Source organism: Hydra vulgaris, chromosome 11 (genome assembly GCF_038396675.1).
Source record: "Hydra vulgaris chromosome 11, alternate assembly HydraT2T_AEP".
Lineage (NCBI taxonomy): Eukaryota > Metazoa > Cnidaria > Hydrozoa > Anthoathecata > Hydridae > Hydra > Hydra vulgaris.
The window spans coordinates 6,170,038-6,242,126 of record NC_088930.1 but is presented as its reverse complement, the minus strand read 5'-3'; the positions used below and the strand labels follow the sequence as shown (position 1 = coordinate 6,242,126).

General features: G+C 28.9%; 4 protein-coding genes and 1 long non-coding RNA gene across 7 annotated transcripts; 1 reads left to right on the top strand and 4 right to left on the bottom strand.

Annotated features, from left to right (window-relative positions):
• Window positions 1-12,451: 12,451 nt before the first annotated feature.
• On the bottom strand, window positions 12,452-13,249 carry LOC100204377 (pulmonary surfactant-associated protein D-like). The gene is given in 2 exon segments (NM_001280876.1): window positions 12,452-12,915; window positions 13,180-13,249. Coding segments are annotated over 2 exon segments (534 nt in total).
• An 11,370-nt stretch (window positions 13,250-24,619) lies between these two features.
• LOC136087367 (uncharacterized) lies at window positions 24,620-26,709 on the top strand. Its single transcript, XR_010641751.1, has 3 exons — window positions 24,620-24,784; window positions 24,929-25,140; window positions 25,241-26,709. It is a non-coding gene; the product is annotated as an uncharacterized LOC136087367 (long non-coding RNA).
• Window positions 26,710-43,129: 16,420 nt separating this feature from the next.
• On the bottom strand, window positions 43,130-48,880 carry LOC136087366 (uncharacterized). Of its 3 annotated transcripts, none has more exons than XM_065809913.1 (7): window positions 48,621-48,880; window positions 47,398-47,613; window positions 46,261-47,289; window positions 45,505-45,844; window positions 45,161-45,388; window positions 44,886-45,024; window positions 43,130-44,104 (listed from the first exon to the last, which is right to left on the bottom strand). In XM_065809913.1, the coding sequence occupies exons 1-7, from the start codon at window positions 48,772-48,774 to the stop codon at window positions 43,844-43,846; spliced, it is 2,367 nt and encodes a 788-aa protein (XP_065665985.1). In that variant the 5' UTR covers window positions 48,775-48,880; the 3' UTR covers window positions 43,130-43,843. The 3 variants fall into 3 exon arrangements, 2 of the variants coding, with proteins under 2 accessions (XP_065665985.1, XP_065665986.1); XM_065809914.1 differs by having other exon boundaries at window positions 48,791-48,880; XR_010641750.1 differs by having other exon boundaries at window positions 44,017-44,104; window positions 44,672-45,024.
• A 2,250-nt stretch (window positions 48,881-51,130) lies between these two features.
• Window positions 51,131-51,888, bottom strand: nb001 (nematocyte-specific minicollagen nb001). Its single transcript, NM_001280883.1, is given in 2 exon segments — window positions 51,131-51,594; window positions 51,819-51,888. Coding segments are annotated over 2 exon segments (534 nt in total).
• Window positions 51,889-63,983: 12,095 nt separating this feature from the next.
• Window positions 63,984-65,577, bottom strand: LOC136086805 (zinc finger MYM-type protein 1-like). The gene is made up of 2 exons (XM_065809295.1): window positions 65,421-65,577; window positions 63,984-65,302 (listed from the first exon to the last, which is right to left on the bottom strand). The coding sequence occupies exons 1-2, from the start codon at window positions 65,575-65,577 to the stop codon at window positions 63,984-63,986; spliced, it is 1,476 nt and encodes a 491-aa protein (XP_065665367.1).
• Between the last annotated feature and the right edge of the window lie 6,512 nt (window positions 65,578-72,089).

The following is a 72,089-nucleotide window of genomic DNA, read 5'->3' as shown; positions in this document are numbered from 1 at the left end:
TAAACAATAATTAAGTAAAATGTGCTAAATTTGAAATGTTATAACATTTAATTTAAAAATTATCAATTTAAAATTTTTTTTTGCAGGTAACAAATAAAAAAAAGTAATATCAAATTAAAACTGATGAAATTATGAAACAAGATAAGTGTTACCACAAATACTAATTATAGTAGCAGGAACTTGAGCCGCTCTGACATCGTGAAAGCTTGCATCTTTTTCTCTTTTCTACAAATACTATCACAATCGCTGCTCAAAGGAGCTATCATTGTTAGTTCAATTAACCAAAACTTATTCACGCTTGGCACGTCATTTATTAAAGTCTTTTACTGTATACAATATTTTCCTTGATGGCCAAAAAAATTTTATTAATCTAGTTTTTTCCTCCGCACTTCAATGCTTTGGACCTCTCCATTTTCATGTTTACCTGACTCATACAATCTTTAAATTTTTAAGTCTTTGGTCAATCATTTCCTCGCTAGTTTACTTTATTATTATAAATCTATTTATTTATATTATTTTGTTTTCTAGTAATTCCTAACTTAACAGTGGTTGCTTGCAGCCTTGTTGGGAGTCAATTTAATTGAAAAAAAAAAAAATATATACCAAAAAATATTTTTAACTTAACAAAAGTAGACTTTATTTTTCATACTTTTATTTTACATTACTTTTTTATTTTTATACATGTTTGTTATCCTTGTTACCCCTAGAAATAATGATGTTTTAGACAACCACCAATATTACTCATACCTAATGCCGGCACTGAGTAGAGCCATATATTCAGTCATTTGTAACATACTAGAGCCATATATTCACACATTCGCAATATACTAGAGACGTATATTCAGTCTTTTGCAAATTTTGAAATGGATTGTTTTATCTATTTAATTATGCAGAAAAAATTTATCCTGCAGCAAGTAGATAATAAAGGCTGTGTTGCTAAGCTACAATTATTTAAGTACTGATAAAGTAAATAATAAAGTACAAGTTTTTATTTTTTTTTGTTTAAGTTCGAAAATAAAAACCTATACAGTTGTACAGCCTGTACTTTGTTTTAAAAAGCAGCACACTGCTTGAAAAATTAGCACAGTACTTGAAAAAGTAGCACACTGCTTCCTGTTTGTTAAACAAGTTAAATAAAACAGTTTTTAATTTTTTTTTTAGTGCAATAATGTTGTTTTTGAATGTTCAGATTAATTTAAATTGATTATAAAGAAATCATTTCGTGAACTACAAAATAAGTGAAGTATATAACGTATTTACGAAAACCATAATATACATGTATGCTTTAGAAAAATATAAAAATTAAGAAAATATCAATTTGTTGTTAGTTAAAAAAAGTTTCAAGTACAATATTAATGTAAAGAGTAACATTCAAATAATATATGTATCATATGTTTAAGTTTATATTAAATAAAGATGCTTTGCAAAAAAATGCAATGATTGAAGGCTGAGAACAAATAAAATTCCAAAATTTGCGCCGCTCCTTCTCCAAACGCGAGAGTAACAAATTGAGAAAATATTATTTTTACTGTTCTAAACTAAATTAGTACTCATCGAAAAATTTCATACAATAATTATTTAGCGTTCAAAAATTATGACATTTAAAATTTGAAACCCCTCATTTTTAGGTTTTTTTTTAATATTTTGTGGTCGTAATTTTTAAATGCTAAGTGATAATTGTTTGAAATTTAAAATATGTTAATGAATATTTTTTTAGTGAGAAGTAGTAAAAAAAAATATTTTTACTACGCTCTCACGTTTATAGCAGGAGTGTCGCAAAGTTTGGGATTTTTGTTTCCAGGCTCTAATCATTACAATTTTGATGTAAAGATGCAACGCATCTTTATTTAATATAAGCATAAACATTTTAATGTTTGGAGCTTACTCTATGTTTAGAAGTTAGCTATCAAAAAAATCTGGGTCTGCTCTTGAATGGAATAAAATAAATTTGGTTTTATCTACAGAAATAGTATTTTTTTTACTTTTTAGCTTTACCTAACTGTTTATTTGCTGTTTCAAACAGTGTTTTAATATTTCTGTGGGAGCAAAAAAGATTGGAGTTATCTACAAAAAGAATAAAATTTAGTAAGTCTGTTGCTAAATTTAAATCATTCATTTGCACTTGGAACAAAAACGGCCCTAAAATCGTGCCCTGGGCGAACCCACAAGTTACTGCGGGAATGTTTATTTTTTTACTCATACAATATAAATTGCTTTCTATTGGTCATGTAACTTTTCTATTGGTCATATAACTTTTAAGCCAAAGTAATTTATTATTCTTTACTTTGAAGTATTCAAGCTTTTGATTGGTCAATGAAAACTCCTAATGGAAAGTAGGTAGCCCTTAATGCGCTTGATATTTGATTGACTATTTCAACCACTGCATGTTCGGTATTTTCTTTTTTTTTTTTGAAACCAAACCGTTTTGAATAAATTATATTGTTTTCTGATGAATGATTAAAGACAATGTTATGCATTATTCTTTCAAGCAATTTATATTCAACTGATATCTGAGCTTTCTCTGGTCTTTTAAAAACCGGCGTGATTCATGTAATTTTTAGTTTTTTGTAGACAATACCTATTTTAAAACAAAGATCAAAGATTTGAAATAAAGGCGGATTGATTACTGATTATAAAACATAACGTTAATTTTATCAAATCCAGTTTAATATTTGTGTCATATGCAAATAGCTTAAGGTGGTACATACGTAAATTTTGATTTTTCTTTGACATCGCTGATATTGAAAAAATAATAAAATGTAGACAAAACAGCATCCTAATTAGTTTAACGTGGCATTAGAAAATGCAAATAATTATCTAGTTTCTTAGCAACGACCTTACCAACCAGAATGGTCCTTAATTCTTGCTGATGGAAAACCAATGTCAGGAAAAAATAGTCATGCTGATCAAGTTGTAAACACACTTAAGAACTATTACAGCTGTGTCAGTATTACAGCTGTGTCATTAGAACTTTTTAATTTTCTAGTTTAAACTAGTTTTTACTTTTTTAATGAGTTTGTTTCAGTTTCGCTTTTTTTTAACTTTGATCCAAAGTAGTTTTTAACATGTTTTGTCAAATTTATTGAAATTTTCAGGAGTCATTCTTTACATAGAAGTCTATGTTATGAGCTAAAAAAAAGAGAGAAAACTTTTTTTTTTCCTTTTCAATTTATGCATTTCATTTACTAAAATTATTTTATTTAACCAAATCTTACTTTTGATTTATTAATTATTTAGTCAGAACATGCATTGCACCATTCTTGATTAGTTTGCAAAGTTTTATATAAGCATCTTTTTTCAATCAAAAAACAACTTGGAACAATTACCCTAATTATTTTTTAGATTACATATATCTGAACAAGTTATTTAACAAAAAAAAAACTTGTGAAGGAATGGTATCCGCATTCCTGTGCAGAAACCAAAGTTGTTTATGTACATAGTATATTAATAAAAAATTAAGTGTTATTTTCAAAATCTAAGACAAGCAAAAGCTACGAATGGATACCATAATTTTTATGTTATCACATTTAGAATAACATTAACTCAGGCTGTAATGTTTCTCCTCACAATGTGACAACTACATTGCTTCCTAAAACTTCTCAATTCTAGAGCAACAATGATTTGCTCTGGCAAAGAGTTCCAGTGTTTGACTATACGATTTGTAAAGAAATTTCGCCTTTGTTCGCAATGCTTTACCAGTTGACACCTTATTCGCATTGCATGACAATGAGTACTACCAGCAGGTCCATCTCAAAGAAAGGAGGAAAGAGACCTTAGTGGGTGATGCCAGTAATAAGATCAATCTGACGTATTATTTTAAAATGTTGTATCATATTACTTCTGATTTTTCTCTCAGTCAGGATGGTAAGACCTAGTGCTTTGAGTTTATCTTTGCATCATAGTTTTGATAACATAAAATTATTTTTAAAGTTATTCGTAGAATGTTTTCTAAAATCTGTATGTCTCTTGCTTGATATGGTGACCATGATTGAATTAAAATTATAAAACTTAATGCGCTAAAACTTCAAGTATTTGATTGAATTTCTCTACTTCTACTTCTAGCAGAATCTACTTGCGTCTTAACTTTAAGGTTCAATATGAGTAAAAGCTAATGTTACTTGTGTGCAATTGCCATCATAAATATAGTATTTGCGATTCAATTTAGTTAATCACTTACCAATATGCATGACCTTACATTTTGTTATATTAAATTTTATTGGCCAAGTTTCTTGACCATTCGACAGCTTTGTGAAAAATCAGCTTGTATCTGATGGTGAGCTGATTACCCCAATAATTTTGCTATCATCAGCATATAAATTTATATTGTGCGTCAAATTATCTGGCAGATCATTGATATACAACGCAAAAAGTAGGGAACCGAGAACTGATCCCTGCCCAGGAAAAAAAGTTTTATAGAATTTCTATAAACTTTTGGAACATATGGTCTATAGAAATTTTATAGAATTCTATAGAATTTCTATAGAAAGTCTATAGAATGTCTATTAATTTCTATAGAAATTGCTATAAAACTTTTTTTTCTAGAAAATAAAAAGTAGAAAAAAAAGTTCTATTGGAATTTCTATAGAAATTAACACAGATTCTATAGAAATTCTATATAATTCTATAAAATTTCTATAGACCATATGTTCCAAAAGTTTATAGAAATTCTATAAAACTTTTTTTCCTGGGTGAGAGGCCTCTGGAACAAAAGTTCTATAGAATTTCCATAAACTTTTTAAACATATGGCATATAGAAATTCTATAGAATTTGTTAAAATTTCTATAGAACTTTTTATGTTAATTTCTATAAAAACTCCTATAGAACTTTTTTTCTATAGAAAAATTTTTTTTGGAGTAATTTCTATAGAAATTAATAGACATTCTATAGAAATTCTACAGAATTTCTATAGGTCTAATGTAAAAAAAAATTATAGAAATTCTATAGAACTATTTTTCCTGGCCCAGGAAAAAAAGCTCTATAGAATTTCTATAAACTTTTGAAACATTTTCTGATCTGATGTATTTGTTCCTAATTTGACCCGTTGTTACCTTTTATTTACCCATACTTTAATCCATACGGCAACCTGACCGCAAAAACCATGTGCATAGAGTTTATGTAGTATTCTTCTGCGAGGCACTGTATCAAAGGGTTTTTCAAAGTCGGTAAAAATAATGTTAACAGGATATCCTTAGTGTAAAGCCTTTGTGATGATGTCAAGTGTTTCTGACAAGTTAGCCGCGCATGATTTTTTAAATACAAATTTATGTTGTGTAATGCAAAGTGATGCATGATAACCTCCCGGATAATTGCTTCCATTACTTTTTCAGGAACTGGTGTTAATGAGCCTGAACTGCAGTTTAAAACCAAAAGTCTAGAGCCTTTTTTAAAAATTGGCTTAACATTTGCTTTTTCATTTTCAAATGATTATTCCATCAGTATTTTTCAAAGCTTTTAAAGAGTCTTTTGTTCTTCTTTTTTTTCGTGCATAGAAATGGAGTATTTTTGGAATCAGTTTTAGTTTTTGAACAATGGTCTCTTCATATTCCAAGACTGCTTTCTTTATAACTTTTTTTACTGATATTCTAGTTGCTTTACGCTCTAATTTTAATTTCGCGTAAACAAATCGCCCAGCAAATTTATATTTAGCCCTAAGGTCTTGTTTTAGTCGATTAGGAGCTTTTACATTAGTTATCATCCAAAGTTCACAATCCAAAATTAGAGTCAGTTGTTGGTATATATTGAGCACACGCTAAGTTATATTCTCGAATAAAAATTTTGTAGCAATAATTTGCTGATAAGCCAGTCAATAAGTTACTCTAGTTTAGGGATTCAAAATATTTTGAACTTTTCTCAAAATCCACTCTTACCCAAACAAGTAGTCAATTAGGTTGACCAAACAAGTAGTCGAGAGGTTAACCTGCGTAAAAACACGGTCTGACTCATCTGTAATAAGAAGGTCAAAGGTGTTTTTTTTTCCTCAAGAGAATTTCAAAACGTTGGAAAGATAATAAGTTGCATGAGATGATTTTTTTGTCTTAAGTCAGTTAAAGAATACGGACGTATCTGGACGCTTATCACCTATATATGTCTCTACGATGTTTGCAATTGTTGCAAATTCCTCTACCAATATCCACATTAACATATCAAATGTGACTATAATTAAAATCAAAAACTACGACCTAAACCCGATAAAGTTTGCTTTGCAATTGTTATCGATTTACATAATGAAGCATCAACATCTAAGCTGATTAAGGAAGCCAAGTGTATTTAATTCGTCGTTCTTTTTTTTTCTCTCAATATAGTTTATTGAAGTTTGCTTGTTATGACTTTCTACGATCTCCTTTTGCGTATACATTCTTTTAGGCTAGTAATGTGGGATGACGCGCCTTTGATAGTACGCTTGCCCTGTCAGACGAATCTTTCAAAGTTACATGAATTATGCTTGGTTTACAGCTACCACTATTGTTTACTGAATTAACATTTTTAGGACGGAAACAATTTACCTTGACAATGATGTCTTTATTTATTCCAACAGCGTTAAAAAATTCAACTTCTGCGTTTTTATTTTCTGCGTTATCTTGGCCCTCTTGAATATCAACACCAAACACTATAACATTCGCTTCACCAATTGAAGCTCTTTTTGCTCAGCAGCCGTTTTATTTAATAAAATATTTCTTTGGTGTTTGTTATTAGTTGATTTTTTGTTGAATGGAGGCGCAAAACTAACTTTCTTACCTGATAATGATGTTGCTACTGTTTTATCACATTTAGATTGAAGTTCACTAATCAATTTAGCTTGCCGGTTGACTTCTGCTTTTAATATATAGTCAAACTTTTCTAATTTTGTATTCCCAGGACCAAAACCAACAAAATTATACTCATCAGATAATGCCAATGCTGATTGCATTATCTGATGATATCTTCAATACTTATGATGAGAGGAGGGCTACCACCATGAAAGCCAGTGAATTTCCTTCCGATCGTGAACTTTTATAACTTTTGAATTAATACTAAATTTTATTACACAGAGACTAAAAGGTTTCAGTATGTGTTTTTTCCGCATTTTGAAGCATAATTATTTTTTTGAATATTTTTATTGTTTTTATTTGTTTTTTAATTATATTTTTGTCATTATATATCTAAAAGGCATTATTAAGAACAAATATTTTATGAAATGATTTTTTCAGGTAAGTACCACCTTAGTTCGATGTTTGCATATGACGCAAACTTCTTCCCCTAAAATAATGATATCAATCACTTTAGAATAAATGAATTTACGTGTGTTTGTGCGTGTGTGTGTTTTAGGGTATATCAAACTGATTATTTTATCATTACTACATATAACTTTTTTATAAAGTATTGTACTGCTTTTGTTATTAGTTTTTCATTGACTGTGGTGTTTACTTGAAATTAACGCTTGAACTATATGTAAATAATCCATGAAATGTAAAATCTATTTTAGAATAAATTGTTTTTTTTTTCAGTTTACAATGTCAGTCGTGATATATTAAAGAAAACCACTAAAAATTTTTTACAAATATAAATATATAAAAAACGTGCTATCAATATAAACTAGGTTTCCGAAAGAATATCAAAAATCATCGGAACCTTAAAAAATAAATACACATATTTAAATAAAATATATCAGTGCGGATACAGGTAGGGGGATATGCACCCCCCCCCCCCACCCTCCACCAGAATTTAAGTTCTAAAATAATTTATTTTCGACCTTTTTTTTTTTTTTAGAAGGCGCAAATGTAATACAAAATACAAAAATGTTTCAACATACCCCCCCCCCCCCTCATTTAAACCCTCCACTACCACCACAAATTCCTGGATCCGTAACTGAAATATATACATCTTTTTAAAATTAAAAGGTACAAATCACCATGTAAAATACAAGTTATAAAAAAAAGTAAGAATATATTTATATGTAAATCTCCTACATAAGGGGTCGTCCATAAAGTACATACGCTCATAGGGGGGAGGGGGAGGTCTTCAAAAAGCGTACGAAAGCGTATGGGAGGGGGGGGGGGTTATTTGTAATTTACAATATTTTTCTACAAAAATTAAAATCTGTCGATAAATTTAAATTTAGTTTTAGGTGTTAAAGTTAAAAATTTTGCTACATATTTCCCTCACGTTTGGGCAGGGAAGGGGGGAGGCAAACGCTTTAGGGCTTTTTGTTCCCAGGCCTCCGCCATCCAAATTTTTTGCAAGGCTACCTCATTTGGCATATTATCAAACTTAAGTTTGCACGATGTGTGAAAGTGTTCTATCTGGAACATCAAAAAATCGTGAGGGGGCCCATGCACACATGCCACCCCTTATATACTGGCCCTGAATAAGACCTGTGGGCCGTGGTTGATGGGACGGAGTCACCCCCAAAAAAAACGTGTCAATGGCGTCTCAAAATCTTCCAAAATTGACCGCTAGGTTTTGCTAAAATAAAAAGCTTCTTAAATTAGCAAAAGGGCACAAAATTTGCTGTTGCCCCCTCCCACTGGGTTTTACCCTTTGTTTTCAATATTACTGATCTCACGTAAGACCCATTTTTTACTTACTAAAGAGGGGTGCCTGAAAAAAAGTCCACCTTAAGTATAGTTTATTTACATTTGATTCGTTATTAAAACAAAAAAATGGTTAACTTGGATGTTACCGGGAATGGAACCTGGATCTCCGACGACTTATTACGCCGCATTATCATCTTGCCCAAATACACACTTTCATATTATGTATTTTAAATATATTTAAATTATTATTTGCATATATACTTAATGAAGTTTTTAAAATGCGCAAACAAAGAGCTTTGGGGTCGTATATAGTATCTAAGGGACCCTCCATTTTTTTTTTAAATAAACTTTTTTATTGAGAAAATAAAAATAAAGGAGGGATGGGGGGGGGGGATATGTAAGGGGGGGGGGTATTTGAGAAACGTACGTAATTTTAATGGGGGGGGGGGGTGGTGACATAAAATTACGCATGGCAACAGGGGGAGGGGGGGTCAAATTTCAAATTTTTTGGCGTACGCACTTTATGGACGACCCCTAAGTAAAAAAATAAACTAGTATAAAGATGTGGTTATATTGTAAACAATATAACTACATAAATTTAGAAAAATATAATAATTTTTTTCTAAAGTTATGTAGTTATATTATTATTAACAATAGAAGTCTAAAGTAAAACTAAAGTAAGAAATCAAGATTTGATTTTGTGTATTTGGGTTCAATACAGTTTTAAATGTTTGATTGTTGTTTTGAATAATTATTTGTCTTAAATGGTATGTTCACATATTTACTTTTCCATTTAGAAAAGTATTTCCTTTATTATTTATTTTTAGTCGGTAAGCTGAAACACTTTATATAATGATGGCATTAGGCACTTTCTCAATAGTATAGAATCAAATTATTTTGTAAAATTATGTGTCTACTTCTAAGGCTAATTTTTAAACATGTTTTTTTAAAAAGCTTTCTTTAAAAAAGCAAACTGTAATGCTTTTTCCGTTGAACAAAAATTTCATCTGCAAATATACCTAAACGCCAAACAATGAAGATCATAATGATTTTAGTAGATGGCAACAGATATGACAACAGTATTCCATACTAGGAGAGATTTGAGATTTATAGAGATTAAGAGTAGAATAGAAATAATATAGAAAATATAGAAATATATAGAAAATGACGTGCACGATGGAGAGATGCAACTTAAGTAGACGCATATTTTGAAATGGATTTTATATATGGTTTTCAAAAAAGATAGGAAGTAAGAGTTAACCCTAGACGATAAATGTTAGATGACTCATCGAGTACATTACCGTGTATAAATATAGGAAGATCTAGATTGTTGCGATAACGATTAGCTGAAAAAATTGAGTTTTATCTGATTTAAAGTTCACCAGCCAGATCTCCTACAGCCTCATGTTGCAACAGAAGTGAAAATTCAAGTTCAAATGTCCCCTCCAAGCGATCAGAAAGTGTTGGCTTCTTATCAAGACAAAGTTATTAGATTCAAGATAAGAAATTAAATGTTTGTTAATTAAACACTCAAAAATCCTGCTTATGTAAGAAGACTAATGGGACGGTAGTTAAACAAGTCAGATTGCTCTCCAGAATTTTTGAAAATAGGAATACCAGATGCCGCTTTCCAGCAGGTTGAAAAACAAGACTCTGAGAAGCACTTGTTAAATAGTTTTGAAAGTATAGATGACAACTCTGGAGAAGACTTCTGCAAGACTATAACAGGTATGTTGTCCAGACCACAAGCTGTAGAGAAGTCCAAGCAGGAAATCACTTTAGATACAGAAACCTGTTTGTGGGCTATATCAGGTAGAACGCCATCACAAAGATAATCATGGAAAAAGTCCCAGTCAACTTTAAGGTAGTTGTAAGAGGTACGATAATAAAGGGATTATGATGATAAAGAAGAACGAGTTTTAAAGAGATCAAATCGTGATGAGAAGCACATAAAGGTGAATGCGGAGAATCTGAGCACTGACTAGAGAAGACAAATGATTCGAATTGTCTGGAAAGCGAGTCAGAAAGTTGACTGTTTGTGTTAGAGATTGAGAAAGACAAAAGTTGTGGGCTTTAACGACTGGAGAGTCACTAGCACTAGAGCCAAGCCATTCTGTGTGATGAGCATCAAAGTCACCAATAACAACGATATTGGCTGAAGAATAAAAAGAAAGAGCTTATCAATTTGATCAAAAATAACATCAAAAAGAGTCCAATCTTCAGATGAAGGAGCGGTATAGAACAAAGAGGAAGGCAATACAATGAAGTGGTGCTAAACGAAAGCTCATAAAAGATAAGTCTGTGGAATCAAACCTAGTTTCTCGATAAAAGGGCTGGGCATCTACATTCTTACGAATGTAGATGCCCATCTCAGACATTTGGCTATTGGAGCCTTTACAAATTAAAGAAAAATAGCCATCAACACTAAGATCACAAGATAAGACAGCCGAACTCAAATTATTCTCACAAAGAGCAATTAGGTCTGGTAAACTTTGCAAGAGATGAGACTCAAGATAAGAAAAGTTACTTCGAAGGCCACGAGTACTAGTAAATAATAGATTTAGAGAACTTGGTGATGACGAGGTAACAATTTCAACTTGTATTCCTTATAAAATAAACTTCTTGGGGCTTTTCTAGTACCTCAAAAAGTATTGGCCCATGTAAATTTTGCCGAAATACCCCAAAAGCCTTTTTTTCAATAAACACCCTATATATCATGAGAAGCACCAATTTTTGAAAAAAAACTGAACGGAAATAGTATATTAAATGTGACTGGAATCCTAATATTATTATTTTCTTCATGCAGCTTACTATTTTCTTTGTAAAGCAAAATGGAAGCGATGTTATAAAAGTTTCTTTTTTATTCAAAAAGCACCTGAATCCCAATATCTCTTGTGCGCATGCACGAATTCTTACAACACTACAGTGAATAATGAAATGGTCAAATACAAAGGTTTTATATAATTTTCGGAACTTCTGATAAAAGGCCCTAAAAAAAATAAACACAATTCGTCATCTTACCCCTGCTGCCTACTAGTTCGAGTGTCCCCTTTAAACTTTTTGCTATATTTTATAATTATACTTTTTTTTCAAGATTTAATGACTGTTGAGATAAAATTTTGCACAAAAAAGTTTTTTAAACAATTATCTGACACAAATATGAAATTATATTTATGAAAAGAATTAGTTGTTACAAAAAATTATACAATATTTGCGACTAGTAATTATTTTATGTCTATATATTCATATATATATATATATATATATATATATATATATATATATATATATATATATATATATATATATATATATATATATATATATAAATTATGTTAGTGTATTCTACAAACAGAGTGCTCAATGTTCTAAAAGAACAGAGCAATAATAAATTAAATAGAATTTATATATATATGTATATATATACATATATATATATATATATATATATATATATATACATATATAAATTACTGATTAACGAGTTTATGTTAATCAGTAAATATTTTGTACAAATTAATATTTAAATATAGTATTTTTAGCAATGTATTGCACTTTGTATAGCGGACGTATTGCCATTTATTATAGGTTCTGCATAACTAAACTTTCATTAGACATTAAAAAATAATTGTTTTTTTGTTACTAAAATATAAAAATTTATTTAATTATTTGCCTGATATTTATAAGTATATAGTTAATGAAAATAATAGAGTTCATATTACGAATAATTCATAAAAAGAAGAAAAAGGCATAAACTGAAGTAATTATAATCGAACGGTCTGAAAATCAAAACAAATATTTTTTTGCTTATTTAAGAAATATTGTTCCAAAAGAAACTAAATTTTTACAAATTCTTCATATACAATGCAAAAGATGTGTCAGAGAGTTCATTTCACATGAAAAACTTGTGTTTCCTGGCACCATTGCTAACATTTGTCTAATGCTTTTTCTGTGGGCAACATGGTGGTGGGCAAGATGGAACACACTGGGTAATGCAGATAGCTGGGCATGGTGGTGGTGGTGGTGGTGGTGGGGGTGGTGGTGGAGCTGGTGGTCCATTAGGTCCTGGTGGTCCATTTGGTCCTTGTGGTCCTGGTGGTCCGGGTGGTCCACGGTTTCCGGGTGGTCCGTTTGGTCCTGGTCCTCCTGGTGGTCCGGGTGGTCCAGCTGGAGCTCCTGGTGGTCCTGGTGGTCCTGGAAGTCCTGGTGGTCCTGGTGGCCCTGGTGGTCCTGGTGGTCCGTTTGGTCCAGATGGTCCTGGGGCACCTAATGGTCCTGGGGCTCCTGGTGGACCAGGTGGTGGTGGTGGTTGAGCTGGTTGAGCGTAGCAACACATTGGAATACATGCAGGTGCGCAGAAAGCTGGACAACTTCCTCCACAAGCGTTTGGAGATCGTTTATCTAAAATTATTATTTTTATATAAACCCTATATAAAGTTCTATAGCTACTAACAAGAATTGCATATATTCTTAATTGAAATAGTTAATAATTTAAACTTATCGAAAAAATTATTTAGCTTATACTATAGTTAATAAAAATTATAACTTATTATACTGTTCAAATCAAAACATCAAACCAAAATCAAAACTTACGTAAAAGTTTTTTTTAAAAATGTATTTTGAAAATAAATTAAACTAAAAATTAAAATTGTACGACACACATACCCAGTTGTCTGGGGATTCCTGCCAAGCATGCCCCAAAAAAGGCAAAAAGAAGAACTAGCTTCGAATCCATTTCGAGCAAAGATACACTGAAACAAAATATAAACCAATATTAATAGTATTAATAAAAGTAAACCAAGATTAAAAAATAAACTTTTTTAAAATTGATTGATTTTTTAAAAATAGCTAAACATGAATTAACTACAGAATAAACCTAGTTAGACATCACATAACAAAATAAAAAACGTTTAAAAACCTAATTTATTTTATAAAAGTTAAAAAAGTATAAAAAAGATTTTTCTTTAAGAAAGTACTCTTATATATTTTTAAAAGTATGAAACATAATTAAGCTTTACCTCTTTGAGGTTTGTAAGGCTTGTTTTCAAGTGAACCTGTGCAGTTATGTTCCTGAGAGAACTTAAAGTGATGCGAGAAACCCTCACACTTCGTTGATCTTTCAAAAACCTGCTCACTCATTGAACCGGTTCTGAATTTGTATTCAACATCGCGGGTAGGTTAACATTAAAATTATGCTTATCGGAGGAAAAATTAATTTCAAACCCAACTCAAAACAATTTGTGTTCGCTGGACCGTAGCAACAGAGTTTCTTTTGCAAAAAGATTGTGCAAAGAAAACTCTAAATTTTGTATAAGCAATACTGTAGTTGAATAGAGATGTTTAAAATTTGGTAAATCCCCAGCAACAAGCAAATTATAACAACATTTTTGTATTTATCAAAGTATTCAAATAATAATATTGTTTCCAATTTATTTATGATTTTGTGCAAACTTGTTTATCAGACAAGATATCGCGCTTGCTCATCACGCATCATAGAGCTATTACCTGTTACTTTGGCCGTGACTATAACAAAATATTATGTAATTGTTTATGTTAGGCTGAAATATTGCGCGGCTTGCAGACCTAGAAACCGATATTTGTTTTCGTTCGAAACTCTAATTGGTCTTTTGACACCAGTTTGTATACTTTTATGGGTTATTTTTTTCTCAGCTATGTACTTCAATAGTTTATACTTTTGCGACACTTGCGAATAGAATAGACCCTAGATAGTAAGGTGTGCATCGTCGGAAATTTAAAAAAAACTTCAACGTTGGTATTATGGATTTAGTTAGAAAACGTCAGATAACGAAAAAAAATATGTCAAACGCAATCTTTCACTTAACAGTTGGAATGTTATACAAACAACTAAAAGTCATTAATACACTCAATGTTTCATCAACATGGATTTAAAACGCAGCACCTTTCAGAAATATAGCTACGTAATACCTAACAGAAAATGTTTTTAGGGTTATAGGTTGATACTGACACAAATAACATTGTTTGCACAACTTGGAGTAAGATAAGGTTTCATTTCATGAAATTTTTCTTTTATAGCATAAATTTCATGAATTTTTTATAAATTCTTGAATGAAATCACTTCCGAAACCCTAATGCAAAAATTCATCAGTTTTTCTGATTAATGTATGCAGGTGTTTTTTGTCCGAAAAAAATATTTTATTTTAAAAAAATGACACTTTAGATAATTTCAAATCAGATTCACTTTGTTTAATTTTATATAAACTTTATTTTATTGCTAAAATATAACTTTAAGGTTTGTAGATAGAGTTGCTCACGAATCGCAAGTAAATACATTATTGTAAAGAAACCTTTAAATCTGATCAATCTAGTATTAATTTGGTTGTTGGAATAAGTTTTGATTGTAAAAGTTGAGTCCCTTACTCAGTATTAGAAATGGTTAGTTGAAATCAAGAGCTGCAGTTGAATTGATTTTTTAGAAACCTCATTGTATTTTAATATATGTTCAAATTACAAGAATTTTTGATCTATAGGAGTTCAATCCTAAATATTAATCCCTAAACGGACTGAATAATTTGTTCAATTTAAATAGTTTTTCCGAATTATATGAGTTCGAACGACAAGATTTCAGTAGTACTTTGTTTATTTTAAAAATCTTCTTGCCGCAAAATTTCAAAAACGTGAATTTTTATAGTTATAAGGTGAGGTACTTCAAATATAAAATTATTATTTTTTGCATAATTTTGGTATAATACCATATAAATTGTATTTAGAAGGAAACACCGTAGTATTGTAACTTTGCACCGTAATACTTATTATTAGTTAACCTTTATATGTTGAAAGCAAACAACAAAACAATAACAAAATGGATAAGATTTTCGGATTACAATTTTATTGCCATAAATATCTTAGGAGTCTTGTCCCTAGGGTATCCCATCGTTTGTGATTTTTATTACTTGGCTTATGGCTTTTAGAACTTTTTAAAAAATGTTTTTTTTATTGCTTTCTTCAAGTCATTTCACGTTTAACCAGTGGACCTTTTTGTAGATGAATGACTTTTTTCTAAATGAATCACAAGATTGCAAAATACCAACAAAAAGTTACACTGTTTTGGTGTAAAATATAAAATAATAAAAGTGTGTTTCAGTTGCTGTAGCTATAGTCAAGGGTTAAAGTAGAAAAAATTGAGAATTTAACCATGGAATTCGCGCCAACTTCCAGACCCATGTCATTTACCTGTCGAGAACAGACATCAAATCTCGAACCTCTTGTTACTAAGGCAGAAATCTACAAACTGCGTCACGGCTGCTTAAAACTACTGGTGACGATTTAAACCATGAATAATGTTTACATTCATTTGCTTTAATTAAATGTTTAAATTGACTTTTTTTTTTCCTTTTTTTGAACGCATATATTTAAATAAAAGATCTGGTGTTCAAATGTATATACCAAAAAGGTCTGGTGTTCAAATGTATATACCAAAAAGGTCTGGTGTTCAAATGTATATACCAAAAAGGTCTGGTGTTCAAATGTATATACCAAAAAGGTCTGGTGTTCAAATGTATATACCAAAAAGGTCTGGTGTTCAAATGTATATACAAAAAATATGCTTAAAACTTTTATAGTTCTTTTTCATTAATTTTCATCTTAATTACGCAAACACTCTATGATGAAGTATCAGTAACTTGAAATGCATAAAACAATAAGTATGAAGTTATTTGTAAACTTAAAGTGCATAAAACATTAGGTATGAAGTTGTTTGTAAACTCTTAAGACTGTCGAAGCCAAACATTTCATAAATGCACATTTTGATTTAAAAATCTCTTTAACGCGGACATATTACCTTGATTATATACTCATACACTGGAAAAAAAGTTCCATTGAATTTCTATAAACTTTTGAAACATATGGCTATATAACATATTGAACGTCTATTAATTTCTATAGAAATTCCTATAAAACTTTTTTTTCTGTAGAAAAAAAAGTAAAATAAAAAATTCTATAAAAATCTCTATAGAAATTAACTGAGATTCTATAGAAATTCTATAGAATTCTATACAATTTCTACTAGCCATATGTTTTGAAAAGTTTATAGAAATTCTGTAGAACTTTTTTCCTGGTTATAGAAACTGTCAGAAAATGTCAAAATCAAAGAGTTTGTTTATGCTGTTAAATTCACTTATTTTTTTGTGGATCCTTCATAGTTATCTCTCTTATTTGGTTTATTTTAGTTTTTTAAATTACTCCATTGAAATATTACTTTCTGAAGCATTTCGTTTCACGTACATTTGTATTTGTTATTCATTGTGCGTTTTAATTTTGAAAACGTTTAAAAAGCTTCTGGTGTAACCGGACTTGGTATTAAGACAGCTCGTCTACTTTTGCTCGGGCCACGTTTTGTATTACTGTAGTTTCTTTTTTGTTACCAAACGGCAAATAAATCTCTATCTCTATCTCTCTGGATTATCCGTAGAAGATTAAACATTTATCCTTTTTATCTTTTACTATGGCCGTAAAAGATTAAACATTTTTTGTTTACTTATAAAGGCTCTCACTGACATGGCCATATGGCAAAGAGTGTATCAAAATCTTGCACCAAAATATTGCCATTAATTTTTTTTTGTGTGTAGCTTATTTTGCTGTTAATGAATATGTTTACATTACATATACATAAATGAAAAATAATAAATGGAGCAAAAAGAAGGCATATTTTACCTTGCCGACCCCCAAATAAGAAATTCTACATGAACGTAAAATATATATATATATATATATATATATATATATATATATATATATATATATATATATATATATATATATATATATGTATATATATATATATATATATATATATATATATATATAAATATATATATATATATATATATAACAACTAGAAATGAAATAGAAAATAACTAAGAAAATGAAGAAACAGAAATAACAAATGTTAAAAGTTTATAGAAATTCTATAGAACTTCTTTTGCTAGGTTAGTGTTAACCCAGCAAAAGAAGTTCTATAGAATTTCTATAAACTTTTGAAACATATGGCCTGTAGAAATTGTATAGAATTCTATAGAATTTCTATAGAATCTCAGTTAATGTCTATAGAGATTTTTATAGAATTTTTTTATTTTACTTTTTTTTCTACGCCCCTACCTACATTAAATTCACGTGGTTGGTTAATTGATGCGTAATTAATTAGTTCAAATTCAGTTTGTTTCACCGCATTTTACCCAAGTTTCCGAAAAGTTTAGTCCTAAACATTTTCTAAATACAAAATCTTTAAAAAAATTGCGATATTCTTGAAGAGTTTTGTTTCAATGCTTTTTATTTGTGAATACCAGTGTAAATTTTCATCCAGTTTTACTTCTAAAACGTTAACGTTTGTTTCCATTTTAATATAAGTGTTTTAGTTTTTAGATTTGGTAATTTAAAATATTTTCTGATTTACTTTATCGAAAAGAATATACTTTGTTTTACCCGCAATCAGTGGAAGCTTGTTATTTACAAACTCATTAATTTGATATAACTTTTTATAAACTGTTTCAAATAATGCTTAATATCCATGAGAATAACAAAAAAATCATCAGAAAACATAATTAGGTTTTTATACAATAGAAATAAAAACGATCCTAAAGTAGAACAGAGAGGAACTTATAGAGTATGAAATTTTATACTGTGACTCTTTGAACCAAAGTAAGTTTTTATTTCTTATTCCGTTTTTTTAGGTATTGTATTGATACATTGTGATTAATGAATAAAAGTTCCTGTCAATTTAAACGTTATTTGATAGCTAAGAAAGTTGGAAAAAAAATCCAATATATTGGACTGAATTACTCCTGTGAAAAGAGAAAAACTGTTAGCTTTGATGTTATCAAGTAAACTAAAAGAGTTATTTGTAACTCTTGTTGATTTGTTTATTGCTGGGATGAAGTTTATTTGTATTAATACAATTCTTAGCATTATTATTTGAAGCAAAATTGAGCAGGTTGTTGCTAAAATCTCCAATCAAATAAATGTTTTCTTGAATTTTTAATTTTGTTTAAAATGTTTTAAGATAAACTTTAAACTTTTAAAAATTAAAATAGGTAATTTAATTTACCTTTTTTAAATTACTATTTTTATATTACCATATTGGTACCATATAGATACCATATAGATACCATTTCTATGTAGTATTTATAAGTATGTTTTTTTTTCAATTTTTTAGTAATTTAATGCAAAATGATTCACGATCTGTTTTATTAATACAGAGGTCTTTTTGTAAAATATAATTAAGGTAATTGTGGATTAAAATGCTAACGCCCCTACCTACATTAAATTCACGTGGTTGGTTAATTGATGCGTAATTAATTAGTTCAAATTCAGTTTGTTTCACCGCATTTTACCCAAGTTTCCGTCAGACATATAATTTCAAAATCCTGTTGAAGTTCATCTAACAATACTTTTAAATTTTCAAGGTTTTCATTCAAACTTTGAATAATGAAAATTAAAATGCAAAAGTATTTTTATTTTTTCAAAGATTTTGCGAAGATTCAGAAACTGAGTAATATTAACTTTCTAACATTTTCTGATTAGGAGCCATTTTGTTTAAAAATCAAACTTCTGAAACTGTGAAAGTGGCCTTCTTCAGATTGCTTAAATTTTTAATATGTTGATCAGAATATAGGGGCCTATCCGTATATAAAGGTTTGAAATTGAAATAAATTTTTAAATTATTATTTCAAAATGGACCTTACGACAAAAGCACTAAGTTTTTTTAAAATTTAAGCATGATATGTAATCAAAAAAAGATTTTGTTATACTCATGAAATAACATGAATCGAAAATTAAAAAAAAAAATCAAATAGCAAGAAAACCACTTGTTAATTTAATAAAACGTTAGTTAAACATTTAAATGTATTTCCAGTTATCAATAAGTTGCTCATTGAGAATCAGAGTCATTGACACACATAAAATCAATATCCACCACATTACAATATCTGTCACATTACAATATTCACCACATTATAATATCCACCACATTACAATATACTTAAGTCTGCTGCAGTGATTTTCTCTAAAAACAGGGACATGACTGTATTTTAATTTTTTTAGCGTAATCGCGTAAATGCGTAATCGCCGCAACTACTAATTAGAAGGCCATCTACTAAACAGTTAATGTTTTCAGTTTGATAGTTTTATCTCCTTTGGAGTATCCAGAGCAAAAAGTATTTTTCTCGTGCTCGTTATTTATACAATTTACATGTATCCTAGATACCTAAATTACATGCATGTATCCTAGATATGGATACCTAAAGATATTAGCGCAAATTTTTAAAACAATATCACCTTAAACTAGAATTTATAACTTGTGTAATTTTTTTTATCTTCAGTAAAACTTACATAGTTCAATATAACTTTTTTCTCTAATAGCTTTTTCCATTTTATTCATACTGCTTGTATACTTTCATACTGCTTGTATACTTTCATACTGCTTGTATACTTTTTATTTAAGTTAAAGAGCACTGTTTTGCAAAAACAAAACAAAAACTTCAAAACTAATATATGCTTTAAATAATATTACCTCCACAGCAAATTCCATATTCTATTATTGTTTATTATATCGAAAAGCAACTCAATCTTTCACTTTTTAAACAAAACAAATTTCTTTTGCAAGGTTGGCAAATTCTTTCTCATATAAATTATTGTCGTCTGTCTGATTGTAGCCATCGTTTTTACCATAATCTTTCTTGTTATTGTTAACATGATTGTTTTTATCATTTTCTAACGAAGGGCCCACCAACATACTTTTTCTTTTCAGGTTAATAATCCTACAACATATTTGCAAATGAACTAATTGTTAATCAGAAACTTTATCAAATATACTTGTAAAAGCGTTTAATATAAACAATAATCTACCTTGAAAATAAAGATCTTATCTGTTGGCTAGTTAAATATAACGCGGAGAATCTTTTCTAAGCGAACCTTGTGATCATGTGATCGATCAGTAAAACAAATCATGTGAACCTGATTACTGCTTATTTTTTTACTCATTTTATTAGTGCTCATATGATCTATACAGCAGTGCTTTCTGTTGATTTAGAAATCTAAAATAACTTTGAATCAGTAATGTCCCAACTTGCAATACAAAAATGTTTATGCAGTGCGGTAGTTTGTCTTCTATAGAAACATTATTATAGAATGAAAAAAGCGACATATTAAGTTGTGACGAAACTTTCATTTTCTAAGCAAAAGAGCTGCGAAATCTACCGAATGATGTTAGTAATTTCGGAACTGTATTAAAACCGGATAGCATTTGTTCTTCTAACTCGGCATTGCTAAATATAGAACATATTGTTCATAACTTTATGTTTTTTGAACAATCCATATTTTCCTTTGAAAAAGCAATAATTGTTTTCATGAAAATTGTTTTGTTTCATATTAAACGAAAAAAAAAGTTCTATTTATGCAGCGCCTCATTACCTTTAATCAAATATATACACTATTTATGCAGCCCCTATTTCTCATTACCTTTAATCAAATACATACCCTATTTATGCAAGCTTTAAAGATTGTCAAAAAAAAATTAATAAACCTATATGGTAAAATAAATTGTTTTCTAACAATCGTCCTACTGGTTTTTCTATAATTGTGATACCGGAGATTCTTCGTTGCGTTGGTAACCACCACAAGATGTTTGCTTATTACAAAAGTTCAACTAATTTCCTTCTAATAGTATATTATTAATTATTTCAATAGTTATGCTTTCTATATCATGGTAAAAAAAAAACCATTTTAAATTTTTTCCTAACATTATTTGGAACGTTTTCTGCCATGTTAAATGCTAAATTCGGAAAATAGAAATTCAATCGTGCTGCCAAATGAAAACCAAGCCGAATCCCTCAGCTGTGCGTTCCAAAAATATCTCTTCGTAAAAGAATGTTCTTTAAAAGAGAATTAGTTTAAAATGCTGAAGAATTATTTACTTTTAACTACTATAAAGCCTTTAAGGCATTCTACTTAATTCAAGAATGAATTTTATAATCATTTTTTGTTATATTTGAGCATTTTGTACCTTCAATTGTAACTTAATATTTATAGATCGCATAACTTTTTATTTTTTAGTTATGTTACGACCATGTTGTATTGACATTTTAGCATGCTTATAGTTTTACAAAACTTAAATAAAAGTTTATTCTTACAACTTTGTAAGAATAAACTTTTATTTCAAATTTCAAGCCAAAATATATGGTAGGCCTTAGGTATAATTTCTACCATATATTTTTATATATATAAAATATATGGTAGGCCGTACAAAAAAAAATAATTAAAAAAATTGGATTCAAAGGTGGCAAAAATTAAATTTCAAAAAGTTTTTAAAAAATCCAAAAATTTTAAACCCGGATTCCAAGTAAACTACACATTTTCGGTAACTTTTTTTCCCAAAGAGGTTTTCTCTATTTTCTGATCAACATATCAAAAGTGCATACAATATGAAGGGGTCGCTTCAATGACTGCCTCATTTAAACAAAAAATGGCTCTTAAAACAATTAGACTCGGTGTCATTATCACCGAGAATGACATTTTCATCAGATGGTTTAATTATGAAGTTTTCTTCCATTTTAAAGATAGTATAATTTAAAATTAGTGATAATAAAAATAATATTCCGTTAATTAATAACAAATATTATGAAGATAAATGTTTACATTTTTTTGACTAATCTTCTATGAAGATAAATTTTTATTTCTGCTACCCAACTGCGAATTATTAATTAAACATAAGATATGTAGGCAAACTTACCTGCAGCTCGTTTGATTTTCATTTTCATATGAAAAAAAAATTTTTACTTTTTCATTATTTTACTTTCTTTTTTTTTTTCTATAAAGTATTCTTATATAGAAAATACACATTTATCTTCATAAAGGAGATGTTTACTTTCTATATATATATATAAAATATGAATAATGTAATAAAAATATAGATTAAAAATTTTATTTTCTCAAGAAAAAGAGAAATTAAGTATTTTTGCTTTAACAGAGTTGTTTGAAAAAAAAAAGCCTGCAAGAAACAAAAACTGGTTGAATAAAATCTTAAATCAATCTTGTTTGAAATACATAAGGCCGGGTGAATAAAAATGAACAATTGCTTTTACTCAGTAATTGGTCAGCTTAACGTGAATAAAAACTTATACAATTTTCTTTAAACTTTTATTCACGTAAAGCTGAGCAGTTACTGCGTAAATTGCTTAACTTTATGTGAATAAAAATTTGAGCAGAATTGCTGAAGTTTTTCTTCACGTAAAGTTTTTTTTTTTTTTTTTCTCCTTTTATTTAGCCGTACAAATATTTACAAGTTCCATGTTTTATAATATATATAACAATGGCAAGGATGAGAAGAAGACAGATATGCCTTATCACTAAGTCCCTTGTTTGTTCTAGACATTTATATAAATACATTGTAACTACATTATAACTATATATATAAATACATCGTAACATTTTTTCTCTCATTTTTAATTTAAAATTAAAAATGAGAGAAAAAAGCAAAATGCTTCAAAGAAGTTTATATAAAATGCAAAATAGTTAAAGTTTTTAAAAGTTGTTTTTAATAAAAGTTAAAGAAGTAGTTTATTTTCAATAACATGAAGATTAACTTACTGTCATGCAATGCTATATATATTCATATTTCAAAGTTATTCATTAAAGTAAAACTTTAATAAATCATTCAAGAAAACCAAAACCAACAGCATAAAAAGAAAACATGAAAAATGAAAACATAAAGGTTAATTTATAATCAGAAGACACTATACACACACACACACACACACACACACACACACACACACACACACACACACACACACACACACACACACACACACACACACACACACATATATATATATATATATATATATACACATATACATATATGTATATATACACATAGATACACACACATATATACATATACACACATACACACATATACACACCCATACACATACACACACACACACACACACACACACACACACACACACACACACACACACACACACACACACAAACACACACACAAACACACACACACATATATATATATATATATCTATATATATATATATATATATATATATATATATATATATATATATATATATATATATATATATATAGTTCTATAGTTTGTTGGCTTTAGGAAGAGCGGAAGGAAAAAAGTGATTCTTACGCCAACACATACGTCACTTTTAATTACTTTTGACTTTCGTCCAACATTTCCGTGTTGGACGAAAGTAAAAACCATTAATTTAATTACAAATTAATCGTTTTTTAAAAAAACCACAAAAACGCAAATTTAATTGACCAGAATGTTTTTAAAAACATTCTGAATGTTTTTATAACATTTTGAATGTTTTTACAATATAAACAATGTTTTTATTTTTATTTTTTTTAATAAAATGTTTTTATTTTTATTTTTTTTAATAAAATGTTTTTATTTTTATTTTTTTTACTGTAAATCATGCGCGGAGTGTTGCTACATCGACTATCTTATAGCCTGACTCGCAAGGGAGTGCTGCTACATCGACTGACAAATAGCCTGACTCGCAAGGGAGTGCTGCTACATCGACTGACAAATAGCCTGACTCGCAAGGGAGGGCTGCTACATCGACTGACAAATAGCCTGACCCGCAAGGGAGTGCTGCTACATCGACTGAGGGTTTGGTTGGGGCAGGCAGTCTATCATTATTAAAAAAAAAAAATTCCGGTCTTGCATTTTAATTTTTACTTTTTGTCAACAAAATATCGAAAAAACTTTCGGACAACATCTAAGGGTTCTATATATATATATATATATATGTGAAGAGCTTATTTTCAAAACGCGGTAAGCGCCAATTTCGAAAAAACTGCGTTAAGTGGATAATTTTGAAGAGAAAGTTAGATACTTTCAAGTCATGTTTGTAACTAATTAATTAAGTTTAATTTTTTTTTTTAATTTAGGCTCTAAAAATTATTTATTTTCAAAACGCTGTATAATTTTTTTAGTTTATTTTCAATGTGCTGTATATTTTTTTGACCAATCCGTGCTTATATAAAGTTAACTCCACGCAAGCGCAATAGTCATATTTAAATAAAAATAATAAAGATGGCTGATTTGGATGGGTTAGATGAAAGTGTTGTGTCAACGTTAAAATCACGAAAAAAAAAAAAACAATGCTCTGCAAGAGAGAAAAATTAGTTATTTAGACATTCAAGCGGAGGAAAAATTCCTACTATATCATGTAATCATGTTTCAGGTTACTGCAAAGTCAGTTTTTTTAATTTAATGATCTTCGTATGTTGAAATTATAATTTAGTTATGAGTTTAAAGTTTTATTATACACAATGTAAGATTACTTGGTATAATTTGTGTTTATGGCAAAATAATTATTTATTGATTGACTTATTTCAGGCTCGAGATATAACAAAGGATAATTTGCTAAAACATCATACAGAAATCACAAGATGCTACTATACTGTCAATGCTTAATATAATCAGTGTTAAAAGAGTCAGAGAGAAATATAATAATCGAATAAAATTAAGAAATATGAGTATTGAGTACTTTTTATGCTGCGAGGGAATTAAAGTACAAGTTTGCCAAGCTTTATTTTGTTCAGTATTGTGTAAGTATAAAATTACTTTACTTTTAATTCAGAAATAGAATGTATATTTTGTTAAAAAAAATTAATGAGTAAAAGTTAATATTTTATTAATTTATTCCAGCCATAAAACCTGATAGAGTTTTAAGAATTGCAAGACACTGGTATGAACATGGAACAACCAGACCTGAAAATAGAGGAGGAGAGAGGAAAAAAATAGCTTTTTCTGAAAAGAAATAAGTTATTAAAAACCATATTCAGTCTTTTAATTGCAGAGCAAGTCATTATGGAAGAAAAGGTGCTCCAGGACGTAAATATTTGCCCTCTGATTTAAATGTAAAGCGGATGTACGAACTTTTTTTGGATAAAAACAATGCTTATACTGTAGCTACTGTAGGCTACCATTATTATTATGGGGTATTTATGAATCATTTCAATTTAGCTTTTGGATACCCAGCAACAGATACATGCTCTACATGTCAAACATATAAGTTGGCTATGAAAAACCAAAATATTACTGATAACCAAAAAAAATTAAAAACTGCTCTTTTCATTCTTCATCAAAGGAAAGCCAAGTTTTATAGTCTTCTCAATGATATTCATTCCAATGAGATCACTATCTGTTTTGACATGATGGAGAACCTTGTACTACCAAAATTATCAATCGGAGAAGCCTACTATTCTAGACAGCTTTATTTTTATGTCCTTGGTGTTGTTATTCATAAAGGTGATAAGTCTCAGTCTGTTAACGATATATATTTTTTTACTTGGATGGAGTGTGAAAATAGGAAAGATTCGAATATAATCTGTTCAGCTATAGAACATCTAAAAATGTTTTAAAAGATAAATGTTTCAACGCCTCGTCACTTCGATTGTTTTCTGATGCATGCTATGGCCAGAACAAAAACATAAATATGACATGTATGCTTCTAGCTCTAAGAAAACAATATTTTAATAAACTGCAGATTACACATACTTTTCCAGAACGAAGTCACTCATATCTGCCAGCTGATCGCGTGTTTGGTCGAGTTCAGCTAGATATTAAAAAAAGAGACCAAATTTTTGAGCCTAATAAATACATAAACATACTTAGCCGGCATGGAAAAGTCATGGTTTACGGGCAGAATTGGTCAGCACATGACTTTAAATCAGAAGTCAAAAAGTATGTCATGAGCAAAAAAACATTTAAAATCAGTGAAGCAAAAAAACTTCTTATAAATTCAGACAAGCTCGAAGCAGTTGCATTTAGTTACCATTCTGAGCCAAAATCACACAGTATCCTTAAAACACAGAAGAAATAGGAGACATTTAGACCGCAACGTTTGGAATTAAATAACTGTGTCAAAACTTGCTAAGACGATGTTTTTTGTCTTCTCGGTCTTGTAGGAGCAGAAGGCAGAATACTTAGTATGTATAAAACACTACTCTGTAATGCCACTGAAGATAATGCTAGCCTTAGTGAAGAAGATAGTTCATGTTTAATTTAAGATACATGTTTAATTTAAGATACATGTTTAATTTAAGATACATGTTTAATTTAAGATACATGTTTAATTTAAGATACAACTATTTAAAAAAATTTCCAGCATAACATGATTTATTTTGTTGTTTTTTTAATTAACGTTATTGAATACAAGATAAAATACTCATTAACACCTTATATATTTTTATAGTTGCACTTGTGAGTTGTTTAAAAAAAGTTGCTGATTTATATTAAAGGAGAACAAAATTTTAAGGTAGATCCTAGAATGCATAATAAAATAACATTATGTTTCATTAATAGATATATTTTTTTAATGAAATGGATATAAAGCGTTTTGTTAATAAATAATACTTGGATATACAGCGTTTTGAAACAAAACAAAAATAACCACTGAAAATATACATCGATTTCATACCGCTCGATTTCAGTAGACATTATAGTCTTATTAATAAAGTACATGTTTAACTAAATCAATAATAACTTATTCCAAAATACTTAATTTCTTTATGCAGGAGAAAAGTTCGATTTACTCAAAACCCAAAAAATGGATTTACAGTGTTTTAAAAATGAGCTCTTCATATATACATATACACACACATACACATACATACTTTTTCATAATATAATTAGATATAATGTATATAATTAAAGACTTTAGACCTTTTCAGACAAATAAAGCATGCACTAATAGATAATTTTCAAATATAAAATTTTTATAGATAGATTTAAAAAAAAATAATCTGTTTTTTCATTATTTAAAAGTAATAGTTTTAACTTTTGTTTAAACTGTTCAAGAGTTGTAAGTGTTTTAATATCATTACTAATCATCTTATTCCATACATTAGGTCCTCTAATAGTTATTGAGAACTTGGTTGACTCATATATAGTTTTGGGTTGTACAAAGTTGTTACTTGAATATTTAGTCATGTATTTGTGTTGAATTTTATTAAGTAATGGTTTTAAGATATTTGGTATTGTATTATCATTAGTTTTATACATAAAAATTAGCATATGATATATATTTATTTGGTACAAGTTTGATATTTGTAGTTTGTTAAACAATGGTCCAGAATGTGAGAAACGGTGTGCATTTGATAATAATCTAATTGCATGTTTTTGTTTGCTAAATAGCTTTTTTGTCTTTGACTTATTGGTGCTGCACCAGGCAATGTTTGCATAATTCAGATAGGAATGAATAAATGAGTAATATATGTATTTCAAACATGATTGTTCTAAGTATGGTTTTGCTTTATAGAGTAATCCGATATTTTTAGAAATTTTATTTTCAATCATGTTTATGTAGTCTTTCCAATTTATGTTTTCATCTAGAATTACACCTAGAAATTTCATTGAACATTCTCTTTTTACGATGTATTCTCCAATAATAAGTTTTGGAAATGCAAGAGGGATTTTATCTTTTTTATGGAGGCGATGAAAAATAGTATAATTAGTTTTAGTTAAATTAATTGTAAGTTTATTCATATTTAACCATTCGGTTAGTTTTAGAAGCTCAATGTTGACCGTTTTAAATAATGTTGTTATATCACTGTGAGAATAAAATAAATTTGTGTCATCAGCAAATAAAATAGAATCTAGAATATTAGAAGCTTTGCTTAAATCACTAATATAGATTAAAAATAAAAGTGGTTCTAATATAGATCCTTGAGGAACGCCGCAAGTAATTGACATATTGTTAGTTTTTTCATTCCCGAATGAAATATATTGTTTTCTATTAGATAAGTAGCTTATAAACCAAGGTATGTTTATATTTTTGATTCCGTAATTTTCTAATTTTTTAATTAAAATGCTATGATCAACAGTGTCGAACGCCTTACTAAGATCTATGAAAACACCTAAAGTGAACTTGTTTTTGTCAAAACCTTGAAAAATAATCTGAATTTGTTATACATAATGCGTTCTAGTATTTTCGAGAAGCATGGAAGAATGGAAATAGGTCTATAGTTAGAAATATTAGTATCATCTCCAGACTTAAAAACTGGTATTACCCTTGCAATTTTAAGTTTTTTTGGAAAGACTCCTTGTTTAAACGAAAGATTAAATATATACAAAAGAACTTTTTTAATATAGAAAATACATTTAACTACAACATCACTACTAACATTATCAAATCCTTGTGCTTTGTTTAATTTTAATGAACTCACAGCATCTAATAATTCTTTTTCAGTTAACTCAGCATTTTCCATACTTGAATTGCTAGGAGTCAAGTATTTCTCCTTGTTAAACTCACTGTGTTTTAATTTTGATGCTAAATTTAAACCTGCATTGACAAACACCTCATTAAATGTTTTAGCAATTATAGATTCTTTAGTAATATCTTGATGATGATAGTTTAGTTTTTTTGGAAGACCATTTAGCTTAAGTGTTTTTTTTTCCAATTACTTCTTTGATGACTTGCCACGTTTTTTGAGTATCGCCTTTAAATTTTATTATTTTATTTGAATAGTATAATTTCTTTGAAAGCTTTATAATTGATTCAAAGTGACTCTTATAATTTTTATACCTTAATTCATTTTCTTAAGTTCTTTTTTTCAGAAACGCTTCATACAATCGTTTTTTTTTTTTTGATGATTTTATTATTCCTGGTGAAATCCCAGGGTTTATAAATGTTTTAGTTTTAATAATTTTTGTTACCACTAAGAAAGCTTTATCATAGTGTTTTTTTGAATATTCGAAGGAAACTGTTATAAGCAGTATCTGCGGTTTGAATTTGTAGAATTTTATCCCAGTTTTCAGAAAATAGAGAATTATTAAAAAGTTCCATAGAAATGTCGTTATATATTCGATTTGTAATAATAATCTTTTTTTGAGGGGTGTGTTCGACAACTTTATGCGCAATTATAAATATTGGGAAATGATCCGATATATCAGATATTATTATTCCAGTTTTTATTTTATTTTTTGTATATTCATTAATTATTGTTTGATCAATTGAGGTTGCGCTATTCCTGGTAATTCGTGTTGGTTTATTTATTGTTGGAATGAACCCATTTTGAAATATGATGTTCATAAAATTTTTTAAATTTTTATTTGTGTCGTAATCAAGCACATTATAATTAAAATCCCCAACAAAAAAGACACGTTTGTCACATAAAATTTTGGTTTTGATTAAATTTTTAAAGTGTTTTTCAAAAAATTTGTTATTGCCAGATGGCGGTCTGTATACAACATGTACAATGATGTTTTTAGTGATTTTATTTATAACTTCAATCGTTAATGATTCGCAATCATTACTAATTGCACTAAATTCGGTTAGCGGTTTAAAATTTAAAGAGTTGTGGATAAAAATACATACTCCTCCACCTAATGTCTCAGAATTTCTGACTTGATGAATAACTTTATAGTTTTGTAGTTGAAAATTTGAATCTTTTTCAACTTGTTTATCTTGACACCAGGTCCCTGTGAGACAAATAATTTTAAAATCAATTTCAACACTATATAAAAAATCTTAAAATTTAACAAAATATCTTTGAAAGCTCCAAATATTTAGATGTAAAATAGAGAACTCATTAATATCTATATCAGTAGAAAAATTAGAAATATCGGAATTATAATTAGAAGGGCATATGTTGCTAATTATTTCATCAGTGTTAAAAAAATTAACGTCTGGATCTAAATGATTCTCTAAAAGTATATTTTTATTTGTCTGGAATGCCCTAAAGCTTAATTCACAAAAATTTATACCTTTCATAATAACAAGATAGGTTATACTAACAAAATATTTAAAGTATAAAATAAAGTAATTAAAGTTTAGGAGGTAATTTCCTGAATTCTTTTACTATTAATTTATCGTAAATTACAATCGAAAACATACCATTTTTCCTATGTATCTTCATCTGCTCGAATAGTTTTTTCAAAGTTGACCAATTACTGAGTAAAAGCAATTACTCATTTTTATTCACCCGACCTATATACTTTACTTTTATGCAATATTACCATAACAACATTACTTGGTGCAGCACTAACATTGCAAAAATAAAACTTTCTATTCACAAAAACATACTGTACGGATTCATGGTCGACGACACGGTTTTCGAAATGGAGGGGCTCAGCTGCCAATTTCTAAAAAAGTTCCTCTATATCGAATTTTCTAAAAAACAAAAAACCAAAGACACCGACGACGACACTGGGAAGCGCCCAGAACCTCCTCCACCCCCCCCCCCCGCGTTTTGTTGGCCCTGGGATTGTTATAAAAAAAGATTGTTTCTTCTATGCAGAATTACTTTTTAGTAAACTTAATAAAATATTTGTAAATAATGTCTTTATGCTGCTTGGTATACATATAATTCATCACAGTCTTTAAAACTATACTAGTAAAGATAAAGTTAATCACAATAGCCTCCAAATCATATTATACACATATTTGTAATAAAATATTAGCATCATACAAGCATGTCGTCATACATCATACAAACGTCATACAAACGTCATACAAACGTCATACAAACGTCATACAAACGTCATGTTAAAAACTTTTAATAAACTAGTTTAAGTTTCAAATTTCTTTGATCTAAAACAAATTGTGGTATAACATAAAGATATTCTTTACTTGGTATAAATTAGAGATGTGCCAGGTGCCCGGCTTAGTCCCGGTTTTCCGAGTCCGAGCCGGGCATCCGACAAGTCTATACATTTTAAGTACCCGGAAAAACCAGCAGTGGTATCTGAAGACAATTCAAATAATTTTACTTCACTGTGATTAAGATATTTTAAGGAATATAATAGTTTAAAAGAAAAACTTCAAAATTTACTTGAATGCTTTAAATAATACAGATGATTTTTATAAAAAGTATTTTTTTTTCTCATTCTTAATTTTTTTTTATGAATCAATATTTAAAAGTAAAAAAGTTTTAAAAACTATTTTATAAGGTTAAATTTATTGCATGGCTAAAAGATAACTTACTAAAATGGAATACGGGAAGTCTGAACAAATTATTGCTGCACGCTTGAAGATGCCTAGACAACTGTTTAAATATTATTCAGCACATCAATTTCTATTCGAAGAAAATCTTGTCGAAGAAAATCTTGCCAACGACCAAGAAATGAAACATGATACGCGTTAGGCTGTAAAAGACATATAGATTTCAAGCCCACAAATTTACCTAATTGTCTCCCAGAACTAAAGTTTACATTGTTATTACTCATGGTATGAATATATATTTGTAAAGTAGGCTAGTTGGCCGCAGGGGTAAGTTGACGAACTGCGTTTATCTTTAGAGCCTTTCATCAGAAAGTGACAAAAATTACTCAGAAACTTCCTCATTGACCATTTCATCATTCACTGTAGTATTGTCAGGATTCGCGCATGCGCATGGGAGATATTGAGATTTATGCGTTTTTTGGACAAAAACGTAACTTTTAGAACATCGCTTCCTTTTTACTTAACAAAGAAAACATTTAGTCGTATGAAAAAAAAATTATTGTAAAAGTTCCAGTCACAATTGGTTTACTATATCCAGTCAGACTTTTTTTTCAAAGCTGCCGTTTTTCAGGATCTATAGACTGTTTATTAAAAAAAAAGCTTTCGGGGTAAGTTGACAAATTTTTTACGGGGTAAGTTGGCTCATAGCATTTACTATGGAAAAAAATATTTATTTTTATAAAATTATTTTTTTTTATTTTTTTTATTTTTAACAATATTGAAAACATTTATTCTTACAAAAAAATTTAAAAAAAAATTTGTTTAGTTTTTTTTTTCCACAGATAAAAGGTGGGTTACTGTTTGGCTTTTATACGGACTAATATTTGGTACCAGCTAAAAGTAATATTAAATTTTGGGATAAAATTGTTGCAAAAGTTAATTTAAAAAAAATTTCTATTAATTTTGCACTTAATAGTGCATTAATAATCATTTTTATAGTTTGCGCCAACTTACCCCGTGGTGGGGTAAGTTGGCGCAAATTTTTTTTTTTTTTGAGGGTCCGGAAAGGCCCCAAGAATTTTTTTTTTTTAAATGAATGCAAATTTTATAAGATACCCTAATCCATACTCTTTAAGAATACACTTTAATATTTTTAAAAAATTGTACTGTTAGGGGTACAGAGCTCATAGAGTAAAAACCGAGCCAACTAGCCCCGGTCTCCCCTACTTTTAATATTTATTTTATTTTATCATGACTAACATTGTAAACTAAAAAACATAAAAAAAAAAAAGTTAATGCCCACATATTTTAAGCACGCCCTGACATTAATCTCCGATGGAAGCCAAAAAAATAAAATAAAAATCGCGCAACAAAGAAAGAACCAATATTTACATTAAAGAAGTGAAACAAAACTAGTAATAGTATAATAGTGAAAAACTTGAAGTTCATTAATTTTTTTTTATATTTAAGCTTAATAGTTTCTAGTTTCACAGAAATATAACGGTTGAACGGTTGAACCACAAACAAAACGTAGTTTGTGGTTATAGTAAATGTCTACAGTTTTATAATGAAAATTTAAAAAAATTCATTTCAAAAATGTACTTAAAAAAGATCTTTTTATATACATTTTTAAAATAAATTTTTTACTTAAAAAAATCCCCGTTTAATAAATTTTTTTATCATCGTAAATTTTTTTTTTAGCAATAAAAAACTTATTTACACAAGAAAAGAAAAAAAAAATTTTAATTTTAGTTTTTCTCAAGTTTTATCTTTAAGTAAAATTTTATTTAAAAAATATTTTATCTTTAATTTAGTCTTCTAATTCAATTAATGTTACGTAATTACCAAAAATTAGCTGTAAAATAAAAGTGATCATTTAAACTTTTTTTAATTCAATCTCCATTCAATTATCTAAACTTATATGTATATACTTGCATGTATATACTCAACTTTTTAAATTATTTTATATTTGTATATTCATACAAGTTATTATACACATATTTTTATCGAGTTATAGTAATAATATTAATATGCTTATATATATCAAACAAATTGTTATAATGCGGTCGTGACGCAGTGGTTAGAGCGCTTGCTTTAGAAAGCTAGCGATTCAGGGTTCGAAGCGAGCTTTGGGCATATTTCGCGCCATCAGTAAGGAAGGTGGCGTGAACCAAGTAAAATGCTGCTCCACGGTGCTCTGTGGCAAAACCATTAGGCCTTCTTGGGGCGCCTAAAATAAATAAAATTAAAAAGATTAGTTGTTTGTTTAAGTTATATTGTGTATTTTTTGATGCTGTGTAACTTTTTAAATTTTTTTTTTATAGGCGTTACAACGTTTACAACGTTACAATAAAGTTAAATTCTGCAATCAATAATATTTTAGAAGAATTTTTTGCTTAAGAATTTACATGAGACGGCATATATATATATGTGATATATATATATATATATATATATATATATATATATATATATATATATATATATATATATATATATATATATATATATATATTACGACAAATATATAATATATATATCACGTATCGTACCAAAATCATATTTTGTGAACGCAGTAAAATATAATCAAAACCGTCCAAACGGCAAATATGATTTAGAGTTTATTTTTAAATTAAAGATTGTTTAACAATCTAAATTTAATAAATCTACAGGTTTTGAAAATAAATCGAAATATAAAATTAAATAAAACTTTAAAAAAAATTTTTTTACAAAAGGTTTTACATTTTATAATTCTAGTAACTTTTTATTGCTGAATTTTTAAATTAATTGCTTATTACAAAAATCAAAAAAAAAAAAAAAAAGTCGAAAGATTATTCTTTTTGTTTGCATTCAGGGGCGGATCCAGCATTTTTGGTCTTTGAAATATCTATCTTCCAGACACGGTGCAAACTCAAAATATTTATATGTTTATACTTATGTCGAATAAGTATGCTTTGCAAAAAATTGCAATGATTGAAACCTGGCAAAAAAAGCCCTAGTACTTTCGCCACCTTCCTGCTCTAAATATGAGAGCAACAAGTTGATAAAATATTTTTTGTACTATTTTCATTTAGACTTATATTCATCAATAGATTTTAAATGTCATTGTTCAATTATAAACATATGAAGTTTAAACTCCATTCAAATTGAGGGTGTTGCAAGTTTTATATGGTCATAATTTTTGACCACTGAGAGATTATACTAGCCGGGAAGGAGGTGGGGGGGGGGGAGGAGAAATGAGAAACTTTTGGAGATTTTTTGTTCCCAGGCTCCAACCATTACTACTTTTTTGCAAAACATCATTATTTGACTTAAGCGTAAACATATAAATGTTTGGAGTTTGCTCCATGTTAGAAAGTTACCTCAAAGACCAATGCTGGATCCGCCCCTGGTTGCATGTGGTGTTGCATGTAGTAATCCATGTGGTGTTGCATTTAAAACAAGTCAAACTCTAAAACTATCATTATGGTTTTAGAGCATTGAATGCTGCTCAATAATTTTTAGTTTTTTAATTGTATTATGTAACCCTGGTAACTTGTGTTTTTATTTATTATTTTTATTGTATTTTTTATTTTATCATTGTATTATATAACTATGCACAAAAAATTTGTCCATAGACAGATATTATCTGTGGTAAGACTATAGGAACACTAAGTTTAAATCAATTTAGCCTTTGTATTGTTCCACATTTAGTTTAGATTAGTTAATATTTGGATTCAAATCTTTTTAAGAGGAAAGCTGGGTATTTGACACTTTTCAGTTTCGAGGAACTTTCTTTTTTTAAAAAGCAGTCGGTACTTTTTAAGGATTCGCCCCCTTTCTCTCATTTTATTTCTAGAATTGCCCCTGATTCTACCCCATGACTCCCCATGATACCCCATAGTTTTCATTTTCTTATGCAGCTACTATTTCTAATCCTTTTCACAAAAATAACTCTCTTGAAAATTTGAGGTTTTTTTATTATTTCCAAAAATTAATGTAAAAAGGTACTGTCTGATGTGGAGTTCTAGTATTCTCAGTTTACTAAATCTTGTGTTTTAGCTCAGAAGTAAGGGTCTAAAGACTTTTGAAAAATCTCTAACAGTGACATTAACAAAATCTAATATTCCATCTCTATTACACCGGTCTTATCTCATTATCTCTCCCAAGGATAAGACAGAGCTATTCGTAAAGAGCATTTCTTCCAATTCAAATCTTGAATCTAATAGCAAATTTTTTTTGTTATTCCATAGAAACAAGTTAATTTATTGTTAGACATCTAAGTCAATACGGCTTCCGTTGCTATAGTTATTTCTTATCTTATCTACTGCGTTGAGACAGCATTTCTTTTTTCTTTTTTGAACCGCTAACAATAAAACACGTTAAATATTTGCTTTTTGATGAAATACATTAAGATTGAAATTTTATCAAAATTAAAAAAAAAAAACAGATTAATTACATAACTGATTACAAATTAAACATGTTAAATATTTGCTTTTTGATAAAATACATTAAGATTAAAATCGTTTACAACTATATTATTCCAAATATTATTCTAGTGTTTACAACATTATTATTCCAGTGTTTACAACTATATTATTTCAAAATTTGTTTGAGAAAATGTTTGAGAAAGTGTTTGAGAAAATGGTTTTCAAATTATATTATCATTACTTAAAATATATTTATTTCTCTTTGTAAGTACAAGTTACCAAAAGAAACAGGTGATAAGTGAGTTTTATATTTATACATTAAAAAAAGAATATTCAAAATATTTACCTCATATAAATTGAGAGCTTTCATTTCATATAAAAGAGACTTGGGGTGCGCAAAATGATTCTTGAAATTTATTTAAATAAACTTTTTAATTAAAGTTGGCCAACATTCATCTGTTCCTGATAGAAAGATCTAAGCTTAGTTTTATTGGTGCTACCCTTAAGGAATGTTTGCATAGTTAATATGGCAATCAATTAACAATTAAAATAACTGTATTAAAGTTTATTAGGAACGGCTCTCGTTTTCTATATAACGTTTATACTCTTTGAAATTTTACAGTGCAAGTTTGCAATGTGATTTTTCTATGTAATTTTTTTGTCACTATGAGCACCTACAAATTTTGTCACTTCAACTCATTTAAAGATCGTATCATCAATAAAAGAAAAGGCAAGTTTCAAGGCACCAGGTGCTTTTTACCATAAAGATGAAAAAATCCATTTAGTTTTATCCATAATTAATAATAATTTGTTCAGTCTGGAACATTAAGAAATTTTGACTAGTTTAATGTTCATATTGCTAAAAGGTGTCATAACGTTATTGTGAGAGAGAAATAAGTTAGAATCATCAGAAAACATAATACTCATTAGGTTAGAAGCTTTGAGTATATATCAAATATTAGATATGTATATATACATATATATATATATATATATATATATATATATATATATATATATATATATATATATATATATATATATATATATATATATATATATATATATATGTATATATATATTAAATATCTTGTAATTGTTTATACTATTTTATTTTAGTTGTAAATTTTATGAAATAATAACGTGATGTAATAAAGAATAAAAAAAAAAAAGATAATGATTATATATAAAAGATCGTTATTTTTAAAATAGATCATTATATATAAACTATATACAATTTATTATATTATATAATATTATTTATAATCATTATCGTTATATATAAAATCATATCATTATATATATATGTATATATATATATGATATGATATATAAAATATGATATATCTGATATATCATAATATATGATAATGATATATGATATATGTATGATATGATAATATATGATATATCTGATATATAAAATATGATATATAAAATCATATCATTATATATATAAAAATAGATCATTATATATAAAAAAGATCATTATTATATATTAAAAATAGGAAAGCGAAGTTTTTAAATTTCGAGTAATTCTGGACTCGAACTTTTAAAAAATAATTTCATGATAAGTAAATTGAGAATTTTTAAACGAGTAAGAAATATTCTAGTAAATTAAAGAATTGAATGTTCAGTAGACGTGTTTTTTGAAAACCATATTAATTGCTGCCTATTTTATTGTTAGTAGTAAGATGCTTATAAATTTTGTTGTACAAATTTTTTCTCAAATTTTAGAGAATACAGAAAGTTGTGAAATCGGAAAATAGTTACTAATGTTCTCAGTGACCTTTTAATAATGGTATGGCTGTCGCTAATTTTATTATTGGTATGGCTGTCGCTAATTTTAGAGCTAACTTTCTTAAAATTTTGTGATTCATTGAAAAAAAATCGTAAAGAGTAAATAATTTAAAATATCAAATGAACTTATAGCAAATTAACAAAATCAGGGCCCACAGATTTTTTAGATTTTAAAATTTGAAAAGAATTTTCAATTTCTTTGAAAGATTATTCAAAATAGCTCAAGTAAGAATTTAGAGAGAAAACTTAGGTCATTTTTTAAACTGTTACACAGTAGGCATGCGTCGTGTAGTGGACGTCCGTTAGACGTCTTACGGACGTCTGGACGTGAGATGTCCAACGTACGTTCCCCGGACAACGCGTACCCACTGGGTAGCATAAGGAGTTACTTTGGCAAGGTTTAGTTCTACAGACACAAAATATTTATTAAATTCTTCCGTAATATTACTTTTTTCATATAAACAATCATTATTAAGTTAGCACTCTTGGCGCAGTGATAGCGCACTTGACTCTAAAAAAAAAGGATCCGTGGTTCATACCCCAACTCTGGGTAAATTTTGTGACATCGGTTAAGAAGAAGGCGTGAACTTCCAATTAAATACTAATCCACAGGGCTCAGTGATAAGACCGTAAGGACTTCTTGGAGCACCTTAATAAAATTAAAAAAAAAAAAAAAGTTTACTGTGTATGGTAAAGAGTGAGGTGTACACACCTATTATGTCATTGTAGCATATTTGCTACAATGGTAATTCGAGGAATGAAATAATAAAAAAGTTTTCTTAAATTAAAGGATTCTGTTAAAAGAATTTAAAGCAATTTGAAAAATGAAACTTTGCTATTCATTTCAATTTACAAAGTCACTTCTAATCAAATAAAAACATGTAAACCATAACAATACTTTCATCCGATCATCCGATTTTTAAAAAGACAATTTTGATATGTTTTTATGCCTTCATTATCCAATTATATTAACCTGGCTAAATCGGATCAGCAAAAGTATGTTGTAAATATGCTATAAAAGTTGTTTTTGAGATCACTGTGTTGACAGGACGGCCATAAAAGGTTTCTGAAGTTATGTAGCAGATCTGCTACACGGGGCGCTAAAGGGTTAAACTTCGTATATTGATGTGAATTGTGTTAATATTACTTTGATCAAAAAATCTTTTAATTTTAAGGTTAAAAAAGTAGTTACATTTATTAAATTATTTATAAATACCCACGAAAGTAATTACAATACCCATGGAATTAAGCAGAATCAATGAAATAATAACGATCAGAATCCGATTCATCACCTAATAAAAATCATTAGTTTATTAAAAATTGCATAATATAGACTCAAAATTAATGGTTTTGTTGGAAATGAGAGCAAAGAGTTTCTTTGCTCTTATTTTTCACGTGTGATTAATTTTCACGTGTGATTAATTTTTTTGAGTCCATATATGGACTCAAAAAAATTATAACTTAGTCGGTTTTTTTTTATATATTGTGGTTTTGTCTTTATATTTAAAAATCTGGCTATGATAGATCTATTTTTTCTGATATCTCTCGGTACATTTTCCCAACTTAATTTGCTCTTTCAATTTCAAAATTTGTGTAATTAAAGTTTATTATTTAAAAACTCCATAACTTTAATTTCACTGTCTTACCAACTTTCACCATTAACTTCCTCAAAACCACAGAATCTCGAATTTTTGTGCCGGCTTCTGACTCTAATTCAGCAAGTTTGTTAATCATATCAGTACTTTCATATTGATTAATGTTAGATTTTTTTGCAATTGTTTCATTATAATTACTACTCATAATTCTTTGTTAAAGAGAAGTGTTCAAAACTGTTTGTATGCTAAAATGATTTTTAAATTGAGTAAATCAGGGCATTTTACTTTTCACCAAGCAATAAATTGTTGCTTTGGTTAGAGTTCTGGCTCAAAACAAAGAAGTTAGTGGTTTTACTCCTCTTTAGCCCAATAAGCAACATTTGTAAGGGAGGAGGTGTGAATTTCCGGTTTAATATTTTTCCGCGATGCTCTATGACAAGACCAATAAGTCTACTTGGAGCACTTTAATAACGTGAAAAACAAACAAACAAACAAAAAAACGACATGATTCACGTTTTTTATTACTTGGTGATCACAATTTTACTTGAAGACTTTCAACTCATACAAAACTTCAAGGAGGAGAATTCGAAAGGAAGACGGGATATCTTTTCAATACATTTTAATTACAACAAAACTGACCTAGGAAATTTGTTTAACAAGTACTTTATTGACGGTTTCACCTCCTCAATGTTTCCACTCAAAAAGTATTCTGCAGTTACGAAGCTCGCAACAGTAATCTGAAAAGATAAAAATCAACAGAAAGAGAATTAATGACATGAAGAAGTTGGCCTAGTATAATACAGACTATGAACATTTTTATGTAAAAATCCTCCGATGGCTTTCAAACTAAGTTGCCTGCAACATTAATGTAGCATATGACGGTAAATAAAATAAAAACTCTTGTCTTGGGCTATATGCATCGACAATATGATTTATGTCATAATGTTTTTTATGTTATCTCGTTTGACTTGATTATTTTTATACTTTGTGTTCCTCATTTAACGTTTTTTCCTTCATTTTTATAAATTTAAACACAAAGATAGTATGTTTTTTTATTTACAATTTACTACTGCTTTTCAAAATCAATATTATAGTCAAAAACTTTTTTATTAGAAAAAAGTTTTATTTTCTTGCAGAAATCCGTTAAGTACAAAATTTAAAAAAAGTTTCGCTAAAAAAATAAAAGTTTTAAAAGTCAACCCAATCAATATTTATTTTTGCAATACAATAAAAAACACTTAAAATAATTTACTAAGCCAAAATTTTCACTCATTTTAAAATTTAGAAGATTTTTTTAGGTTTCCGAAAATTAAAAAAAGTACACTTGACTGGTTTCTGAAATAAACGCTTCAATTACTGTTTAATTTGTTTTCTAGTTTTTTAATTCTATCATTAAAAAACTTCGTTATATAATTCTCGTGAATTTCTAAAATGTCTTTTAATTGTGCAAACGCAAAATATTTGGCCATTTTTAAATGTTTTTGTGAAGCAGCTAAAATCAAAAAATCCGTTCGCGGAGATTGCCGTGAATTTTTTGAGTGATCTCGAGAACTCTGTTTAATATTCTTTAAACTATTTAATGAGGGCTGAACTGAGTCTTATTGTTCTATCTGTTGGAGCATAGCATCTGTGGTTTCAATTTTTAAAAACTGTGGAGAACTCCCTGGCTCCCATCACAATCGTCCAACCAGTCTTTTTTCTATCATCAGCAAGATCAAACGAATTTATTATATCTCATCTTGAATCAAATAACTTACACTCTGACAACTGACGCGAGTATTAATCTTCTAGTTCTTCAGATGACTGTTAGCTGTTAAGCAGAAATATTCTATTGTGCATTAGATGGTTTTCAATAAAGTTTGGCTTGCTTTCCTTCTCCATAAGACTGTTCATATGGTGTATCTAGGAAAGTTTTTGATATTTATTAAATCATTTCTTTCTAACTGCAGTACCAAAGCCATTTACAAAAACCAAAATTCTTCTTCTATTCCATTAATTTTTGGGGTACATTAAGGTACCTTTAGTATTGTATTGTTTCTCATTTTTATTAATGATATTTAAAGCAGCTCTTTTTGCTGACGGCATAACTATATACTCCAATTAACCAAAAATCACTTTTTGATTGCTTTGAGCAGGCAGCAGATCTTGAATCTGATCTCACTTCTGTAACAATCTAGGGTTTCAGTGGCTTATAAATTTTAACTCCAGAAAAACTCAGTTATTTATTTCAAAAATTATAGAAGTGTTATTGTTAGGGTAGGTACAATCGGCTGAGCAGAGCAGATTGGCTGAGCAGATCATTCATATGGTACAAACGGCTGAGCAGATTATTAAATTAATCAGCCGAACTTTGTGTGATCAGCCGAATAATGATCAGCCGAATACTATGTGATATATGTGTGATCAGCCGAATATTATGTGATCTATGTGTGATCAGCCAAATATTATGTGATATATGTGTGATCAGCCAAATATTATGTGATATATGTGTGATGAGCCGAATATTATGTGATATATGTGTGATCAGCCGAATAATGATCAGCCGAATATTATGTTATATAAGTGTGATCAGCCGAATATTATGTGATATATGTGTGATCAGCCGAATAATGATCAGCCAAATATTATGTGATATATGTGTGATCAGCCGAATGTTATGTGATATATGTGTGATCAGCCGAATAATGATCAGCCAAATATTATGTGATATATGTGTGATCAGCCGAATGTTATGTGATATATGTGTGATCAGCCGAATAATGATCAGCCGAATATTATGTGATATATGTGTGATCAGCCGAATATTATATGATATATGTGTGATCAGCCAAATATTATGTGATATATGTGTGATCAGCCGAATATTATGTGATATATGTGTGATCAGCCGAATATTATGTGATATATTTATGATCAGCCGAATATAATGTGATATATGTGTGATCAGCCGAATATTATGTGATATATGTGTGATCAGCCGAATATTATGTGATATATGTGTGATCAGCCGAATGTTATGTGATATATGTGTGATCAGCCAAATATTATGTGATATATGTGTGATCAGCCGAATGTTATGTGATATATGTGTGATCAGCCGAATATTATGTGATATATATGTATTACAATTCTGAAAAGACAATGACCGTGAACAAACGCTGCCGACGATAACATTGTTTGCTAGAAAGTTGTTGGCTATTTTTGCAACTGATACTTTGTTTTTTAGTTAAAGTTGCATTAGTTAAAGACTATTTGAAATAATTTGAAATGCTTTAACTACTTAATATTACTTAAATTTATTTGTGTTTCATTATTGTAAATGTAAAGCTTTGTAACTAACAAAAAAACAGGTTTGTTGATATCGAACCGAACCGAACCCGCACTGTGCTTGAAGACCTAACCGAACTCCAACATTAGATATTAACGAACCAAAATTTAAAAAAAAAAGGGTATATATTTTTTTTTTCGATAATTCACCTTCCTTTAGGCCCGAGGGGGCTACTACAATCGGGGAGGTTACTTTTTTTTTTATTCGTAGTGCAAGTCTCTCGCAACTCTTTAATCCGAAACACGAACCTTGACAAGCAAGTCCGCTGCGCGGATAAACTAAGTTGAGCGCGGTACTTCCAGGGACGTGGTGGGAGTCGAACTCCGAACCTCTCGCACGCAAAGCGAGCGCTCTTACCACTACACCACTACCGCATAATATATATATATATATATATATATATATATATATATATATATATATATATATATATATATATATATATATATATATATATATATATATATATATATATATATATATAATAGTAAAATACACTTCAAACTTAAAAAGCAATTAACCGATTTGGCAATCAGCCGAAATTAAATAATTCCATTTGTAATATGCTAAGTACATAAATCTCGTAAAACCGTAAAACCGCAAATGTGTTATAATACAAAAAGTGAAAATATTTTTAATTATTAAAAATGTATTAAAAATAAATAAAATAATCACAAACAAAAATTAAAATCAAGAATGTTTAGAAAATATTTTTTTATATACATTTAGCACATTTGTAAATTTTCTGTATATCTCTCTTGTACTCAATAAAAAGTTCCTCGGATAAACCTATGCAAGATGAATGAAACCACTCATTGCACAATTTACACTGGACCATCGAGCCAGAAGACATAAAAATAGTGCGACAAACACAATACAAGGTGTTTCTTGAAATTCGAATTACACTCTTCCTCACAGTTCTAAAACTCTCAACAGGAAACTGAGTAATATACTTATTTTCAAGACATGCCAATAAATGTTGGCGCATTACTGACTCTCTGTATGTAAAATTGCAGGGATCTTTGCCTAGGCACAAAGAAACACAATTTGCAATTGTATAAAATCCACATAACATTTCTCTTTGACGGGATACATTGTTAATATGGAGCTCCATCACTGCACACTGTATACGAGCAAATTTTGAAATTGAATGTGTACACTCTTTGCTAGGAATTAACTGTAAACTGCAATAGATGTTTATTTTACCATCTTTGCAATGCTGGTTGGCAACAGTTATCCAATGTCCTTTGGTTTCATCATTAAAAATTTGAACATAACCACGTTTTGAAAGCGGAAACTATTACACTGACCTGCAAAACACAGAATTGGGTCCTCTAAACCGTCAACATCGGGGAACTGTTGTTTACACAAAATCATTGCAGCATAAATAACCTTATCATTGAGAAGGCCATCTGGACTTGTGATTAGATTACGATCAGCAATGCTAACACTCGCTGTATTAAATTGAAGCCAATCGCCTACATCAACTGGAACCTAGAAAACAAAATATTATTGGTTTATATTATTAAAACTGAAAAACACATTGAGAATACGTTTAGCAAACCAATGTCAGTTCTATTATTGTAACTATTTGATACTACTAATGCTATTTTTACCTCCAGCAAAATATTTACTTATGATTAACAATGCTTAGTGTGATTGCTTAGTCTAGTGACATAAGTTTAGTGACATTAGTATGTAGCTTAGTATGAATGTTATTATTAATATTTAATATTATAATTCATAATGACATTCTTAGTATAATAAGCAAACGGATTATATACCATGTTATAAACTGATTAGATATCATGATATCTTCATGAAGTGTAATAACTATTTTAGAAATATATTGATTTTTTAACCATTTATAGATTTCAATTATACATACAAGTTTCAAATTGAAGAACACTTCAATTTGAATTCTTATTTGGTGCACTTCTTGATAAAACTTGTTATAACAACCAACATTTGTTAAGAACAATAGTATAGCTGTTATAAACAACTTAGTTAACAACAACAGAATTTTGTAAATATTATTATGCTGTGATAAAAACTTCATACCCTGCTGCCGCTTGGTGTAAACGCTTGATATCTGTTAAACACACATACTTTGTAAACATTGCACACAGTTTGTGTGCTGCTTAGTAAGCAACACACAAACCCAATGTGCAATTAAGCACATAGTTAATTTAAACTAGTGCCTTGCTAGCTGATGAAAATAAACACAGATATACTTAGAATCTGAAAAATGAATAAATAGAATTGCATCACTTACAATACATTCCAATTCAACATTAACAATTGGTATCACATCTGAATAAAGTAACGACTGAAAATCAGATGAAACTAAAGAGGCAGAGGGTTGTTTTTTCTTTGGTACATATGCATCAACCAATTTTAATTGTTTTTGCTTCCTTAAAAATAATAACATATTTAACAGAAAAACAATATATATGTTTAAAAAGAAACTTTAAAAATAAGAACAACACTTGAATATTAAAAAAAAGAATGAGACAATTGTAAATGTAAAAATACAAAACCAAAAAATACATTTTAGATTTCGCTAATGGGATTGCTGTAGCAATATTATCAGCGTGTAAATAATCAATACCAACTAAAGTTGGAGACACTTTTGCGTCGTTATTTTGTATTAAGGAAAAGTCATCAAAACTACTCAAGTCCAAATTATTAATTGCACCAATTGCATCAGGTGCAGGGATAAAGTTAATATCTCCTGGTCTTGGTTTCTTCCTTCCCGATTTTTTGTCACCTTTTTTTCTAAAAAAAAAAGAGTTATTTTACGAATTTAATAGATTTTAGAGAGAAAAAAAGTCTAACTAGAATGTAATCAAACAAAAATTAAATAAACTTGCTACAGAAATTAGTAAAATTACCGTGAATTGCCTCGCAACTTGGTCAAATTTAAAACTCGCCTTTCACTACACTCAACACCTATGCTACATTTGACTGCCAGTACATGACAGCACATTGTTGAAGAAGGGCATGTGCAACTTTCTTTTGGAAATAATTTCACCACATGTGCATTATGTGCATTGCCATCTGGTCCAGAGACTGTAAAGACTTTGATGCTTGGATTATGAACTACTGTCAGCATGTTAGAAAGGACACTAATCGATGGTGGTACAAGCTGTTTCAATGATACATTGGCTGCTGCTTGCAGCTCTGCAATAACGAGCTCAGGATCTTCCAATTTAGGTACTTCATCGATGTTAACTGAAACAGAGAATAATTTAAGGTAATGAATATGCAGGGGTGTACCTTCATGGTCATCTGGTACCTTAATGATTTCATTACTTGTGATTATTTAAAAGAAACCTTTAAAAAATAATTAAATCTTTTTAAAAAAAATACTAGGTTTAAAATTAAATACACTACAGTGCACTATTTAATTTTACTAAACGTTATAAAAAGCAGCGGATTTTAATTAAAATAGACAATAAATTACAGCACTGTTGATTACTATAGTGGGCGACTCAAGTAAGACATAAAATTACACACCTGATATGTTGTATAGATTATGATGATGAATGTAATGTGCTATTGCACGATAGAAAAACGACTGCAAAAATAGCAACAATAAGTGACCACAAAAATCATAAATAAGTTTAAAACATGATTTAAATACATACTAGACAGGTGAGTATTTTCATTGAGAGTGTATGGTCCAAAGCCACTGAAGCTGCGTTTAATTTCGGTGAGATAAAAAGTTTGTAAACGGTGCATTGCTATAAGCATAGCATCAACTGGTGCCTCCTCCCATTCCTGAAATCTCTTTATTAGAGCGTTTAAAGATTCAGATATATTGTTTGTAACTAAACCTTCAAATAATCCAACAGATCTCAAATAGCCAATAAAAGCTATAGAAATACGAGCGCTCAAGTGGTTTTCAAAATAAACAACAAAGGCTTCACTCCAAGAAAGCTTCAATGTATCAATCTTCATTTGGAGCTGGCTTTCACTTTCACACTGTAAAAGTTCCTGGACTTGAGATTTGTATACACTTATTTCTTGTTTTCCAGCATTATGCTTCTTCAACCATATCTCAATATCTGACAAAATATGGTTAGAGCAAGTTACAAGATTCCATTTTGGTAATGCTTTTTCAATAGCCTTGCTTAGACCACTCTCTCCATCTGTTACTATTACAACATTATTTAAAATTGGGAGTTTCGTTTTGAGAGTTTTGAAAAAAAATTTATGGACTATATCAAATTTTTGATCGTGTAATAAAAAGGCTATAGGCATACATGGTTTTTCCACAAAATAACTCATTTGTGCCACTAAAATAGATAAATAAAAATCCCCTAAATTAAAAGTTGTATCATAAGAAAAAAATACTTGAGAACACATCACAAGTTGTTCTATGGATTTTTGTATTCCAAATGATACAGCCAAGTCCGGGTAAGTAGAGACTGTCCACACAAATCCAGGCATCATATAAGCTAGTTCGTGAAGAGTAACAAAAGAATCAACTCCAAGTCTTTTTCCTGCTGATTCAACACTCCTTATATACTTGAATTGTCTAGGATTTCTAGGTTGAAACTGTATGGGCTCATCTTTGACATCAATAAGCATTTCTTTGTAATTCTTTGATTCAACAATAGCACTTCGCACTGATGAAGCTGTTGTTAGGAAATTAATAGCTTTTTTAGAGTTTCCTAAAATGCAATAAAATATAATTTAATTAGATATTAGAAATTTATGAAAAATATCTTTTAAACAAACATAAGATAGAACTGTTATTAAATAATATTTGAAAAGATTACCATGTGGCATAAGGACAGCAAGGTGATGGTTTCCCATATAATGAATAACAACAACATCTTTTTGACACAAATCTTTATAAACAAACTTCTGAAATACAGTTGATGTTCCAGTAGATGTCACTGTGGCATAGTGGAGCTTTGAATAAACTGGCGAACCACGTGGAATTTTACAGCATCCAGTTTGTTTCCATCTATATCCATCAGCGCGCCAGTCATCTAATAAATGAAATTAAAAAAGTTTTTCAAAACAAACAGAACAAATAATTACATAAAATAAGGTAGGTGAGTAGCCTTAGCCCTAAGGATGAAAGAGAAGGAAAAAAATTATTCAAAATCTTTATTTTATTATGTGTAGGAAAAGGAGGACAAGAGTTGAAAACCTTGATCACCCAAACTAATATTAAAAAAATAAAATGCTACTATATCATCTTACATTTTCTTAAATATCCAATTACTATAGACTAAACTTAAAATGTAAATATGATATGCAACACCAAAACATTTGTTAAATGCAAATGTGGTTGAAACATTGCTTTTTAGATGCATTTCATGGTCCTTAAATAACCATCTAGAGCTATTGTGCATCTTCGTTATAGCTATAAAGCTAAAGCTATTGTGCAGCTAATTTATATTGGACATTTTGACCATTCACTTTCCCCGGCTCCTAGGCAAAAAGTATTAAAAGTGGGAATGAGGATTCAAGCTATGCAATTTCTCTAATAAAGTAACTTTTATGAGCAGAAACTAAAAAGCTATGGAGTTACATAACTACTTCATAAATTATTACATGAGTATTTTTAAACACTTATATTTACAATTAACTTTTATATTATAAGTGCAAATATACTCATTATACACTTTCAACTTACTGGTTGAAGTCTAGGAAAACATAAACAACTTATTAAGTATACTTATAAAGTTTTTTCTTTAATTATCTGGTTATTTACCTTTTTATTATTTGGCATTATACCAACATTGTTGGTATAATGCCACTAGATTACTTCAGCATTGTTGGCAACAATGCTGAAGTAATCCAGGTATGATCAAATTTGCTATATAGATAATCTGTAAGTCTGTAAAGAAGCACATCCTAGTTAAACCTGGCTTATTGAGAGTTGCTTATAAACGATTTAAGAAAGTGTATAAAGTATCATTATTTATTTTATCGTTATTAGCTTTATTAAAGTTTATTTAATTACAAAAAAATCTTAGGTGTTTATGACCTATCCCATTGTTCACTTGAGCGACATACACTTCTCCTGACTTCGGCTTGTTGAGCAGTGTTGACCTTGTATTAATGTCGCTTTTGGTAATAAGTTCAGCAATAACTTCTATTTTTAAATGAGACAGAATATTTGTAAGTATTGGTATCGCCATTACATAATACACTTACACTTGAAGATATAAGACAAAAATAATAATTTAAATGAGTTGAAACATTTGTAAGTACTAGTATCGCCATAATACGCTCACGCTTGACACTAAAAATACTATTTTTTATTAAAAATACTGTTCCTTGCCGTCCGCACTATTTATGATCTGCTCAGCCAATTTGCTCTGCTCAGCCGATTGTACCTACCCTTATTGTTATTCTTTAATAGATTAATGACAACACTCTTTCAGAGACATTTTTCTTTAATACCGTTTAGGATTCTTTGGTATTTCTTAAATTTAGTATATTTCTTAAATTTTGTATAACTTAAATACTGACAACTTTCAGTCTTGTTAAGTGTGAATTTATATTAAAAATAGAATAAAAATTAAATTTACATACTTAGTTTAAATCAAACTATTTTCTTTTTAGTTGTTCATTTTTAATTATGGTATCTTTATCTAAAACCATATTTATATATTTTTTTTGTTATTATGGTATCTCTATTTAAAACCATATTATAAACAAGAACCATGCAATAAATCATTTAATAGAAAAATGAAAATATTAAAAGTTATTGACAACAGGGTTCTGTTCTAGGGTCTTTACTGTTTTTGATATATATTTACAATCTGTCACTCTATAAATAATTCGATTGTTTATCATTAGGCTTCTATGTATAAATTAAATCACTTGCGCAGCTGTGTAAAAAAGTTAACTCAGATCTCCATCATTTGTGTCATTGGTTAAATATTAACAGCATTTCTCTAAATATCAATAAAACTGAATTTTTTTATTTTTCATCCACCAAAAAAAAAATATTGATAATGATAATGTAAAAATTAGAACATTAAAGGACTTTTCTCATCTAAATATATAAAATATCTCGGGGTATTTCTTGACAAAATCCTATCATGGTACAATCAACTAATTTAGTTAAATAAAAAACTCTCACGTGCCAATAGTATGTTGTCTTTAATACGATACTATGTTCCCCAAAATATTCTAATATCAATTTACTATTCCTTGTTTTCCTCTCATCTAAGTTATTGTTGCATTGTTTGGGGTCAAAAAGGTAGTTTTCTAATAAATTGTATAAACAGTCTACAACACACTTCCGTAAGAATTATGATATTTCTCCTTTACAATCTAATATCCAAAATAGGTTTACTGAATTAAAAATTCTAAAATTTCAAGATCTTGTAACGCTTTACAATTGTCTCTTTGTGTTTGATTTTCTTCAAACTAAACTCCTAAATTCAATTAATAACTTTTTTATTAAAATAAGTGACACATAAATATTAAACTCGAATTACTGATAATTTTAACTTGCACACTTCCAGTTTCAACACTATCAAGTATGGCAAGCTCTATAAAACACCAATGTGTTTCTCACCGGAACCAAATAATACCATTTATAAAAAAAAAGATATTAAATAAATGCCCTTTTATTACCAACATTCTTCTTCTCAATCGAAACCAAATTAAGAAATTTTATTTGAGTATATATATCTAATGAATATTAATTTTATCTTTTATTATTTCTTTTTTAAACTACTGTTTTTATAAAACTATTATTACTTTTATTTTTAACTTTATTACTATCTTTTTTTTTTAACTTTATTACTATTACTATTATTATTATAATCATTACTTTATCTTTTTTTTTTTGCCTTATTAATATTATTTATAATGATAGTGATAGTGGTTCCATTGTAGTAGTAGTTTTATATTTATTGTCCTAATTTTTGCAAATGTTATGTTTATTTTTATAATTTCACAATTTGGTGATAAATAAACAGTTGAATTTAAAGTAAATAAAAAGTTTCTTAGCGCTGTTTCTTTTTTTTTAAAAAGCATTTAAAAAATTTTTTTTGGTAAGAAAAGGTAATTTTTTACAAGCGTCACCCTCAAAACCATTCAGACAAATACGGAGCTTTTTTGTAGTTATTATTTATTTGTATTTAAAAAAAAGTCAAGTTTAAAAATTGTATATTTAAAAAAAATAATAATGCCGAGCTTTATTTGGTTATTTATTTGGCTGCATATCTAAATTATTAGTATGAGGTTTTATTTGGTTATTTATTTAATTGCTTACTAAAACTTTAATATTATTTTTTTATTTGACATAAGGGAGGGTATTTATAATAAAATGCTACACATTAATAAGAAGACATATTCATAAATTTTCTTTTATTTCAAGGACAGCTAAATATCATGGATACATACATAAATTGTAGCCAATCGTCGTCAGCGCAGTTGAGTTGTATACAAATACTTGAGCTTCAAGCCTTCAATGCAACTATTATATTAAAAAATGCTAGTCCATAAAAAAGCTCTTTATAAATGCTATTTTGCCGTCTAATGCTTCTTCTGTGGACAACAGGGTGGTGGGCAAGATGGTACGCACTGCATAACGCAGATGGCTGGGCATGGTGGTGGTGGTGGTGGGGGTGGTGGGGGTGGTGGTGGTGGTGGTGCTGGGGGTCCATTTGGTCCTGGTGGTCCATTTGGTCCTTGTGGTCCTGGCATACCTGGTGGTCCTGGTGGTCCTGGTGGTCCATTGGGTCCTGGTCCTCCTGGTGGTCCGGGTGGTCCAGCTGGAGCTCCTGGTGGTCCTGGTGGTCCTGGAAGTCCTGGTGGTCCTGGAGGTCCTGGTGGTCCGGGTGGTCCATTAGGTCCTGCTGGTCCTGGTGCACCTAATGGTCCTGGGTATCCTGGTGGTCCTGGTGGTGGTGGTGGTTGTGGAATACAACATACTGGCATACAAGCGGGTGCACAGAAAGCTGGGCAGCCAGCATAACAAGCAGTGGGTGAACGTTTATCTAAGAGAAAATAAAGTTGATAATTAAACCATATTGGTTAATCTATGTTAATTAATGTTAATAATTATACAACCATTTTTTGATAATTTAGACTAATTTTTATTTAAGTTTACTTATTTGGATTTAAAAAAACGTTTTTCAAAACTAATAGTTAACAGTATATTTGTTTACAATTATTTTAAAATAATTAAAAAAAATATATTTTAAACGTTAAAATTACTTACCCACATGTCTTGGCATACCTGCCATGCAGGCTCCAAAGAGAGCGACTAGAACCACAAGTTTTGTATCCATTTTATGATATCTGTGAGATGCTAAATGTAAAAACGATCAATTTTATAATTAAAAACAATGAATAGTTTGTTGTTTCAAAAATATTTTTTTATTTTAAAAATCTATATTAAAAAGAAAACTTAGAAGAATGCTTTTTTTCTTTTTTTCTTTTTTGTTCTTACCTCAAGTGAAGACCGACGATGAATGCTAGAATGCTGGGCTTAATCTTTTATTGCTCTCGGCGGACTTAACCAAGCAAAAGCGTACGAAATCATATTTACGCTTCAATGCGTAATGAGTGAATACCAATTCTTGCAGAACGTAAGCCAAAATCGATGCATTACAATAACCCAAACTGTTTGTAATTACGAGTTGTTTTAATTACGATTTTGTTTTAATTACAAGTTTTTCTCATTGCGGGTTGTAACTTTTTTTCAGTGATGTTTACAGCTCTTGTTTATTTTACCGAATCAAAATTGTGTTAAGAAACAATTATCAAAAAAAAAAAGAAAAATTTAGAAGAATTGAAAAATAGTAAATATTAGATATCTTGAAAATTCAGAAAGCTTTTTTTTTTGCATGTTCAGTTTCATCTTTCACTCATTTTAATTAAAGCGACAGGATTTTTTCCGAAACTTAAATTTGATTTTTAAAGTTTGAGTTTTCAAAAAACTTTGACAAACAATGTAAACAAACATTTTTTTTTGCGTTAATAAAAAAAAAAAAAAAAGTTTAAAAATGCTTTTGAAAAAAAAAGAAGCAGCACTAAAAAACTTTTTTTTCTTCAAATTCAATTGTTTATCACCGAATTGTGAATTTAATCTATACAAATTAAATTTTATTTTTTTAATATGTAAATATTAAACAAAACTTGAAAAAAAAAAAAAAATTTAGTTAAATAGTGAAAACAAGGAAATGGAATGCCTAATTTGCTATTCGTTTGCCAATGCCGAATTGTCAATCTTTGTGAACGGTTGAGATCAAGGAAGCGTTAACTCAGAGAGCCAACTTCGTTAAACAAATTTTTAGCAAAGAAAGTTATGCAAAATATTTCTAGAAGAAACAAGAAAAAAATTAAATAAACAAATAAAAAGCAAAAAAGCATAACACAGTTCAAAAAAGACGATAATGTTGTTTTTAATGAATCAAAAAAAGGTTTGATTTCAACGGTATACTACTGAAGTTAAAAAAATTGGGTAAATAAGTTTCGTTTAAAAAAAGTAGAATGTTTGACAGTAGGCGACAGATTTTTTAAAAGCTTTACAAATGTTTTATTTTCTAATAATAATTAATTATTGTTGCTTTTATTTTAATTTTTACTGCTTTTTTTGTTGAGAGGAATTCATTTGAAGAAGAAGGCCGTTAGACAAAAAAGTAATTCATCAAGAAATTGTTTTTTTTTTTTACATTAAAAGATCCATTGGTGAATGAGCTTAAAAATTCAATTAAAAGATTTTCCTAAAAAGAAATATAAAAATAATCAACCAGTAAAAGCATACATTCGTTCAAGAAAAAGCATGGTTAGTTGTTTATCTTGGAAGAAAGACAAATTTTAAGTAGTTTGTCGGCGTCTATGGGTTTACAAGTTGTTGTTAATATATACTATAATTTAATAAAACTATTTATAATCTATATGAATAAATAGTTAATTAATGAATAATTAGAAATGAATTCTAACTTATTCTAATTGTTTATAAACTATTTATCATTAATTATAGCTTCGAGAATCATTTAAAAGTGGTATATAACCAAGTATATTTGAAACCAGGTAGTGACAACCCAACTAATTAATATAAATAAATGCAATTTTAATGAACAATATACATAGAGTGTTTGGTGTTGATAGAGGAGAAAATGTAAGAGAGAGAAGAAGAGCAAGTTTATCATTTTTTTTTCATCAAAAAAAAAACAAGTCTTGAACTGCAACTGCTAACAGTAATAACTTTTGAGAGTTAACAGTATATTTTACTGATATCGACGAAATAAATGTGATATAAACTTTTGAGAGTTAACAGTATATTTTACTGATATCTACAAAATAAATGACTACAATTGACTTTGCTTTCCTTTTTTATTTTCTTAAAAAAAACAAACAAACAAAAAAAAAAACGAATAAAAATAAAACTAAATTTTAAAATTAATAATAAAAATGTGTTAACTGATATTTTACCATGAAATATTTTATTTTTGATCAAAAATCTAAAACGCACAATCTTCTTTGATTTCTTTTAAGATAACATATGTACGTCTTAATACTATGCGAAATGTGATCAATTAGCATTTTGGACGGTATAAAATTAAAATTTTATATTCATTTTCATTAGAAAAATGAAAATCGTGTGAGATTAAAATCTATTTTTTTTTTTCTATTTTCTATTTTATTTTGCCGTTTAACAAATTTGACAGTTTCCATAAATTTACAATTAAGTTAATGGCCGGAGCAAGAAGAAGGCATAATTTGCCTTATCGCCAAGCACCGTGTTACAATTTATAATTTTTACAAAGTTGCTTCAAGAATATATAACATGAAAGAAAAATTAAATGAATGTTTACAAAAGATATATAATAAATAAAGTAAAATATCGTTTAATACATAATATCATAAATAGATTGAGTAAAAGTAAGAGGTAATATAAAAAACTTTATATTTAATTAAAATATATAAAAGATAAAGTAAAATATCATAACTAGATTAGGTAAAAGTAAAAGTGAATATATAATAACTTTATATATATAAATACGCACAAAAAATAAAATAAAAAGCGAGAAAATGTGATTTTTGATAATGATTATTGTCAAAAAATTTTAACCTTTTTTTTTTTTTTTTTTCTTTCGAATAATTACGAAAATACGAATAATTAACTTGTTTTTCAATTTTTAAATTATATATCTGATCTATTTTTAAAAGAAAGACTTATAATAATATAAGTCAAAATCTGCGTTTAAAAAAAACTGTTTTGAATCAGTTTTAAACTGATGAAGAGATTTTTTTTTTCCGGAAACAATGTTTGGAAATCTTTTCCACAAAAGTGGTCCGCGATTCTGAATTGAATAAGAAACTTGTTTAGAATAAGATTTTGGTATAACAAAGTTGTTAGCGGAAAATCTTGTAGCATATTTATGGTGTATTACTTTAAAATAAGTTTCAAATATTTTGGGGGACAGTCCATATTTTGTTTTATACATGAACAGTAGAACAAGATGGATATTAAGTTTGAAAATATTCAGGGCACCAATTACACGTAAAAGAGGTTCACAAGGAACCGCTCTACCAGATCCAAATATGATTCTAACAGCATGTTAGAATCATATGGTCAAAATCCTTATGGTTAGAATCTAACCAGAATCTTCAATCTAATCGTTAGATTGAAATCGTGATTTTTTGCTTACCCCAGTTTGATTTGAGAACAAAAAATAAAAATATGATTGTTAAACTATAATTATTTATAAATTGTTAAGTTTTAAGAAGCTGTGACGCGGTGGTTAAAGTGTTGACTTCGATATCTGTTTTAACCGAAAGCGTAATCGTGAGGAAAGCAGTTTTTCAAAATCTTCCTCATTAAATACCATTCTGCAATGCTCCGTAATAAGATCATAGCTCCGTAACAAGATCAAGGTTTTCTTGGGAGCAAAGAGCAAAGACATTTGGTATACTATTGCTAAACGAATGTATTCTTAAAATCTTTTACATAAATAAAAACAAGAGTAGATCAAGGATTCACCCTTGCCTAACTCCACACATATGTTTTAGTTTTAGAATTCTTTATTTGTCTCGGTTAATCAGATTCTTTTTAGGGATAGCTTTTTATTCTATCATAAGTTTCATTTGCCACTCCAAAGTGTTTAACTTTCCTAATGCTTAAAATTGAATGTAGTGCTGATTTATAGTAAGAAATATTGATTTATGAAATGTTGCTTATGAAATGAGCGAATGAAAAAAATAAATGAAAGAAGCATGCCACTGCATTAGAATGCCAAACTTAGTCAAAAGCTTTTGATATGTCAAAAGTAATACCCATTGCTTCGCCGTCTATATCTAAGTTATATATATATATCTAAGTTATATATATATATATATATCTAAGTTATATATATATATATATATATATATATATCTAAGTTATATATATATATATATATACCTAATTTATATATATATATATATATATATATATATATATATATATATAAATATATATATATATATATATATATCTAAGTTATATATATATATATATATATATATATATATATATATATATATATATATATATATATATATATATATATATATATATCTAAGTTATATATATATATATATATATATATATATATATACATATACATATATATATATATATATATGTATGTATATAAATATATATATGTATGTATATATATATATATATATATATATATATATATATATATATTTGTATATATATATATATATATATATATATATATATATATATATATATATATATATATATATATATATATATATATATATATATATAACAGTTAACTAGTCAGTTGTAGATTGATACTGCCTGGAAGTCTACTCTGCTAGTTGGATAGGAATTATTTTTTTAACATTTTATTTTGTCGCTATATAAATTTTTACATATATTTACAATATAAACATATTTTTATGTACACGGCTATAATCAATAAGTTGAATTTAAGAAAATGATAGAGCAAAGAGAAAAATGCAGTATTATTATCAAGCCCCTTTCAAGTTATTAGACTGACAATGAAATGTTAGAAATTTGTTGATAATAGAACCAAAAACCTTGCTTTATAGAATCTTTTAAGTAAGAATGTTGGAATAATTGGATTTAAACTAAGATTTATTGTCTTGTAGAAAACCAAGGAGGTCTTCTACAAGACAATAAAAGGATGAAATTATCATCTTCCCAAAATGAGTTTTTTTTTTTAATAAAAGACACCATCTATTGCGTTTACTCAACCAAAAGCCTCAGGAATATTTTAAATCAGAGCTTATTCCTTGCCTTTTGACAAAAAAAAAGTAAATCCTTTATAGCATCATGAAAGCAGGGTGTATTGAGCTAAACTATTAAATTGTTATTTAATAAATTAGCTCAATTTTGTCTTAAATATGGCGTACATAATATAATTTTCAAGGTAAAAATAAAATTAAAAAAAAAGGAACTAAGTAGGAATAAGTTCTGTTTTTTGAAGAACTAGAAGTAAAGTGAATCGGAACGAGATGCTTTCAAAAGTAACTTTCCATACACTGAAAGAAAATCACTTTTACAAAAAAAAGTCTTTTAACATATCGTTTAAAAAAACTTCACAAGTTGTTATAAACGCATAAAAATGCTAATAAATTTTATTTTATTTATATAATGAAATACAGATATAAAGGGAAAATAATATAGCATATAAGATCACGAAAAATTGAACAGTATAACTAGAGTTCAACCGTAATTAATATTTTACCGGAACCGAACCGAAAATTGATTTTTAGCATTCATAACCAGAACCGAAACAGAAAATAAAGCCAACCAGGAAACCGAAACCGACAATCAATAATATTTATTGTTTTTTAAAATTAGTTTTAATTTAAACAAAACATTAAATAAATAAAAATAACTAATTACAGAATCCAACAACTGGAAGATTTTCTCGACATAAAAAGAAGTTTTTCCAAATTTTCTGGATGGATTCTGTTTCTTTTGTTTGAGAGAATATCTCCGGCTGTAGAAAACTGTCTTTCAAAACCTGTAGATGTTGAAGGTGGTGTGAGGTACTTTTTTGCCACCTTAGTCAACGTCAACTTGATTTTGGAATTTTCATTTTTTTTTCTTAGCTTTTTCACAACCCAAGGCGTTGAGAAGCCATCGAACTATCCAAAAAATTATTTAACACTTCCTTTATCATTTTGGAAGACGAACATGTGGTTTGAACATGCATTTGGTCCTATTTGAGTTTGAGATTGCGCAATAATTTAATTAACAAACGATGCGTTTTTTTTATTGGCGCCAGATAGAGTTTGAGTTGCAGGAACCAATTCTTTTAAAGGTTCAAAATTGTCCATTTGAGACATAACAACTTGTTAAGCATTTTTCAAAGCACCTTGAGATCTGAAAAAATACCATTTATATCTTGGATCGAACACTTATATACTCCTGAACACTGATATCGCTAGAGGTTGTTTCCAAAGCTTTAATTATTGTTGTCACAATTGGAATACAGGAACTGATGCCAGGGTCAAAACTTTACAACATTTTTGTTACCTCCTCAAAAACACTTAAAATGTTTACCACTTTTTCACAGAAGCTCCAATTTTGGACAAAAAATTTAATTCCCACTGAAGGAAATTTGATTAAGGTGGCAGCAAAGGCTGGCTTCAGGTGTAAAGTTCGCTCAAACATATAATAGATAAAGTTCCATCTTGTGGCAACATTGCTTTTTAAGCCAAGCCTTAATTTTTTATCCATTTGTATTTCTTGCTGTCTGTAAAGTTCAGTGTAGAAAGCCGTATAATGGGATGGATAAGAACAGAGTTTTCGACTCTTTGCAATCAGTCCATCTATGATTGAATGTGAAAATAGTTCTCTTTTAATGACAAGTTGAAGGGAGTGTTTAAGGCATCCAGCTGACACATAATCACAGCTTAGTTCATTAAAGACTGCCTTTACATTTGCTGCAATGTCTCTTAAGCAAACTTCAATTTTTGAAGAAACTTCCCACTCCTCTGCTGTTGTTTCGATCTTGTTGAAAATGTTTTTTGCGTTATGTCTTTCATCAAATTGAGAACAAGATATGCAGAATTTGACACAGTTCCAATCTTTAGACATAAAGTGAACCGTTATCCCCAGGTAGCCATGATAAAATGATGAACATGCATTATGACAAACTGACACACTTTCAGCTTCTGATTGAACCCACTTTTCCTTGAGAGCAAATTTCATGAGTTGGATCCGGTAAACTTCTATAGTATTTTTCGCTAGCAATTTCGTAATTAGGAGCGACAAGAGCATGGCAGTGGCGGATTAAGATTTTTCGGGGCCCGGGGCTATTTAAAAATAGGAGGCCCCGTTCCACTAACAACGACAAAAATGAGTTAAACAATGACTTTTTTGAAACCGCTATCACATATTTATTTATATACAAATTTTATATTTATTTTATTGATTTAAGTTGAGTGATTTTTTTCTGCTTTTCTTCCCCGCAAACTCTGCAATCACATCGCTGAAATCCAAAGTTTCTAATAATTTTGACTCAATAGTTAATCTTGCTATATTACTTAAACGACTATGGACCATTGTTGATCGGTGCATGTTCTTAACTCTTTTAAGAGTAGAGAATGATCTCTCAGCCTCGCAATTTGTTATGGGAATAGTTAGAAACAAGCGATATGCTATATAAACATTTGGAAATGCATCAATAATATCGGTTTCAACAATCCAATTTAAAACATGAAGAGGAATCAATGTGTTTTCAGTCTCAGATTTATCTTTTTTATGCGAAAATAAAAACGGAAGCTGCAACTTTAATGTTACAAATTGTTCTATTTTAAATATAATCTTAAAAATAACAAAAGTGCTGAATTTGATAAAATTAACGTTAATGTTGCAAAATCTGTTTATCATATAATCGAACCTCTTTTGTTTCACATTTTTAATCTTTCTTTTAAAACAGGTATTGTCCCGGAAAAATAAAAAATTGCACAAATCACACCGGTTTTTAAGACTGGCGATGACTCTATTATTTCTAATTATAGACCTATATCTATATTACCGTGTTTCTCAAAATTGCTTGAAAGAATAATGTACAACAGGCTATTTAATTACACAATGTAACAAAAAAAAAAAAAATTTCTGTTTATCAAAGTTTTTTGATGTTTCTTAATTAATTTGAGTATGCTGAGTCTGAATATGACATTGGATTTTTTATTGCATCAATCGTTTGGTCGTAAAAAAAAAAAAAATCAAATAAACATATAATTAATATAAATCGTTTTGCATTAGATTCTACTTTAGTCAATATAAAACATTTACTAATTCAAAAGTGTTATGTTATGTTACAAAACTTCATGTTACATCATGTTTCTTACATATATTACATAATGTTACATTATATTGTATTGTAACAGTCTCTCACAATCTCAAAAAACACTAAAAGTGAACAGTAGAACGAGGTTTTCTTTTATGAAGATTCTCGTCATCGCGTATCAAACACCAGATGTAGTCACCCATCATAGCTGCATCCCATCTGCCCTGGTATCTTTTCTCCATTGCAAGAATATCCTGATGGAAACGTTCCCCGTGCTCTTCACTCACATCACCCAAATTTGGTCTGAAAAATTCCAAGTGTGAATGCAGGTAATGCAGCTTTATTGACATTCTGCATTTCATATCTGCGTACCGTACAATTAAGTTTTCCACTATCTCTTTGTAGTTATCACTCTTATTGTTGCCTAAAAAGCTATGAACAACATGTCTAAATGCAGTCCATGCTTCTTTTTCAACAGCAGACATTTTGTCCTCAAGCTCCTTACATGCCAACATAACTTTAATCTGTGGACCAACGAATATACCTGCTGAAATTTTTGCATCTGACACCTTTGGAAACATCTGCCGAATATGCTGGAATGCTGCACTATCTGGGTTTAATGCTTTGACAAATTGTTTGATAAGACCAAGTTTAATGTGAAGGGGTGGTAGTAAGATCTTTTCAACAGGTATCAGAGATTGATTAATAACATTGTGCAAACCAGGCTGTAAATGTTCTCTCACTGGCCACTCACGTCTTGTGAAGTGCTGGTTTGCAGCCCTGCTATCCCATAAACAAAGAAAACACGAGTACTTTGTGTATCCTCCTTGCAAACCGAGAAGAAATGCTAGCATCTTAAAGTCTCCACATACATCCCACTTGTAACTGTCGTAGTTGATTTTCTCAAGCAACAACTTCACGTTCTTATAGTCTTCCTTTAGATGAACGGAATGAGCTACTGGAATCGAAGGAAATCGGTTTCCGTTATGGAGCAAAACTGCCTTTAGACTTCTTGTTGAGCTGTCAATGAATAATCTCCACTCTTCAGGATTGTGAACAATGCCAATGTCATTGAAAAGACCACGAACGTCATGACAATAGCACAGTGATTCTGATACTACATAAAAGTATGCGAATGTTTCATGTCTTTTTCGGTATTTCGAGGTTCTGCAGCTTGGATCTAATAAATTCCATTCTTTCAAACGTGATGTCAGAAGTTCTGTATTTGATTTAGTGAGACCTAAATCTCGTACTAAGTCATCAAGTTCTTGTTGGATAGGGAAATGAGGTGAATCATTCGGTTCCCTGAAATCACAGTCATCATTGAGTTCATCCGGTGAGTCTACTTCAGAATGATATGCAGCTGCTTCTTCGGATTGAGGTGGAGTAGGAACAGGCAATTCATCACTGTGTAGAACTGGTCCAATAGAAGATGGTGTACTTGGATAAACTAGAGTCAGCCTATCTTTCGGTTTTTTATACTTTGAAATGTCAACAATGCAGAAAAAGCAGTCATCATGATGGTTCGTCGGTTCTCTCCATATTCTCGGAATCGCAAAGGGCATTGACTTTCGGATTCCACGCAGCCATCCTTCCAGAGTTGATCTGCAGCTACCACAACTGTAGTGTGGTGCCCACGATTTGTCCTGATCTCCCATAGCCATGCCAAAATAAGCATGATATGCAGTAAAGAATTTTGTACCACTGACAATCTTATGTTTAGCTTGTGTTGGACTAATATAGTAACCACAAACATAACAGAATGAGTCAGGACAAAGCTTGCAGGATCTACTAGACATATTCACCACTTCATGTAACAGTTGTAATTAGTTGAACTGAAAATAAACACACGAATATAGTTAAAATCAGCATATATATATAATGTTTTAATTGCATTACACATATACGAAAACTCCGAAATATACTTTATGCTTTTTCTCAGGAAATCTTGATGATAGAGAAAAACCAATGGTACCACTGAAATCAGCATACAAAAATTATGTAAGAAACATTAAAAAATTAACATAAACAAAAATGTTGTTACATGGTGTTATTTATCAGAAAACAATATGTTGTACTCAAAACAGTTTGGTTTTAAGAAAAAATGATTAATATTAATAGTAATATTAGATGAACATTGAGAAAAAATTATCAAAAAATATTGCCATGATATATAGGGCTAAACCATTTCTAAATAATAAATCTTTAAAAAGTTTATATTTTTCTTTCATTCATTGTCATTTGATTTATTGTAATATTGCATGGGCAAGTACAAATCATACAAAATTAAAAAAATTGTACAGTAAACAAAAACATGCCTGCAGAATATTATTTGGAGCTGATAAAGTTGTACCATGCGAGCCTCTTCTGCGTAAACTGGGCGCATTAAATGTCTATAAAATAAACTTACATCAAGTTTTAATGTTTATGTATAAAACAAAAATGGGACTATCTCCCAAAATATTTCAGTCCTATTTTGAAAAAGTAGAGCATAAATGTCCGACAAAATTTTCAAATAATAACTACATTGTCCCTAAATATAATTCAAAACAAATTACATATTCAATTCAATATTGTGGACCCTATTTGTGGAAAAAGTTTCCTAATATTGCAAATACGAAAAAAGTTAGTATACATCAGTTTAAAAAAAGAATCGAAACAGGTGTTATTACTTATGGATTTTAATATATCCGATTTTAAATGCCTCTTTTAAACTAAAATTCAATTATATAAAATATGTATCAGAGTTTATCAATATTTGTTTGTTTGTTTTTTCATTATTTCAGTTATGGTGTTTCCTCTTAACTATTAATGAGTTGATATTTATTTTACTTTTAATTAAATTGGTTAAAAAATATACATACATAAAACGGTTTTTTTAAATTAAGTACTCTTTTATTTTGAATTTTTTGTTCTTTATTTAAATATTACTTTATTACAAATTGTTATAAGTTTTATTTTCATATTCTTCAACAAATACTTTGTATAATATACGTATATAGCGTGGCTCTTGAAAATACGTGCTCTTTAATTAATTAATTTATTTTTTCTTTTTCTTTTTTACTTTTCTTTTTCGTTTTTCTTGTTTACTTGAGTATTACTCTTAACATGAATATTGTTCTTGAAGTATTTCTTAAACTAATTGTTATTTATTTTTACATTTATAATTTTTAATAAATAGTTTGTAAAGTATAAATATATTATTCGGCTATTGTAAATACGATTGGGGCTCGGTGATAAGACAAAATAATGTCTTCTACTTGCCCCGACAGTTTTTTTATTTATTTATAAACCTTGTAAATTGTAAAAGTTATTAAACGGCTAAATAAATAAATAAAAAATAAATAAAAAATATGAAACTATCTTCTAAATCATTTGAGTGCACTTCTACAATTTCTTTCGCGCTAACTTGCAATTCCATGGTACTAATAGTTAACAGCTTCGATAGAAATCCAAATACTTTATTTACGTGGTTGTAACCATCACTTCTTATAGTTAATTGTGTCACAAGTTTGTCAATAATGACGAAAAATGCATTCACTCGAAACTTGTCGGATACGCTTAAAGAATCAACTTGGTTTTCTCCGTTGCTCAATTTTTTAATTACCTTTCTTTTGTTCTTATCCGAATAGTCTTTTTCCATAAACGAGCTAAGTTTTTTTTGATTCATTCTCAAATCTTGTAAAGTTGTTTCGTAAGTTTTTAAAAAAGTCAATTAGTGAAAGTGCGGCCGTGGCGCAGTGGTTAGAGCGCTTGCTATATAAGCAGGAGATCCAGGTTCGAAACGAGCTCTGGACATATTTTCGCGTCACGGTAAGGAAGGAGGCGTGAACTTCCTGGTTAAATGCACTTCCGCGGTGCTCTGTGACAAGACCGTTAGGACTTCTTGGGGCACCTAAAATAAAAAAAAAAAAAAAAAAAAAAAGTAACATACTGCTTGCTGTATGCAAATCTAATTCAACTTTTTGAAGAAATTTGCTAACTGCATTAAACCTCTTAAGTGTGTGATGCCAAAGTACAGCCATGAATGCAAACTCTAGCTTAGTGATCTTGTTTAATAAACACAAAGCTTCATGACGAGTATCATATTTTTATTCTGTATCCTCAGCTATCTGACATAGCGCTGCATGAATCCCATCAAAATTTTCTACTAAACTTTTTGAAGCATCTGACCTACATGACCATCGTGTATCTGATAGGCGCTTGAGTGTAGCATGATTTCCTTTCAATAAATCCCATCTATGTGTTGAAGCTACAAAAAATGAATACAAACTCTGGAGAACGCCAAAATAGTTGATAGAATTGATGCACTCACTGACACTGCACTGCCCTACTAAATTTAAAGAATGTCCAGTGCAGGGGATATAAAAAGCTAATTCACTCCGCTCTTTTAAACGTGCTTGTAATCCAGAATATTTACCAGACATATTGCTTGCATTATTGTATGCCTGTCCCCGACAATTGGTTATATCAATATCATATCTTTCCAGTAATAAAATGTCAGTAATAAAAGATTTACCGTCGTGGCTTTTAATTTGTAGAAAACAAAAAAATACACGTTCATACATGTGGCCATTTAGATAACAACGAAATATCACAGAAAGTTGATCCACGTGAGAAATATCAGGAGTCGAATCTACAATAATTCCCCAGTATTTTACTTCTTTTATTTCGGTAATAATGTGCGTTAAAACCTTTTGAGACATAATATCAATTAGCTCTTCATTATTTACATTACCTTTGCCTTTATTTGCAAAAGTGTCAATGTGTTGCTTTAAAACTGGATCAAATTGAGTCAACAATTCTAACATGCCTAAGTAATTTCCGTTATTTGACGATCCTATAACATCATTATGGCCTCGAAATGCTAAATCTCGTCCGGCTAAAAAACGAATAACCGCTACTATTCTACTTAAGATTGCAGACCAATAATTAAATTCCCTTTTAATCTGGCATACCATATATTCATCGACATGAGTATTTTGTTTTATGAATTCTATCCACTTAATCATACATTGAATATGTTCCTTGCTGTTTTTGTGGCCGAAAATAGTTTGTTTAGTTTTTTTCCAATTGTAAAAGTCACTTTTAACAAATACGTTGTCGTAATCAGTTGAAAACAACTTGTAAACATAACAAAATATACATCCAGTGGATTCAGAAAACATTAACCATTTTTGGTCACACTTTTCACCATTATTCATCACTTTTTGAAAATATTTAACCAAATAATATCTGTTCTGGCTTTTGAACATTCGCTTCGAAGATTTAAAATTAGAGTCTTTATTTTGAAAAAAAGCATACCCCTTGTTTAAATACTTCATACGTTCATTTTCCTTTAATTGTAAAGGGCATAAAGCAGGGTCTTCGCGTAGAATGGTATCTAGGAAAAAAACCATGATAAATAAGCCTAATAAAAAAAATAAGAAGTGACAATTTATAGAATAAAAATATAACCTGCTTAAAAAGTAAATTGTTTGTTTAGCAGATGTCAGAGGTGTCATTAAAGATAGTAAAAATTGGAGTACCTGAGTCAAGCTCATTATTATGCATTGTAGATTCAACACTTTCAACTTCTTGAATTTCATTTGAAGGACCTTGGCAGGCTACCTCATTTTCCGTGTTATTGTTTTCATCTTTTCTTTCATTGTTTTTATTATTATCTACAGTTTGTGGAAATTGCATATTAGTTCGGTTTGATGAAAAAAAATTTGTCATTTTCGGAAGTTTAGCTACCATTTCCTCTCTCTCTTTCTTCAATCTTCTTTTAGAAGCTCCACTTTCATATTTTTTTAGCAAATGTTACATTCCATTATTGCTATAATGCGCTGCTACCAATCTAGTAATTTTTTTTTTGTCGAAGTAGTTGCGCTCCTTCGTTGTCAAAGACCGGAAAAAATATATAATGCAGCATTTTTGTTGACAGTTATTTTTTTTTGTGCTTTTGTTTTCAGACAATTTAGTAAATTTAACTTTGGCTCTTTTAAGTTAATAAAAAATTTAATTTTCAGAGTTAATAAAAAATTATTTACTTTGAATCGGGGCCCCTAAAATTCTGGCCGGGGCTATAGCCCACTAGCCCCCCTCACTGATCCGCCACTGGAGCATGGTGCCTCAAAAACCGACCATCATTGACAATAGACCACGGCTGGAGGTCAAGAACGATCATTTCGAATATTGACTTGTGAAATTTTTGGCCTTTTTCAGAATTAGAGTCATTTTCTGAAGAAGCTTGAACCCAGTTTGGAATTGTCAATTTTAACATTCCAATTCTTTGTTTTTTTGATCGTATATTGAAGATTGGAACTGTCTTTCTCTTGTTTAGTTTCAATTCAGCTTCTTCTTTGGCTTTTGGATTTCCTGAACTTTCGGGAACTTCTTTAAACTGCTTGTAAATCGTACAAATTTAAATTGTTTTTAAAAAAAGGTCATATCTTTACATATAAAAGGACTAATTAAAAATCTATCTGTTAAATGGAGTAAAATAATGTCAACAGATCTGCAAAGTTCGATTCATGGTTCTTAAGTCTAACTTAAAATAACGTGTTTTAAAAACATAAGAATTAGGTCTTTATTTAGACTGTTTTTGCGCAAGTACGGAGTTTTCGTAAATTTTTTAAATTTTTTTTATTTTGCAAAAACATTTCATTTTTCTTGGTGAAGCATTTCTGCATATTTTAACATTTTTTTTTGAAATCTTTCATGAAAAGTGTCTTTTTGTGCTCTGCCACCTTAACATTTACTTATTCAAATTAAAAAAATATATATTTTTATTTTTTCACAACCTTAACATATTGTCAACCTCAACAATTGCCAGAACTGGTGCAAGATGGCAAGTTGCCTTTAAATATTTTTTCTGTAATTTAAATTCAAAACAATTGAATTTTTATCGTTCAAAAGTTTGAGTTAATAAAACTTAAAAATAACGAAAAATAATTTTTTTTTTTTGTGTGTGTGTAAAACAAAGTAGTATTGTTTCAATAAAAAATTGCTTAAAATTTGATCTTTTAACGATAAGATTTGTCGATTGATTTTCTGACAATCAATACAGGTTTCGGTTCTTTTGTTCTCCTGCTGAGTTGTTAATTGTTATATCAGAAAGATTCTATCATTTGTTTGATAATTTACTTTTATTACAGTTTTTGAACTAAAGTATCATAAATAATGTAACTAAATTGAATAAAAAATAATTGAACTCAATTCTATTTTTATGTTAACGCGTTATATATATTTTTATACAACTTATATAATTTAAAGTTATCAAAAGTTTGATAAGTTATCAAAGATAAGGGATCGTCCATAAATTACGCAACGCTTAAACTTTACTAAAAAACAAAACAAAAGAGATCAAAAGTTTTCCTAAACAAAGACTTAAGTTAAATCAAAAGTTTAAATTGCTCTTTAAGTTTAATGAAAATCGCCCTATAAAAGAGCTTAATGCCACCTACTTCTTAATTTAAATAAATTTAGTGGTGCATAATTTATAGACGAGCCCTTAGATTAGTTTTTTTGATAACTTACAATACAATTTTCCTTTCTTTCTTTTTTTTTCCTTCTATTGTACCATTTATTTGTTTGAAATCTCAATTTTTTATTCTTTTGTGCTCCTTTCTTTTTAAACTTACAGACTTTCTTTCCTCGTTTTTATTTTTTTCGAAAACATTTTTTTTTAAATATTTTTTTATAAATCACAATTTTTCCTGAACTTTTGATAAGCTATAATATAAGCAACCGATATAAAAATGTATAAGCGAGATAAACTAAATTTAACTAATAGACAAAACAAAAAAGTTCGAAAGCTTTCCCTTGCAGAGTCTTTAATTGAACCAAGTTTATAAATAGCCCGTAAAAAATGCATGAGAGCAAAAATATATATATATATATATATATATATATATATATATATATATATATATATATATATATATATATATATATATATATATATATATATATATATTAACACTCCTAGTCGGCGCTTACGGGGACATGTTTTTTTGTTTCCGTTGTTGTTTTTTTTTACTTTTTTTATACTACTTTTATCATATTTATATATTTATTTATACTATTTTTATCATATTTATATATTTTTTTAACTTTTATTTTATTTCTATTTTTATTTTTACATATTTAAATTTATTATTTAATCATAAAAATACATTTTTAATATTGATTTTTGTTATTTTTATTTATTATATATTATATTTCATTTTTATTTTCATCTATTTAATATAACAATATTTAAACCTTTGCCGTAACCCTCAACCCTAAGCCTGAACTTGATGCTAACCCAAACCAAACCCTCAGTCGATGTAGCAGCACTCCGTTGCGAGTCAGCCTATTTGATTGTTGATTATGTACCATTCGTTCTCTATAGTTGCTTTCAGGGACAAAAAATTAACGGGTACACTAAGATGTCCCTGATAATGCTAATATATATATATATGTATATATATATATATATATATATATATATATATATATATATATATATATATATATATATATATATATATATATATATATATATATATATATATATAACGGGTGATAACTAAAAATCCGGACAAAGTTTAAGGGATCATAACTTTCTCGTTTTTTAATGTTTTATAAAAGTAAAAAAAGTATTTTATAGAAAATTATTTAATTTATTCAATATAATATTTAATTTGATTCAATCACTCCATTTCGTCTGACACGGTCAATCAAACTTTTGGTGCGACTAACTGTTTCTTGGATAACATTAGGATCAACTTTGGTCAGACAATACTTAATTCTTTCTTTAAGTTGTGAAAGTTTCTTGCTTGCCAATTATTTTTATACACAAGACCTTTCAATATTGACCAAAAATTTTCAATACGCATGCATTTGGGCAAATTTGGTGGATTATCTTTTTTTGATACAATTTCAATATTTTTAGCCTTTAAATATTCCAATACGCTTTTGGCATAATGAGGAGATGCAAGATCTGGCCAGAAAACAAAATTATCATTTAAATGATGCTCTTCTATAAACAGAATAAGTCTCTTTTGAACACAATGCTCTAAGTAAATAAACTGATTGAAAGCGTTGCTAGATTCTCAAAAATATGGTTTTGAGGTACCTTTGGCCGAAATAGCAATCCAAACTATTATTTTTTCTGGAAACTTCTCTTTTGACTGTATTTTACATTCGGTGGAATAAAGTATCACTGGAGTAGTAACTAGCATTTCTATTTATCGAACTGTGGTTTAGAGTAAAATACGATTCATCGTCAATAATCGATTTAAAGTCTCGGTAATTTTGGTAAAGCCGACTGCAGCATTTTCGAATTCTTAGCATCATTGGCTCATCTCGCTTCAGAATCTGTTGCTTTTTATAACATTTGATTCCAGACTGATTTCTGAGTATTTTATTCACATACGGTTGCGAGATACTGTATTTACGAGCTATTTGCCTCTATGAAATACCATCTTGATGGTCAAATATGGTATTAAGCTTAGAAACCTTACTTTTTGGCATTTTTTTGGCTATACGACCACTTCCAGGCTTTTTTTCATGCCCAAATTTGTTTTCAGCGCGTTTTATTATGTCATAAATGGTAGTTCTTGGAATATTTTCAGCAAGAAAATGCTTTACTGTGTATGTTTTGCCGAGATTTATATTTTCCAAATAAAACTCATACACATGTTTCCGCTGGTCATCTTTGTTTTTTTGGTTCACCTTTATTTTTAAATGATTGATTCAAATACTTTTTATGTTTTTCTAAAAAAAGAACATGTGAGCTAAATAAATATATTTTAATTATTATGTATACTATTTTAACAGGAAGGAAAATTAACTTTAACTTGTGTGTGTGTGTGTGCGTGTGAGTGTGTGTGTGTGTGTGTGTGTGTGTGTGTGTGTGTGTGTGTGTGTGTGTGTGTGTGTGTGTGTGTATACATCTTTACTAATGCATCGTAGTGATTGAGAGAGAACTTTAGCATGCCAGACTTTATTGAAAGCTTTATTTCAAAAACATCACTGCCGCCATCTAGTCATAAAACTGTTCTGCTAAAACAATTAATAATTTAGCCGTAGAACAAAAGAACCGAAATCTGTAGTGATTGTCAGTTAATTGCCAGAGAATCATAATGAGATAATTAAAGTTGTTAATTAAAGACGCAAAAACTGTAATAAAAATAGATTATCAAACAAATAATAGAACCTTTTTGTTATAACAATTAACAACTTAGCCGTAGAACAAAAAGGACCGAAATCTGTATCGATTGCCAGAGAATTGCCAGAGAATCATAATGACATAAAGTTGTTAATTAAAGACGCAAAAACTGTAATAAAAGTAGAAGCAGTTAATCACTAATCAAGTAGCAGCTAAAAGGGCCAAACGACTTCCTACATTTTGATCAGAAAATTTTGGAAATTGTTGACATTTTACAAGCAAACAATTTTTTTTTTAATTCAAATTAATTAATAAGAAAACAATTTTTTTTTTAATTCAAATTAATTAATTTAGGTGCCCCAAGAAGTCCTTGCGGACTTATCACAGAGCACCATGGAAGAGCATTTGAAAGGAAGTTTACACCTTCTTCCTTACCGATGTTATTAAACACGCCCAGAGCTGACGTTGAACCACGGGTCTCTAGTTTCTGAGGCAAGCGGCCTAACCACTGCGCTACGGCTGCTCTGTTCAATTTCAATTAAGTTCAAAAATTCAATTAAGCAAAAAGTTTAAAAAGTAATAAAGTTCATTCTAGAAGAAACTTTGACAGTTTTCTTCATAAAGTTAAAGTTCATAAAGTTACTTTATATGGTATATCTGGAAAATGCGCCATCTACTAAAAGTAATTATCGTGTTACTTGTCATTCAATTAAGTCTCATATTTTTTTTGTAATTGTTCCTATATTTTTCTGTTTCTAAGTGCTGATAATTTACATTCTACAGCTTGAGAAATTCAAAACGTTTTGCACAAATTTAAAATAAATTTTGAAAAATTTAAAGTTGGTTTGAATGTTTTAGAAAAAGTTCACTAGTTTTTTCCACACATATATATATAATACCTTTTTATTCAAAATCAGAACATTTATTGATATATAAAAAAATTAAGTTGAGTTTAAAAAGTTTGGAAAATATAACGACAACAACAAAAACAACAACAACAACAACAACAACAACAACAACAACAACAACAACAACAGCAACAACAATAACAACAACAACAACAGCAACAATAACAATAACAACAACAACAATACCAACAAATCAAAACAACAACAATAACGACAGCAACAACAACAACAACAACACCACCAACAACAACACCAACAACAAAAACAACAACAACAACTACAACAACAACAAAACCAAAAAAACAAAGCAACAACAACAACAACCAAAAAAGTATATGTAATATAATAAATCTACTTGTTATCTTATTTCAGATAAGTATAAGAATATCATTTTTTTTATGTTAGGGTAGAGCGGGGTTAGTTGAAACATCTCGAAAACTACGCATTACATGGCAAAAAATCTAATGGATGAAAGTTAGGGTATTGTAACACAATTGGCGACAAAAGGTTGTTGAACAACAGTAGGATTAAAAAAGTAAAAAATATATATATATATATTGCTTTTTTTCTCAGCCTCCACTTAAGTGTTGATATTTTACCAAAAAATCGGACTTCCAATTATAATTAGTCAATTTTTTCCTTACTGTTCCTTTTAAAGTTTTTATGTTCTCTTTAAAGCCCTACTGTTCTCTTTAAAACTTTACTATAGTTAGGTTTTAAAGAGAACAGTTAACACTTAAAAGTCAGATGACACATTAAAATGTTTCATCTTGACTAAGAGAAGTTGAACAGCTTTGAAAAAAAAAATAAAAAGAAAAAAACTTAACTACTTTACAATTTTATATTTATATGTTGATTTCTTAACTTGCCCCTCACAGATTGATTTCTCAGCTTGCCCCTCACAGTTGCTTAACTTACCACGTTTAGGCTGGTTGAAAAGCTCTGCAAACTTCAGGAAATATGTTCAAAAAAAAAGTTAAAAAAATACTTTTTTATTAACTAGTTTTTAGATAATTGAATTATCCAATAATTAAAATAATATGTAAATCCGACGTACTGTTCATGATATCTGTTAGATTTAGTAAAATTTGATCAACTAGCCCCAGTCTACCTCACTATGATTATGTTTAAAGTTTCTTTATGTTTGGTAA

Bases quoted from the DNA above. Each gene is read 5' to 3' on its own strand.
- LOC136087366 (XM_065809913.1), bottom strand. From the start codon at position 48,774: ATGGCGATACCAATACTTACAAATATTCTGTCTCATTTAAAAATAGAA. The intron at 45,389-45,504 runs GTAATTTTACTA...TTTTTTTTTTAG, and splicing joins AAGTTGCGAGGCAATTCACG to AAAAAAAGGTGACAAAAAAT. The intron at 44,105-44,885 runs GTAAGTGATGCA...TTTGTTTTCTAG, and splicing joins ATGTTGAATTGGAATGTATT to GTTCCAGTTGATGTAGGCGA.
- LOC136086805 (XM_065809295.1), bottom strand. From the start codon at position 65,577: ATGCAATTTCCACAAACTGTAGATAATAATAAAAACAATGAAAGAAAA. The intron at 65,303-65,420 runs GTACTCCAATTT...TTTTTTTATTAG, and splicing joins TAATAATGAGCTTGACTCAG to GCTTATTTATCATGGTTTTT.